The sequence below is a fragment of the Lathyrus oleraceus genome, chromosome 5 (genome assembly GCF_024323335.1).
Source record: "Lathyrus oleraceus cultivar Zhongwan6 chromosome 5, CAAS_Psat_ZW6_1.0, whole genome shotgun sequence".
Taxonomy (NCBI): Eukaryota; Viridiplantae; Streptophyta; class Magnoliopsida; order Fabales; family Fabaceae; genus Lathyrus; species Lathyrus oleraceus.
The window spans coordinates 570,018,692-570,090,780 of NC_066583.1; the positions used below are offsets into that span (position 1 = coordinate 570,018,692).

At 34.9% G+C, this 72,089-nt stretch overlaps 5 protein-coding genes across 5 annotated transcripts; all 5 read right to left on the reverse strand.

The window, feature by feature from the left end:
* Positions 1-9,386: 9,386 nt before the first annotated feature.
* LOC127086541 (peroxidase P7) lies at positions 9,387-10,893 on the reverse strand. The gene is made up of 3 exons (XM_051027315.1): positions 10,618-10,893; positions 10,327-10,518; positions 9,387-10,245 (listed from the first exon to the last, which is right to left on the reverse strand). Exons 1-3 carry the CDS (start codon positions 10,825-10,827, stop codon positions 9,694-9,696), a joined length of 954 nt encoding a protein of 317 aa, XP_050883272.1. The 5' UTR covers positions 10,828-10,893; the 3' UTR covers positions 9,387-9,693.
* A 15,252-nt stretch (positions 10,894-26,145) lies between these two features.
* On the reverse strand, positions 26,146-27,490 carry LOC127082127 (uncharacterized). Its single transcript, XM_051022351.1, has 4 exons — positions 27,212-27,490; positions 26,718-27,119; positions 26,392-26,642; positions 26,146-26,317 (listed from the first exon to the last, which is right to left on the reverse strand). Exons 1-4 carry the CDS (start codon positions 27,371-27,373, stop codon positions 26,146-26,148), a joined length of 987 nt encoding a protein of 328 aa, XP_050878308.1. The 5' UTR covers positions 27,374-27,490.
* Positions 27,491-27,543: 53 nt separating this feature from the next.
* On the reverse strand, positions 27,544-28,106 carry LOC127082128 (uncharacterized). The gene is made up of 2 exons (XM_051022352.1): positions 27,846-28,106; positions 27,544-27,768 (listed from the first exon to the last, which is right to left on the reverse strand). Exons 1-2 carry the CDS (start codon positions 28,104-28,106, stop codon positions 27,544-27,546), a joined length of 486 nt encoding a protein of 161 aa, XP_050878309.1.
* A 120-nt stretch (positions 28,107-28,226) lies between these two features.
* On the reverse strand, positions 28,227-30,146 carry LOC127082129 (uncharacterized). The gene has a single exon (XM_051022353.1). It carries the CDS (start codon positions 30,144-30,146, stop codon positions 28,227-28,229), a length of 1,920 nt encoding a protein of 639 aa, XP_050878310.1.
* Positions 30,147-38,856: 8,710 nt separating this feature from the next.
* LOC127083229 (uncharacterized) lies at positions 38,857-39,776 on the reverse strand. The gene is made up of 2 exons (XM_051023515.1): positions 39,526-39,776; positions 38,857-39,438 (listed from the first exon to the last, which is right to left on the reverse strand). The coding sequence occupies exons 1-2, from the start codon at positions 39,727-39,729 to the stop codon at positions 39,076-39,078; spliced, it is 567 nt and encodes a 188-aa protein (XP_050879472.1). The 5' UTR covers positions 39,730-39,776; the 3' UTR covers positions 38,857-39,075.
* Between the last annotated feature and the right edge of the window lie 32,313 nt (positions 39,777-72,089).

Sequence of the window (72,089 nt, forward strand, 5' to 3'; positions counted from 1 at the left end):
CTTTAGACATATCGAGTGGTTAAACCTTTGCTTGTTGCTCGCTCTTAGAGGCAGAAGCCTTTGTTTGTTTCACGTCGATATGGATAAAGCATACTCGTTTCTGAAAATGTTTTCGAAGTCGCGCAGAGGCGAAAAATAATTTTGATGTATTTGAATTTTTTTTAGTGATTGACGAATATTCAAACGGTAGGCTAAATGCGGCCATCACATGAATATCGGGGAAATCACTACGCCAAATAAGGGAAAAGAGGGCGCTTATTTTGGCCTATAACAGCGCTTTTAAGCGCCCTCAAAAGTGGCGCTGGCATAGGTAAAGACAACGCTTTGTTTTCCTGGAGAAAGCGCTCTCTAAAGTGGGCCTTTAAGGGCCACATTATAGTGCGCTTTCAGAAAAAAGCGCCCTCTGGAGTGGTCCATAAAGGGCCACCTTAGAGGGCGCTTTCTGGACAAAGCGCCCTCTAAAGTTGTCAATGTAAAGTGTTTAGAGGGCGCTTCCTACAGAAAGCGCCCTCTAAAGTGTTAGTTATTTTAAAAAAATTTGTTTGAAAAACAGTGGGTATTTAATTGGGAACCTGTTCGCATGCTGCAAAAGTGTAAAATTCATATTGATTTCATCCTTTAATCCAATGTTATACACCATTAATTCATTGATATATACAACATGAATCCATTTATATACAACATTAATCCTCCATATATACAACATTAATATATTGATATTCATGCATGTACAACAACATTCCATACATATATGTACAACAACTACAACCTATATGATTCTATGATCAATAATGAATTGACACAATTCATCCTTCATTTCATCCAAATGAGCTCTTGAGTAAGATTTGTATTCGTCAAAGTACTACAATTAAGAGAATAAAACATATTCATGATTTAGTAACAAATTAGATGAAATATCCGATAATATTAAAATAAACCCTAAGTTATTATTCCATACCATTTTTGGGATGTCTATACGATTCAACGCAATGATATCTCTCATAAATCTCAATACAAAAAATCCGCAATCGATCGAATTATTTTGCTGAGGACACTACACAGAAAAACAAACAAACAAACAATATATATATATATATATATATATATATATATATATATATATATATATATATATATATATATATATATATATATATATAGTTAATTTCTTACAAACACTATTATAAGCAAAAAACAAACACTATTATAAGCAAAAATAAGAAACTTAATATATACCTGAACTCTGACCCAGGTAATGTCCTTCCTATTACGATAATTCTTTTTCGATCTAAATTTTAGTATTGCCCTAACAAAATAAAAACGTATATTGAGATCAATCTGACAGACATAATTAAATATACAAATACACACGAATATTTAGGGGAATTTCACTTACGCGTCAACCGTCTTCTTCATACTCGGATATTTACTCCAATTACCCAGTAACGAATCGAGATAATACACCATTAGTCTCGAAAGATCCATAGCAACCAACACCCAGTGACCACTGTAAAATAAAACAAAAATTTAGATGCATGAAAATTTTCTACGTAAAAGATATACATAGATTAGAATGAAATTGTTAGAAAGAAAATCTAACCCGTTGCCAGAATTAAACGGTAAAAAATACAAACTGGGTGTAGTATTATCGCCGGCCACCATAAATCTATCGACTAGTTCATTCATTACGGATGTTGGATTTTTCGTTATAAACGTTGTGTTGATACGGGAAGCAGCAATAAAATTGAATCGGTTACACAATTCAGTTCCCCGCATCAATGTGTCATACATATACCTTAAATAGAAACATAATAAACATTAGACTACTCATTGAAATGTGTAAATAAATTGTTCAACTAAGTAAATAATAGATTGATCGGAGTACCTTATGTATGTATGAATGACAGCGATGCCCAATTCTCCGTGTTCAAAAAGTTGTTGCATGTCCTCCTTTGCAATTAATTCGGAATGAGCAATTCCGAAAACACCTTCATCCATATCTACACTACGGATGGCGCCGTGCATAATATCTGACTCTTCCACCATTTTCTCAAGACGCATCATAATTTGAGATTTTGTCCCGGACGTCGTTGGAATTTCCTTACTAGCTTTGTCCAACATTTGACCGGGAACCTAAAAATATAAATTAAATCATGACTTTTTGTGATGCAACAGAATCGTTGTGTATATAATTCAATGAGTATATATATTTGTACCTCTTTTTGAGATTTAGGATTTGTTTTTGTCCCGGACTTCGTTGGAATATTCTTACCAGCTTTTTTCAACATTCGACCGGGAACCTAAAAATTCATATAAATTAAATCATGACTTTTTGTGATGCAACAGAATCGTTGTGTATATAATTCAATGGGTATATATACTTGTACCTCTTTTTGAGATTTAGGATTTGTTTTTGTCCCAGACTTCGTTGGAATATCCTTACCAGTTTTTTTCAACATTCGACCGGGAACCTAAAAATTCATATAAATTAAATCATGACTTTTTGTGATGCAACAGAATCGTTGTGTATATAATTCAATGGGTATATATATTTGTACCTCTTTTTGAGATTTAGGATTTGTTTTTGTCCCGGACTTCGTTGGAATATCCTTACCAGCTTTTTTCAACATTCGACCGGGAACCTAAAAATTCATATAAATTAAATCATGACTTTTTGTGATGCAACAGAATCATTGCGTATATAATTCAATGGGTATATATATTTGTACCTCTTTTTGAGATGCAACCGACTCGATGCATCTTGAAATCCCTTTACCAACTTTATGTGTGTGTCTTGTAGGAGTCTAACATTACCATGTAATAAGGATTGATTAAATATCATAATTGTAGCTGAATTGAAATGTGAATACTAAATATTCATAATCATTTAGAACATATATACCTCGGCATCTGGGAAAATTAGATCTGACGGCCATCCAATAAAGGATCTGACTACATCTCGTATCAACGTTGTCTCTGAAACAACGTCAGGTAATGGTAGAAGTGCGTCCGTATCTAATACAAGGTCAACCGAAACTTTCATATATCCCACCGGGAGGGGATTATGGTGAAGTAATTCACCCGAAGTGTTGTGCACCTTTCCCTTGCCAACTATGCGATAAGTTGGTGACGACAGATACAACTGACAAGGTGTAATGCCCTAAGCCAATAATAAATATGTTATTGTTAACGTGTATATGTGTCAAGTAAAAAAGTGCTATTTTAATTTCATAATAACATATATAATTACCTCGGGAAATTTCGGTTGACAATTGATACTAGCTCGGTCACTAGTATCTTTTGCCTCGGAACCGCGCCTTTCCTCTCTATACCTTGCATTCTCCTTTTGTAGTTCGAGTACTTGTGCCCTTAACTCCGCCAAGGTCTCCATCACCTCTTTGTTGGTAGGATTTTTTGTTTTTGGTTTTTTATAAAATGACGACGGAGTCACACCAAAACCCTTACCCCTCACACGACCGGAATACTCAGGAACATTTAGTACTCGACTAAGTAGGCTCCTGCAATCCTGGACCTCGGTTGAAGGTAAGGTTTGGGATAAAGTCTCCTGAAATATTATTAGAGGAGATTAAAAATGAATTATATGTCTAACAAAATTTTCGATATAATTAAAGAAATAATGTTATATATACTTACACATTCGTCATAAACATTTTGACCCGCTTCAACGACAGCCCCATCCTTCCCAACCCGAGCAGCCTTCCACAATACGTGCTCCGGAAGAGATGTTGCGTCACTTTTCTCCTCGGCTAGCTACACATTGAATTAGATTATAAGATCATCAATTATAACATATTGTGACAATGTATAAGTTCATAGCATTTGAATATACTCACAATTCTTTGTTGTAACCGTGCATATCCCGTACGCCCTTTTTTGTACGGATACGCGGGTTTTGATGCCCTTTTCCGATTTTTGTCGCTTACTTCCTGGATAAAAAAGTTTAAGGCATATCAGAACCAAGTAACTTAACAATTGTATAATACCATAATTAATAGACATTACATGGAATTTTTCGTTTCTTCGTTTGGCGACAAAGTTATCCCATTCTTCGGCTGAAATAATCTCCGCATACTTCATTGGTCGTTCTGCTTCAACAAATTTTCCTTCCTCATCCTTGAGAAATTTGTTGGACAAAAAGGATCGAAATCCTCGGAGTCTTTTTCCGGCCAATTGAATACAATATTTTTGCCGGCTTTCATCGATGTGAAAGGATCTCTAAAAAACATACACATGGAGTGTGTTATTATAAGTAATATTATAACAATATATGGTCAACAAATAGTCAAAAAAAAAACATATAACAATATATGGTAAGTACCTGTATCTCGGACCATATTTTTTCTTTGCCAACCTTCAATTCCGGACTTCTCCAAATTATCACATGTAATCGGAATATGTTGTCGAACAAGGAAACCAATGTAACTTGCCAACATTGAACCGTTAGGCTCAATTAGTTGGTCTTCAGCACTCCAATGTACTTTGAATTTTTCACCCTTGTCTCTTGCACGAATGATTGACTTCATAACAGTCAATCCTCGTTTGATTTCATTTTCAACATTGTTACGTGATCCACTCGCGTCATGGGTATCGTCTTGGTTACTAGCCATTTTATCTGTAATATAGAAATGATTCAATAAGACCCAAGTAAGACAATGACCATATTCGTGAAGCTACACAAAAAAACACATTCATATACCTTCCATTTCTCTCATGTTACAACAATCTAAACTCTCTCTTTTTTTCATCATTATTGAATACAAACTCACACACACCTACTGCATACAAAAGACCAATGCAAACTTATGGTGTTTGGAACATGAACAAACCTGCATCCATAATCATCAAACTTCCAAGCACAAGCTCAAACACACTCCAAATGACATCAGTTTTCAATCAGAAATAAAAAACCTTACATAACCATACAACATACAACATTCAGTGATCAAAACCATACACAAAAAAATAACAAAAAATGATTTTCAACAAGGTGCTCATGAACACCATATAGTGCTCGTTTGCCCTAAACAACATTAATCAACATAATGCATAAAATGTAAAACTCAGTTTAGAAAATGCCCTAATCAAACACCTGAAAATACAAACTATTGAGAGAAATACCTTCAAGGTGACGGTAACAATGGAGAAGAAAGTGAACAGCGACGGTGGACGCAGATAACTCAGTGAACGTGAACGCAACAGCAGAAAAAGGCGACGGCGACGACGACGGTGAGGGAGGGAGAACGAGCGGAGGACGAGAGTAATCGCAGTAGAGAGTAATCGCAGTAGAGAGAAAACCCAGTTACGTAAACGAAATAGCATATAACGAGGGAAAATAAAGAGACATGCAGTATATGTTATAATTTTAATGTTTACTAAAGGGGACCTTAGAGGGCGCTTGTGTAAAAAAAGCGCCCTCTAAAGGGGGCCTAAGAGGGCGCTTCTAAAAGCGCTCTCTAAGGCTTTCCAAAAGCGCCTTATAAACTGGAAATGTACATGGACTTAGACAGCGCTTTTTTAAAAGCGCCCTCTAAGGGTACCCTTAGAGGGCGCTTTCATAAACGCGCCCTCTATTGGTGTCCCTCCATTTCCTCATTATTTTTTCGCTTCACTTTAGAGGGCGCTTTGTTATAAAAGCGCCCTCTAAAGTGCGCTGTCTATTCCAGTTGTTCGCTCCTTATTTTTTCTCTTCACTTTAGAGTGCGCTTTTGTAATAAAGCGCCCTCTAAGGTGCGCTGTCTATTCTAGTTTTTGGCGTAGTGAATGAGGAGAAATTTACTTCTGTCTCACTCATTTTTCAATCATATTATTTATGAAATTGGTGTGACGAATCAAGTTATGTTTCTTTAATGGGAAACGAGTATTCAAACGGTAGGTCAAGTGGGTTCATCACACGAATACTCGGGGAAAAGAGGATAAAATTACTTTTACCCTAATCCTTTTTCGTCCACTAAAGAATTAACTTGATTCTGTTATTTAGATGTGTTTTGATGCGATCAACGAATGTTTAAATGGGACTCTAAGTGCGGCCATCACATGAACATTTGGGGAACGAAGGAGAAAATTACTTTTGCCCCAATCCTTTTTCATTCGGTTGTTTATTATGAAATAAGCATTTGAAAACGGAAAACATGAAGTTGAATTAAGTGTTTGAAGTTGATTATGAAAAGGGGTTTGAATGAAGCGAAAGAGGTACTTGATGATGGATTAAGCACTCCTGTTATTGAAAATGGTTTGATTTGTGAAAACTACTTGACGTTGGATCGAACACACTTTTTGTTCTTTTTGAAAGTGGTTGATTTTAATCTTGAGTTAGTATATAACTAAGATAACAAATCAATTGAAAGGAAAATGGTAAAATTACGCAAGCAATACAAACTAGCGGAGAGGGATACATTTTATCGGTTGGGGAATGAAATAAGGATAAGAAAAAGAAATAAAATCAATACGAAGCAAGACAAGATATAAGAGATAGGAACACATACGGCATATTTATAGTACACTTTCAATATAATCGAATCGAAAGAAGTAAATCCAAAAGTGGAACGTGCATGGATCAAGATCATGACGCAAAGACACGAATCAAAGTCGCATACGCGAAGATGTGCAAAAGCTACCACAAGAAATCAAATTCGATCTAAATATAACGTTGTTGGGTCCTTGTAAACTATCACAAATTGAAATAGCAAATTGCTAACATGTAAGTGGTCATCGCAAGTCGAAATGCAACAAAATAAAATCGTGCAAGCACAAATTATGAATTGAAACGTGAATTGTTAAGAAGCACAAATACGGATTGTCGCTATGCTAAACCACCCGACACATGTACAAAATCAAACACAATATTAATCATCTAAAGTGCACACAAAGCTAAACATAATATGATCAAAGTCGGTTTATATGTGTCGTCAACAAAAGCGGAATGTCCTACCCAAGGTCTCTAACGCGGGAAATCATATCAATGTATCAAAACAAAAATCCAGTGGCATAACGACATACATTTAATTTCCAATCTGTGAATTAAATCCGATTTTACACAACGTAAATGAAAAAAAGAAACAACAGCGACAAAATATTATAAACCGAACAGTGTCGAACACTCATCATAACAAATATAATTTCGACATGTTAAAACGCAAGCAACAACAACACAACTCAAACATTATATTTACAATTAGTGGGATACCCATGCGTTCGCACGGGGACTGGTATGTCAAAACAATAATTGTAATTACCGATAATAATTTTTTTTCATAAATAGAACTTGAAAAATCGATTCACACGTTTCTATAAATATTTGTATCAATTATACATAAATTTGTAACCATAATTGTAATTACCGTATTTGAATTAATTTAATTTCAACAAAACAATTAAGTGTCTTATATTATAAATTTCTTTCATAACACAATCTCTAATCTTACCGATGATCAATCTATGGATCTCTTTAAATGATATCAATGTAGGTAAAACAGAATGAAAATATCAAACTTTAAAGTTAAAAATAGAGAAAGAAACAGGAGCAACCGAAGAAATTAAAATAAACTAATGAATATTATGACAGTGACCAGTAAGAAAAAGAGAGAACTTTATAATCAGTGCATTTTGATGCACATTTTTTTACTATTCTATTTAGAAAATTCTATAGTTTATTCTATTATTTTTATTATTTTAGTGTGTGTTTATATTTAAGTTTATTTTTTACTTTATTTTATTTTTGTATTTTATTTTTAGCATAAACAATTATTTAATACTTTGTTATTATGCCGATCATAATTTGAGATATAGAAGTTGGATTGACGTGTTCTAAAGCTGATTCAAAGTGAAGAACTATAAATGTTATGTTGAAGTCAAAAGTCGATTCAAAGTGAAGAAGGGTCGAAAATTAAAAAAAAAATAATAATAAAATAAACTATTAAAACAAATTATATGAGAAAAAAAGTTTGAAATTAAGTTGCAACAACGACGTCGATACTAGCGGGATCGTGCGACTGCCGGAGTGGGGTTGAACAGAGAGAGTTTGGAATAGCCTTGAGGTGATAAAGTGAGGGTGAAAGAAAACGGAGAGAGAGGAAGAAGGGAACGGAAACTGTGTGTACAAGGTGCTGTTGGTGTTTGAAAAAAAATGAAGATAAGAAGTAATGAGAAAAGAAAGAAAAGAGATCACGTTCTCTTTCTTTTTGCAGAAACCTCTTTTTAGTTTCTTTTTTTCCTACCTTTTTTATTTTAAACTTTGTTGATTTTCATTGGTGGCTTTAGGCGAGATGAAGAGTGAAAAACGGTAACCCCTTTTCTTTTGCAGAAAGAAACATCTTTTCTATTCACTAATCAATGATAGAGTATCATGGGGATTGGGTGATGCGTCGTTGGTATGCCTAATTGGCTACCCTCTTTTTGCAATGCAATTCATGACTTATGTATTAGGGTTTCTCAATCAAAGACCACAATCCTCCTCTTGGATAAATTATGAGTTCAAAAAATGAATTTTAATTATTCAAATTCAATCACATTTATTTTCGCCTGCTTATTTCACGCACATTTGATAAACAATTCAACCGATAAGTCTGTAATATCGAAAATTTATTTTGAGCCACTTTCTAAGCATTATGCGGAAAGAAATGAATGTTATGATGTGCAAATGATACAATTATCTAGTGAATGCATTGATTTATTGGTCGAGGGATAAAATTGGAATATGATAAATTAGTGTTGAATCGCCTTTCAACTAGATTGAATTTGGCGAGGCGTGGAATCTTGGTCGGTCATCATAAGATGTATCCTTTGTATTTCGGAGAAAGTGAGGATGTTGACACCTTTTCGGAGAGTTTTCGATTTCGGTGGGTTGGTGGCAAAATTCTTGTGATTGGCTTCAAGTCATTATGCCTTTGTCACCGGCTTCTATTATCGAGCATTTGCAAACGTTGGAGAGTTCTATCAAATGTAAGTTTAAGTTTGATACGGGTTGGATTTTTGGACTATTTGGACATGTAGAAATGCTATTCTTTTTTATGGAGGATTGTTGTTTAAGTTTTATGGATTAAGCATGATCAAACTTTTGATGTGGGAATGGTTTCTTTTGTTGTGGGAATGCTTTCTTGCGGTTCAAAACCGGATAGAAATTTATTACGGTCGGATTGATGTTTCTCCGGCAACAGGTTTGGGGTAGCCTTTTGTCTCCTTTCCTTTTTCTTCTTTATTCTGTTTCTATAATTTCGGGTTGAACACCCCTTATACCTTTTAATTTATTCTTTTGCTTATAAAAAAAACATTATTCAAGTTATAAGTTTAATCATAAAACAATACGCATACACACACTTTATCATAAAACTACTTTGATCCATTTATGTATTTTAGGAAAACAAGCAGTATGAATATCAACTTTTACGTATTTATGTAACTACAAACATAATTGTATTTATGAAAGCACCAACAATTCTGTAAATACAGTTTAGTTGATAACTGTTTCCAAGGATATCTGCTATGTTGAACCCCTGATAGACCTTGCGATTCTTCTCCAAATTTATGATGTGATTATTATCACTATACTATTTGACCCCAAAAAACAACAACAATACTATAACTGGAAATGTGTCCAAGATCCTGCCACCTTTTATGACTTTACCCATTAAGTAACATATTATTTATTCATTTGCTAATATGCCCTTCAATCGAAAATCAATTAACAAGTCTGCAATTCTTTCTAATCTCCCCATTAGTCCCGGTGAGAGGACTGATTCTACTCAACTTTATCATAGCGGCAGCAAAGTCATTAAGAAAGGTAGCACTATTAGTACTATAACTCGTAACCAAACTGTCTTGAGATCCATTATTGAAAAGAACTTGATCAGAATGGAATAGTCCTTTTTTAGCAACAAGATCTTTATAGTAATTGTTGTCAAAAGTAGTTGGAGTGAGAGTATCAAGAGGTGCCAAATTGGTGTCACCACCAGATAAAGGACAAGTTGTTTTTCTTAAGGTGGCAAAGTTTGGGTCAATATTGGTTTCATTGTATATGCGAGTTCTGAAAAGTCGACACTCTCCTTGGCCTATGGTGTGTGCACCAGAAAGAACAGTGAGGTCATTTGCAGTTAGACCCTTGGCTGAAAACATTGAAGTGAGGGTAGATAGGTCAGAGAATGGTGAAGGAATTTGGTTGTTTGCTGCAGTTTGACTTGCTGTTCTTGCATCTCTTCTTCCAAGTGGCACTATCCATGAGGGTCCTCCAAGCTATAAATTAATTAATTTAAATGAGTTATTGAGATTCAGAAACTGATGATCATTCAAAATGAACCATAGTTATGTATTTACCAGAAAAACTCCATCTCTTGCTGCAAGTGCTAGAATATCGGCACAAGAAACAGTGGCATTGCAAGAAGCTTCAACGCTGGTTTTAATGGCATCAATAACTTCGAAACCTCTAGCTGAATTTCTGTTAGGTGCTGCGTTTTTCTCACCAGTAAACGTCGCAGTATCATCTAATAAGATTGATCCATCGCATCCCTACAAAAAAAATATTCTAAAATGTTAATATAGTGGACTTGCATTAACAAAATGTCGCAGTTATTAACTTTGAACAATATATTAATAAAGTGGACTTACATTAACAAAGCAATCATGGAAAAACAAGCGAAGTATAGAAGCACCAATTCTGGATTCGTTTTTAATAGCACTGGTCATTGTATTGCGTACAGTGGTTTCGAGGCTAGGGCACGTTGTTGCATAGAAGTTATTAACAAGTTGTGCATTGGTGCAACAAGCAAAGAGAGAAATAATGGAGAGTATCACACATAATTTAGTAAAGGGAGCCATAGAGTTAAATCGTTATAGCTTTATAGATTTTAGCTAACAAAAGAGAGAAGCTAAGGAAGTGTTGTGAAGAAGCATATGAAAGATTAAGCAATATATATAGATGAGCTGTGAGGGGTGCATGCTGCATGCATACAAAAGAAGCTGATACGATAATAATAATTTGTCACAATTTTCAAATTTGTCTGCTCATTACGCTCTTAAATTATTGGCAGCAACTGGTGGAGAAAATTTGATAGATAAGCACAAGATAGTTACCCAAGAGTAGTTGACTTATAGACTTATACAATAATAAAACAAAGGAAAAAGCTGCAAAAATGGAAGCTTGTGAAACATTAACAAAAGTTTAAAAAAAAAAAATCAAACTATATGAAGTAGTCGTTGCTGGGTCGACATGCATGTTTAAAAGAGGGAAAAATGTATTTCATGGTATATATTACAATATGTTATAAATTTATTTATTTAAGGTATCATTTTTATAAGGTGCTTCGATGTAATGATAGTAATTAGGGGTGGACATAAACCGTTCACTCGGCCCAACTCGATGAAACCCGAAAAAAAAAGGAATTTGGGCGAGTTGGATCGGGTCAACGGGTCAAACGGGTTATCAAACCTGGTTACAGGGGGTTTAAAGGAGAGGGTCAGGTACCAAAAATGGACCCATGGGTACCCAGACCCGCCCATCTACGAAACACATCGTTTTGTCAAGTGGGGGGAAGGGATAATACCTCAAGCTCAGAGATTCCTCTTGTTCTCACTTCTCTCACTCTCTGGTTTTTCCTTCCCATATTCTTTAACTCTCTCGTTCCCTCACTCCTCTCGTTCCCAGATCTCTCACTCTTTCATTCTAGTTACAATGTGATTAAGTGTTTCCTTCCCATATTCTCTAATATTTTCACACACTCTCAGTTTTATCACTCTTAGTTAGTATTTTTTAATTAGGGTTTCTGAATCTAAGGTTTTTAATTTAGGGTTTATGATGATTGTTGTTGTTTACAGGTGATTAAAGGCTTTGGACCAGTTCTCTCACTCTACGGGTGATTAGAGTTTGTGTTTTTTTGCTTATATTGTTGTTGTTTCGATGAATATCTTTGTTCTCTCTAACTCTCTAACTTAGAAACTTGATTTGTGCATAATATTCGATTGCTTTTGATTGATCTTTGGAAACTGGAATGTGACTTTTGCTACCCCTGCATGAACCCTGATTTTTGGAACTTAGGTAAAGACACAACTCACGATTTTGTTATGTTTTCACTCTGTTTCTTCATCTCTTTCCCGCAACATAAGCTACTATACATCATGCTTTATTAGTTGTTTGAAATATTGAGTGTTATGTCAGTTTCTTTTTTGGTTTATGTTAGAAATATTGAGTTTTATGTTAGCTTCTTTTCCTGCTAAGTTATCCGATATTTCTTGTATCCGGTTTTCTGCGATCCGCTATTAATAACAATTAAACTGGTTGCAGGTGCAGGTGATATTTCAGTTGTCATATCAGTGGCTAGTCTTGCCTTGGCAAATTAAACAAATAAGGTATCATAGTCTTACATGTTTCTACCAAAAGTCTTACATGTTTCTTTTGAATTCTTAATAAACTCATATGATTGAAAACAATTTAAGTTTTACACATTACTTCATATGGTATATTGGTTACCCACTTCCATCAAGTTGCCCATGAGAAAGGAGGTGTGCCATGTATTATTGTAACAAGTCCAACAGTCAAAACAAAATTTGGTATAATAGAGAATCATAAGTCTTTTAGCATGATACGATGTTGTTGCTTATGTGCTAGTTTAGTGCATACCAAATGTATGGTTTATTGTTGTTGCTTATGTGCTAGTTTAGTGCTACCAAATGATGACATTTTTAATGTTACCTTTTGTATCTCTATTACATTGTCCTCTAATATCATCTTGAAACTGAATTTTTCTGAATACCATTTGAAACTGAATTGTACACAAAATAGGTTTTAAAATAGTGCAGTAATATAACCCTTCCATTAATTGTTTGTACATTTTAAATTATATATTGATAATTTAGTGCAGTAATAGTGCAGTATAAACTAATAGTACTATTACTGTTTATAAATAGTCCATATTAAGAATTTTAATAGTCTATATTTATAAAATAGTCCATATTTATAAAATTCATTATTGGAAGGGTTATATTACTGCACTATTTTAGATATTTGAATAATGCAGTCTATATTTTACATTATATATAAAATTCATTAATTCCTATTTTATTAACTTTTTAAATATTGATATATTGATAAAATTCATGCAACTAATTCCATAGGATAAGGCTTGATTTGTTATTATTATGGTCTTCAGTACTCATTTTACAATATGACTTTGATTATTCTCACTGCATATTAGTTTTAATGGATCATGCTAATTCCGCTATTTAATGTATACTGTGAGGATACTGTCAGCATTGGCCAAGTAGTAAAATGTGTCATTATCACCTATTTAATTATCTTTCTATGATGGTTTGTTGATTATGGCTCCTTCATTTTTCAGTGATGGATCAACCTAATCAAACTATACCTACTCAACATGTCATGAATGAAGTTGGTTCAGCAGCAACAACTGAAGTTGTTGGACCAGAATTAGTTAATACTCAACCTACAAAGAAGAGGAAAGCTAGTGCAAGTGGTTCTAGGAAATCATCTGCTTATTGGGAGCACTTTATTAGATTACCAGATGACTTAGTTGATACACCAACTGCAGCTTGTAAACACTGCCACAAAAAATACCTATGTGACCCTAGGACTCATGGCACCACCAACATGAACCATCACATTTTAAAATGTGCAAAGAAGCCTAGAACCATTGATCCCACCCAAACTATTCTTACATACCCCTTTGTAGAAGGATCTAGTTTGGGTCATGTTAGCTCCAAATTTGACAAGCAAGCTTGTAGAAAAGCTTTGTCAATTTTTGTGGTTCTAGATGAACAACCATTTAGTGCAGTTGAGGGGGAAGGTTTTAAGTACTATTCTAAAGTAATGAAGCCCCAATTTACTCTCCCATCTAGGCGTACAGTAACTAGAGACTATTTTCAGCTACACTTGGATGAGAAACAAAAACTAAAAGCCTTTTTTAAGTCCGACTGCAATAGAGTAGCACTTACTACTGATTGCTGGACTTCTATCCAAAATAAAAACTACTTAACCCTTACGGCACACTCTGTGGATAATGAATGGAACTATCAAAAGAGAATTATAAGCTTCATAATTATTCCAAACCACAAGGGTGACACGGTAGGTAGGAAGATTGAAGAGGTGTTAAGGGATTGGGGAATTAGGAATGTGTCTACCATAACTGTTGATAATGTAACTTCAAATGATGCAGTTGTAGCATATTTGCATAGAAAAATATCAACTATGAATGGGATGATGGGGGATGGAAAATGTTTTCATATGAGGTGTGCTGCTCACGTATTGAATTTGGTGGTAAATGAGGGTTTAAAAGATAAGCATTTGTCTATTACTAGTGTTAGGGATGTTGTTATATTTGTCAAGTCCTCACCTCATAGGGCAGCCAACTTTAAAGAATGCATTGAATTTGCTGGAATAACTTGTAAAAAACTAGTATGTCTCGATGTTTCAACTCGTTAGAACGCGGCATATTTGATGCTTAAGGCTACAGAGAAGTTTCAAGTTGCTTTTCATAAGCTTGAGTATGAAGAGTCGAGCTATAGGGAGTTCTTTGGAAAAGGCAGTCCTCCTAGTAGTGATGATTGGGACATTGTTAGAGCTTTTATCTCTTTTTTAAAGTTATTCTATGAAGCAACTAATGTTTTTTCCACCTCTCAAAGTGTGAGTTTGCATTGTGCTTTTCACCAAGTGTCTACGATCTTTTGTGAGCTGAAGCAAGCTACTATGAACTTGAATGGTGTTTTTACAAGTGTGGGTGGGGGACATGATGGAAAAGTATAATAGATATTGGGGGTGTGCTACTAAGATGAACAAGTTGATTTATTTTGGATCCAAGATACAAGTTGAGTTATATTTAGTGGACTTTTAAGGATATGTATGAAGTTGGATCTGTGTTTGCTACCGAGTTGATTAAATCTATAAAAGAGAGCTTACAAAAATTGTATGATTGGTATAAGCAAGCTTATGACCAAAATCATAATAGACAACCTCTTAGTAATGGTGAAAACAATGATTCCAATGATGAAACAACAGTTGGTCGTCCTTCACTAATGGCTAGAGCCGATGCTTTTGAGCAACATTTAGAGGAACAAGACTCAATTGATCAACAAAATAAGCTTGAGAGTTTTTACTCTAGTAAGTGCGTCAAAACAGATCCTAAATTTGACCTTCTTGTGTGGTGGAAACACAATTCAACACAATATCCTATTTTATCTACAATAGCTAAAGATATTTTTTCCACAATAGTGTCTATGGTTGCATCAGGAAGTGCCTTCAGTACGGGAGGGAAAGTCTTAGAAACTTATAGGAGCTCCCTAAAACCTGAAATGTCAGAGGCATTAATTTGCACCCAGAATTGGTTAAAGCCGTCTTTTACCTATTTCAAAGACATGAACCTCATGGAAGATTTTGAGCTTTCTGAAGATATTATAGCAGGTAAAATTATTTCTAAAAATGATATATCTTTATTTCATAATTGTTATATCTTTCTAAAAAAAAAATTATTTCATTATTTCAGAATTTGAAGAAATTTCTTTTGCAGCAAGAAGAGGATTTTTACCGTCTCAGCCACAACCTTCTGGTTGTGCTTGAAAAATATGGAGGTATATATACTTTATTAATTTGATTTACTTATTACTTTATTCCTTTTTAAAGCTTAATATTTTTCTTGTTTAATTTTTCAGTTCAACTATGTTTTTTGAAGTTATATGCGACTTATATTTTGTGACTACTCAATGGCCAAACAATATATATTTTGTCCTGTGGATTTTGAAGATATTCAATCTAGCCAAATTTTGGTATACATCAAACAATATATTATTGTGTTAATTATCATTAGTGGTTTATTAGTCGGATTTAATACTAATTAATTATGAACTGAAGTTGGTAATGTCATGGTCGGTTGTCCATTAGTTAGATGAAGTATTGCTAATTGTGTCAATAGAACATTTTGAGGCCATGCAGGAACAACTTGGTAAAACTGTGATGATACGCTATATAGCCAGGATCAATTGATACATTTTGTAACATCTTGGTAAATGAGCATCAACATACCCTATGTTAATTAACATTGTTATGTTATTGGTTAACAAATAGTGTCATGTTATTTTTTTTTTCATTATTTCTTGATTTTCTCTTACAGACTAAAAATGATGCAGTTGACCAAGACCTTCAAAATTGATGTGTGTTTACTTTATATCGGTATGCCTTTACATGTGTAGAATTAACGGTTTTTATTTGATTAAGCATTGTCTATCTCTTCATGATAGCCATATGGTAGTGGTAGTTTATTGTTTCCCATTTCTTGAAGAGCTTGACATCATCTTTTCATTGGATTCTCAAGCATCTGGTTTTGGTTTAACAAAGCTATGTTCCATGGGATTATTAAAGATAATGGTGGGAGGGATATATATTCTATTAAAATGAAATATTCACTCTTGACACATATGGGTTAAATTGAAATCCATTTGATGTTGTAGAATTTCATTTGTATCGGAACTGTTAGGATCTGCCACTTGAACTTGCTGGAATCGACGTTAACTCAATGAGATTTGTTGCTATTGTGACATGATTGGTTATAAAACAAGTTAAACTCAATTAGTGATGCTTAGAATAATTACAATGCTAGTTCACTAAAGCTAAATGGTAGATTGGCTCTAATGATTTAACTTCTACGAGTGTTAATCAATATTTATATTTATTAATTAAGGTTGATCTTATAGTTTTGATTTGGGTATGTTTTATGAGTTTTTACCTTATGCTGAGAAATGTTGAAATTGGTTTTGAATTGCAGGTTAGGTGAGAGAGGAATGCATGTTGAAGAACTAGCAAGAGAGCTCAAGTTGTTATTGGACAGGATCAAGTCAGTTCTCTTATTTTTATATTGTCTTGTTATGGGTATGATAAGCATTTGCTTATGATTTAAACTAAAATTTGTTCATAATTTCAGGTTGTCTGTAAAAGCTCTTGAAGATGAAGGTATGGTATTCTCCATACTCCCACAAAAAAACTAGCTTGATATTTTATGTCATTGAAAGAGTTTAGATGAGGACCATGCTGGTATAGGACAAGAACCACCAATGATATTGGTGTTGATTTGTTTTGATTCAAGGGTTAATGTAGATATTTTTTGGATCAATTAATCTATTATATGCTTAAAAACAGTATGAATCTTGTTTGTTGACTAAGTTACTTAACATCGATGATGTTGAGTCTAAAATTAAATTTGTATCGATAATGTTATGGTCTGGCTTAGGTGGAAGTGGAAGCCCTTGTAATTCAAGAACCAAAACTTGACACAGATATTTTGAGTCCTATCATCCAAAGACCAACAATTTGCAACTGTTTGATATACTTTAAAATTTTCTCTTGTTTCTCATGTATTTTGAGTTTTTGTATATGATAAAATGGTTGTAATTTATTCATTTCTTTTTAAGGTTTGTGTGGAAGTAGCATAGCAGTTGTTATTTTGGATTGAAGTTTGTGATACTTTGAATTTATTTTGAATCTAAGTTGTAGTAATTTGTAGCTCAAAATATTATCAAAATGTATTACTGGGCTGAAAATAATATCAACCCAATAAAACCGATTGCATAACCCGCAACCCGTCCTAACCCAACCCGTCCAAACCGATTACAAAAATGGACGAAAATGAGCTTATACGGCTCAACCACGGGTTGGGATGGGTGAGGCTTTTGGGCCCGAAACCGCCCAACCCGGCCTGTTGTCCATCCCTAATAGTAATTAAGCAATAAGGAATAATTAGCACTAATTTGATTGATTTGACTTTGTTTCCACAAATGGATGTACGAAGGAATGGAGTATAAAGAATAGAAAAAAAAAACAACAGAGAGGAGAGAGATTATCAGATAGGGATGTCATCATAATCCACCCCAAACGCATGCTTCCATTCACCTATTTAATGGATCACAAACCAGCGAGATTGTAGTATCTTCCAGTTGGTCTTTATCTCTCTCTTTTCATGTCTCATTTCCTGAATTTGAGAAAGTTTGTTATTCATGCTTGTTTCGCCCTCTTTCTCATCACGTGGCTTTTCTTTCGTTACATTACCATCTCCTTTTAAGATAACCTTGTCCTCAAGGTTGAAGGTTAGGTAACTAGCTGCCATGACTTCCACATCCTCCCACATAGCTTCTTCCTGCAAGTTATTCTCCCACTGGACCACAATTTGTGGAACTTGCCTTGATCCTTTGATGATAGTTCTTGTTGCTAACACCTGTATTCGTTGCATAATATGTTCCATTTCTGATACAGTTAAAGGTAACGGCATATACGGCTCACTAGTAGGTCCTTTGAACAACTTCAACTGCGCCACATGGAAAATGGGGTAGATTCTCGTAGTTGACGACAACTCTAGCTTGAATGCCACAGTGCCAATCTTAGCCAAAACTTTGAAGGGCCCAAAATATTTCATAGATAGTTTCTGATTTTTGCGCAAGGCAATTGAATGTTGTCCATATGTTTGTAGCTTGACCATAACGGTATCACCCACTTGTAAGGATACCCATGCCCTCTTCTTTTCTGCATTGCTTTTCATCACTTGTTGTGCTCTCAACAAGTTAGCTTTTGTTGGTGATTTTAGTATCACCCATGATTTTAGTAGTAATGAGATTTACTATAGGCCGATGCAATTATGCGTTAAAGCTTGGAAACGAGTTAGGAGTAGTGCGGAGTGCATGCTCGTAGAGCCAACGTGTAATTGACTGCAAGTAATTGAAAACGGGGTTCCAAGGGGCGTAGCCCCTGGCGGGGTGCGGGGCAGCGCCCCGCTGGGGTTCCAAGGGGCGAAGCCCCTGGCGGGGTGCGGGGCAGCGCCCTGCCGGGGTCCAAGGGGCAGAGCCTGTAGATCAACTCGAATATTCAAGAGCTATAGGCTCTTTGATGTATGCTATGATTAGCACTCGACCGGATATTGCTTATGCGGTTGAAAAGTTGAGCAGATTTACGAGTAATCCTAGCCGGCATCATTGGCATGCGATAACTAGGGTATTCAAGTACTTGAAGGGTACAATGAATTATGGATTGTCATATATGGGATTTCCTTCGGTGTTAGAGGGTTATTCGGATGCTAGTTGGATAAATAATGCTGAAGATTCATCCTCTACAAGTGGATGGGTGTTCTTGCTTGGGGGAGGTGCTATCTCATGGGCTTCCAAGAAGCAAACATGTATAACTAGTTCCACAATGGAATCTGAGTTTGTAGCATTAGCTGCTGCTGGTAAAGAAGCAGAATGGCTAAGGAACTTGGTATACGAGATTCCGATATGGCCTAAATCGATATCACCAATTTCTATCCGTTGTGATAGTACTGCCACATTGGCTAAAGCTTATAGTCAAATATACAATGGAAAGTCTAGACATTTGGGTGTCAGACATAGTATGATTAGAGAATTAATCATGAATGGGGTGATATCTATAGAGTTTGTTCGGTCGCAACAAAACTTAGCTGACCACTTGACGAAGGGGTTAGCTAGAGACTTAGTAAAGAAGTCGGTAATTGGGATGGGATTAAAGTCCATTTAAATCTATTAGCTTTGATATACCCAATTCCCTTCTAATATGACGTTAGAAGCAGAATTCAATGTGGAAAGATCATAGTTAAAGATTGGAGCAATTATATTTATCTTCCCAAGGTATGTGCTCAGACCTGCAAGTGATGGTTAGGTTGAAGTATATCTTCTTAATGGTTCTTTTGAAAAATTGTAAATGCAGGTACAAGATTAAAAGAATCACCTATGTAAGCATGAAGTTTTGCCGCTTCAAGAAGTTTGGACTTGGCTTCCTATATGCTTATTAATGGATAAGGACACATGGCTTGTAAAGTGTCAAGTATGAATAGTAGAGTATTGTAAGAAACATATGTGTACTATATCTTCTGACATTCAAATGGATTGACGGGTTCAATCGCTATGACACCCAGATTTTCAAGTGTTTGAAATGTGTATTTGTACTAAAATGAAAATTCAATCGCAAGACATTTTCGTTTATGCATCTGTTTGATTGTAATATACCCTTATATATTTTATTGTATATATTAAGTAAATCAAGGATTACACTAAAATGGGGGGGATTTGTTGGTGATTTTAGTATCACCCATGATTTTAGTAGTAATGAGATTTACTATAGGCCGATGCAATTATGCGTTAAAGCTTGGAAACGAGTTAGGAGTAGTGCGGAGTGCATGCTCGTAGAGCCAACGTGTAATTGACTGCAAGTAATTGAAAACGGGGTTCCAAGGGGCATAGCCCCTGGCGGGGTGCGGGGCAGCGCCCCGCTGGGGTTCCAAGGGGCGAAGCCCCTGGCGGGGTGCGGGGCAGCGCCCTGCCGGGGTCCAAGGGGCAGAGCCCCTGGCTGGGGTCCCGCTGTTATTACCGTTTTTCTTGAAAAGGTATGACTTTTCGTTTTCAGTTTTCGTTCTCCTATAAAAGGGGGAAATCTGGCCTCGGTTTAGGGTTACACACAAAAACCATTCTACGTTCCAGAATCTTTCTTTTGCCAGAAACATTCTTTCTTCAAGAATTATCCCCACAAAGATTTCGTGAACCCAGGCATAAATAGGGTCGAAATACTTTGTTCGGAAAGTGAACGAACACGATTCTTCGAAGATTATCCAGGATTATCAATTAATTATCTAACAGCTTTCAATGTAGCTAACAATTTCTCCCTGTTGTTTAGCTTTTCTATAACCTTCGGGGGATCCGCTATTTAATAAACTAGTTTGGCCCAAGTTAGTGGTTCTCTCCCATACAATGCTTTAAAAGGGGTCATGTCCGCACTCATATGATATGCAGAGTTGTACCAAGATTCTGCGAGTGGTAGTTCCTTGACCCAACCTTTAGGATTTCCGTATGTTAAACATCAAAGGTACGTTTCTAAACATTTATTCAAAATCTTAGATTTCCCCTTTGATTGGGGATGATACGCTGATGACATTGCCAACATGGTGCCCTGCAGCTTGAACAGATGTTGTCAAAAGGAGCTAGTGAAAATTTTATCCTTGTCAGACACGATCAATTTTGGGATCCATTGCAGTTTCACTATGTGATTCATAAATGTCTCTGCTACACTTTTACTACTATAGTCAGCCTTTAATGGTAAGAAGTGGGCATATTTGGTTAATCTATCAATTACTACCATGGTGGCAGATAAATCGGAGGAAAGTGGAAGGCTAGTAATAAAGTCCATAGCAATATCTTCCTAAGCTTGTTGTGGAACAGGTATCGGTTGCAACAAACCTGATGGTAAGGCATCGTTGTTCTTTGCTTGTCGGCAAATGAGACATTTTTGAACAAACTTTTTAACGTCCTCTTGCATCTTGGTCCAGTAGAACCGGGCTTTCAGTCTAGCCAATGTTCTTGATGGATAAAAACAAGATAGTTACCCAAGATTAGTTGACTTATAAACTTATACAATAATAAAATAAAGGAAAAAGCTGCAAAAATGGAAGCTTGTGAAACATTAAAAAAAGTTAGAAAAGTATATTAAGAAGTCGTAGTTGGGTCGACATGCATGTTTAAAAGAGGCAAAATGTATTTCATGGTATATATTACAATATGTTATATTTATTTATTTAAGGTATCATTTTATAATACAATGTTTTTATTACCATTTATGGTGTTTAGTAAGAAAACATGGCATACACATAAGGTGAGTCTGTTTTTCCTAATAATTTTTTAATATAAGAGTCCGAGCTTAGTTAGAGAAAAAATGTTTAATACACTCGCTGCGATGTTAGCTACAACCTCCTCAAACTGGTTTACAGTAATCTCCTGGGATACATGTGTGATACTGAGAAACTTGATCAACGCGTCTCTATGAATCTCGGAGCATAACAGTAGTGACAGAATAGAGATCTTAAAAGGTGTCTGATTAAGCCAGTCTACCACCTTGTAGTTACTTCTTTTAATTATACGGAGGAACCCCTCGACATCATCGGAAATGGACTTTCCTTGAAGAAGGGCTTGCCCCTTCTCAGGGTTGACAACTTGTTTCCCTTTATTCTTGATTGCAGTTACAAGATCATCTTTCTCGAGAGGTGGTGCTGATGCAAAGATACACACTTCTGATCATCCCACCGGTTCCAGTGATGTTAACAGCAGACTCTTGAACTTCAGCAGGTTTTTCTTCCTGTTTTTGCCCATAAAGGTATATCGTAGAACCGTAGTTCTACGGAATAGCATTTGCACTCTCGTATGGGAACGAGGTTGGTACTGTGATCACCAGAGGAGTCACTGAAGCATTTGCAACAAGTATCTGTACAGGATAGTAAGGGATATCCAAAGTAGACACATCCTCGACAGCTGATATTTATTCTACCAAGAAGGTACCCTGGTCTACCAGCAACTGGATACCTTTCTTCAGCTCTCCACAAACTTGTGGATTATTCAGACATTGTGCATAATCATAAGTGCAACCGGGAAACAAATTCTTCAGCATCAATTGTTCCTTCACCACAAGCAAATGAGTCCTCAACATATCAACCTTCGAGATTAGGTTGTGTTCAACAAACTCTTCAATCATATTGACAGGATGGCCAGCATGATTTGGCATAGGATTGTTATATTTATTTATTTAAGCTATCATTTTATAGTATAAATTTTTTATTACCATTTATGGTGTCTACTGAAAAACATGTCATACATATAAGGTGATTTTTTTTCCTAACAATTTTTTGATACGCAAGAGTCTGAGCTTAGTCAGAGAAGAAATGTTTAATTTTTTAGTGGACTTTGAGAAGGTGTAAGATAATTGAGTTTTTTAGATTATTTGTTGAGAATTTTTTAATTTAGGGTTAGGTGGCGTGCTTAGATCCATACTTGTATGTTTGTTAATAGTCGATAAGTTCATGCTAATGAGTGTCTTTTTGAACAAATCAAACTTAAAGAATGAGCAATACATGCTTAGGCACAATCACAAATAATTATTATTTGGACACACACATAAATAATATATGATTTAATTATTTTGAAAAAATACATTATTTTATTTTATTTATTTTGTATTCTACTTTATGTATGAGTGCGTGTCTAAGTTTTTTGTCTAAATTTTGTGCCCAAGCTAGTCTTGCTCCCCAAAGAAGTCTTAAATAAGTCAACCATTTGGCTTTCTTATAATTTCTTTTGATGATGGAGGGGTTTGAGTGTGTCATTAAGGAAATCAGAGGTTTTAAACATGTACTTTGGTTATATGGAGAGGAATTCTGAGCTCTGAATGTCACATATTTAGCATGCTTACGATACTATTTTTTCTTGAAGAAACGACTAGAGAGAATCTATGGACACTCAAGATGATTATACATGTTTTTGAACTTTCTTCCAACCCCTTTTAGGGTTAATTGAGCATATTTGGAGTCGTAAATTGGATTCTCTCATTTTAAATACCTTAATGTTCCTGTGGAGAACAATCATTATAGGTTGTCTACTTATGAAATTGTTACCTTTGAGTGGAAAATGATAGTTTGTATGTAGAGGTACTTTCTGTGGGTGGTGTCCAAAGAGCGAGTAATATCTCATAAGTTAGATAATTTGAGGTTTGTTAGTCTAATCGTAAAAGTGGCATCTCCCTCCCTAATCTCATCCCCGTGATCAATTTGTAATGGTACTTTCTATGGGTGGTGCCCAAAGAGCGAGTAAGATCATTCTCTTACTTCCCCCAAACAAGGACGCAAGTACCATGAACACTTGATCACTCTCACTCAAGGACATCTTTACATGTCTTGCAATCATGAAACTCGGCTCAGTATTCTCTTCAAATTCAAGAAACTGCATTAACTTATCAAAATAGTTGATAAAAACATGGTTGAACTCCACTCAATTCATTTCCAGAATAACGTCAAGCTGACCTAGAGGAAAACACACTAAGTCAATCCCAAAATCTCTCCCAAAAATTATCAAAAGAGAATTCAAACACACCAATAAAGTAGTCACTGAACCATTAGTTGGGGTATCAATGACCATGCTACTATTCGTAGCTGACACTTCTAGATTCAACCTCGACACACATTCAACAGATATAAATGAATGTGTCGCATCCATATCAATATTAGTAATCAAAATAATATTATTGATAAAGCATGTACCCCAAATCAAGTTATCTAATGTAGTATCCTCAGCTCTAGACAACGCAAAAACCTTCCCTTCAGATTGATCCTTCTTAGGTTTCTCACACCTTGTACTAACATGACCCCACTCTTCACAGTTAAAGCAAGTAAGATTATTAATCATACAGTTCGCAGCTTGTGACTTGACTTCCCACACTTGAAGTAATTCACAGATTATTCTTTTTTCTTTTTTTCTCACTAGTGCAGAAAGAAGATTTTACACCCGTTTTTTATACATATTACACCCGTTATGATAGGGTGTAAATTCAAAGGGTGAGATATGTATGAAGAATTTACACCCGTTTTAAAACGGGTGTAAAAAGAGAATATATTACACCCTATTTTAGATTTAAAAAAAGGGTGTAATTGGTAGATATATACATTAAATTTTAAGACATTTACACCCTATTTAATATAAAACGGGTGTAAATTGTCACCTATTACACCCTGTTTTAGATAAAAAAAGGTGTAATTGGTAGATATATACATTGAATTTTAGGACATTTACACCCTATTTAATATAAAACGGGTGTAAATTGTCACCTACATACATTGAAGTTAAACGAATTTACACCCTATTATAATTCAAACGGGTGTAAAATGACAAATATTTACACCCTATTTTTGATATATCAAATGTAAAATATCTTATAATTACATTTAATTTTAACACATTTACACCCTATTTTGTGTATGAAGGGTGTAAAATATCTCAATTTTTTTAAAAATATTTTATTTGAAATTTCATTAAACCAAATATTTTTATATATTCCTGGATATTCAATAAAAAACAAAAATAACCAAAACAAACATTTCTCTAATCTTTAGAATCTTGCACCAAGTCATACATCAACAAAAATTGTATTCATGTAAGAAAAAAATTCAACCACTTTGTTCATGTAACTTGTACCAATAAATCATTCATGGAACAAAAATATATCTATATATAAGTTTTTTTTAATCGCTTCTGTTTTGTCATTAAATCTTTCTTTTCCTGGTTCTCTTGCTCTTCAACCTTTTGCAAAAAGAATTGAGCCCAAAGTTGTCGGATGTGATCAATTGACTCTTTTTCATATGATGAGGTGTCTGTGAATATCTGCAAGTTCAAACATATAATAAATTAAACAACTACATGTTAAAACAATAATTTACATGTTTTTCATTAAATATATGTAATATAAAATACCTCATTGAATCTTTCAACAATACAAGCATCAATAATGTCAAACATATTTTTCATGACATAATATCCACATGCCCATCCGTTATCTTGTTGATGCCCCTGCATATAAACTCCTAGTTACATTAAAGCCACCAAAAACAACAACATCACAAACTTTTTTCCTTTTTCACAAAATTTGTACCAACACTAACTTTCTTCACTCGACATAGAAACACATACAATTTTAGTTGGTTCAGAGCATGTACAACTATAATTTTATCACCATAAGTGCAATTCAGTAATAAATATACTACATGTTTATAATGATAACTTACAAATATATCACTTGCAATTATAAAATCGGAATTTTCTTTTTCTTTATCTCATTTATAATAATATAAATAATCAAGATATATGGGCATTTAATACCTCTTTATAAATGGTATCTTTCAAGAACTAAAAAATCAAGCCAACACACCAGTATTCCAAGAAACGACAATATAGTAAAACAAATCTTACCATAATATTCTTCCAATTAGGCTTCTTCTTCTTAATACCTCTTAATAAATGATAACCTTCTAGAGCTCTGATAAAAGAGTTGTCAACGAAGTAAGTTATAAATATAAAGACTATGTGTACAAAAATTTAGTATAAATGATATCTCTCTATTTAGGCTTCTTACCCCTCCAATATGACCTTAATATTTTTCTTAGGAGATCTGTTTAATGAACAAAACCAAAAATAATATTATCTTCAGGACAAATGACAAACAATTGCCAGTGATTGCTGTAAATTTACAAAAAAAAAGTGTTAGAATCAATAAAATTTAAATATTACAAAATAACATATGAAAAACGATAAAACCTTGAAGGAAACATGTACTTACCTATTTAGCAATGGTCCTAAATAACATTTTTTTGGCTCTCCATCCAACTTATTTTGTATGTATGTTTGAATAACTTCGGCCGGTTTTGTGTGAACTAGTATCCTATTTGGATCGAGAAACCCAAATAGTTTGTTGAAATTCTTGGAGATACACATGCGATGTAGATATCTAAATTTTTGAAACAAATATTAATTATATTTGATACATAAAAAAAATAACTAACAATAGAATATGATACTTACGTGCACCATAAAGACAAGATAGATGTGGATAGCCATTTAATACCGGAAGTTAATTCATTAAGATCCACCCTATCAATAAAAACTGAGAGTTCACTTGTTTCATGATCCAAATCTAGAGAGAATGAATTTTCCTTGAGATTGTTAATCTTTTTGAGGTAATCTTCAGAAGCATCCATTTTTTTAGTTAAATCTTCAGTAGTCATAACCTTTGAGCAACTTCCGTTAGTGCTCGTACCCACAGATTCTACATGCTGTATCAAGTGAACATTAATTAAATTAATTTTTTTCTAATTTTTAGTAGATTAATTGTATCCAGTTACGCATACCTCTTTTATAAACATCTCTTTAGGCCTCTCGGAGCGGAGCTCCAATTGCATCTGTTGTAGGAGTTTCATTCCTTGTTGGATTTGAGCTCTCTCCTCTTGCATCTCTTTTTGCATTTGTTGTTGGAGCTCTGTTCTTTGTTGTTGGAGATGTTTTTGTAATTTATGTTGGAAATCTATATTCATTTTTTGCTCCAAGGCTTGAAGGTGGGCTAGAAGGTCATCTTGAGAGACACCTCCTAAGGTGGAGCGTGAACTTTTTCCATAGAATTTCTTAAAGCCCACACCCCTAGGAGCAGTGCGGATCCGACCAGGGTGTTCATTTATTCCAAGGGCAACAGTCAAGATATCGTCACGCCCTTCAAAGACAATAGTACCTTGTGTATTTTTTTCCACTAACTCTCCCTAAAACATTTAGATACATATAAAAATGATGTAAAATGATTACTAAGTTATGAATGAAATTTAAATTTATCAATAAATCTTTTATTACTTACAATCTTAGATGCTACTAAGTTTGTTGCCTCAGATGTAAAATTTCCCGATGGCTTCTGTCGAGCCATCAACCATGCCTCATATCGCTTTAGTTCGGGAGGGTCAACCATCAAACTTTCATCACCTTTGGCCTCTTCAATCACTTTTTTCCTCCTCTCTTCCATTACGGTGGCCCTAAGTTTTTCATAACCACCACGAGACAAAATATGAGGGTGGATATTCTTTGATGCATGTGTCTTTCCTTTTAGCCTTTTCTCCTATTACAAATAAATCACATTAAACTAAACGTCAAAAACCAAATCAATTTAGATAACATAAAAATAAATCTACAAATTTAACTAACTTGGAAATCTTCTTTTTGTCGAGTCTGGACAAACAAATCCCAATCTTCTTCTTTGATAAATTTATACTTTTCAAATGGAGTTGTATTTCCATGCTTATCTCCTTTCCCAAATATATAGACATTTGAGAGCAATGTCTTAAATTGCTTCAATCGTTCCCCCATATAAACAAACCAATGCTTCCTAAATTCTTTATCAGTGGGGCAAGTGAACTTACACTTCAAAACATAAGGAGTGTTAGTAATTGAAGCAATTATAGATAATAACTTTAAAATAATTAATTAAAAATGCATACCGTGATATCGTCCCATATCACGTCCTTCAACTTATCGCTTATCTTTTTCCATTGCTTTTCATTTATACTAACCTTGCTACGTGCAATGAATGACAAATAACTTTTAAACTTTGCAGCATACTGACCAATGGGTTGGAAGGTATCAGGATCAAAATCAATTTGGTATTTTTCACCATCAGGAAGTTTGGCAATGAAACGTAGCAATGCTGTGACACCTCTAGTCTTTTTTTTTTTTGGTGAAGAGCTAGATGGTTTATCCATAATTCCTGTTTAGAGAGAAAACAATATTAGTCAAAACTAAAATTAAAATGAATAATAAACATAATAACAATTTATTAACTAAAATATAGTTATTAGTAAAATATAGATGGTTTTTCTTGGTTATTTGTTATTATCCTCCAAAATCCCTTCTTGATGATCATAACGAATGGCATAAACATCATCAACTTCATTTTCATCATTAAAATAAGGCCTTTGTGTTGAAAAAGAAGTATTGTGATCAATGTCTAGAGTTGAATCTTCATTTTCATCACTATAATTCATGTTTCTTCTTTGGAGGACAACAGACCACCTAGTGTTCGAGGGATCCTTTACATAAAATACTTGTACTGCTTGAGCTGCCATGATAAAAGGTTCATCCTTATATCCTACCTTATCAAGGTCCACCAATGTAAATCCTAATTCATCAGTTTGCACACCATTGTTACTATTAACCCATTTACATTTAAAAATAGGAACTTTAAACTTAACATAATTGAGCTCCCATATCTCTTCTATAACGCCAAAGTAAGTTGTGGATGCCAAGACAGGGTTTTTATCCTTTGAACTAGAAAAGTGCATTGAAGAAGCTGTTATCATTACCCCACTATTTTGCATGGTACTCTTGTCATCCTGTGATTTTGTACAAAAAGAAAACTTATTTATATCGTACCCACTCCAACATAAAACATTAAAGCTAGGCTCGTATGCTAGAAACTTTAATGTATCAGAAGCATTATCATCATTCATAATCTTGGTTTTAAACCATTTTGAGAATGTTCTGTTATGCTCTTTCAACACCCATTTTTCAGTCATACGAGGGTTTTTAGCTTTGACAATGGTTTGATGTGTACTCAAGTATGGATGAACCTCGTCAGTGTTATTCAATATATACAAATGTGCTTGAAAAACTTCCCCTTCGCCCATATGCTTAACCTTTAGACGTGTACCCTTACCGTCACATCTTCCATCATGACGAGACTTGGGTAGTCCTACAAGTTTTGCATCTGACAAATAGTCTGTACAAAATTCAATGGCTTCTTCTGTGATGTACCTTTCAACAATAGATGCTTCAGGACGATAATAATTCTTCACATAGCCTTTCAATATCTTCATGTATCGTTCAAAAGGATACATCCACCTTAAATAAACATGACCACACAATCTAATCTCTCTAACTAGATGAACAATCAAGTGAACCATGATGTCAAAAAATGAAGGAGGAAAAAACATCTCCAACTGACACAAGATAATAATTGACTCGTTTTCCATCTCGTCCAATTTATCAGGGTCAATCACTTTGTTACAAATATCATTAAAGAATAAGCACAATCTAGTTATGGCATGTCGGACATTTTTTGGCAAGATGCCACGAATAGCCACAGGTAGTAGTTGTTGCATCAAAATGTGGCAATCGTGAGATTTTAAACCAATTAGTTTGAGATCTTGTATTGACACGAGACTTTTGACATTTGAGGAGTATCCATTTGGCACTTTCACACCTTGTAGACACTGGCAAAATTTTCTTTTCTCTTCTTTTGACAATGTATGACACGCCGGTGGCAAATAGGTTTTGTTACCTCTTGGTTGAGGAGCTAACTCCTCTCTTATTTTCATCTTAACCATATCTAAACGAGAATTTAAACCATCTTTGGTCTTACCTTGAATATTAAGAAGTGTTCCGATTACACTATCACACACATTTTTTTCCACATGCATTACATCAATACAATGTCTTACATCAAGACTGGACCAATATGGAAGGTCAAAGAACACTGAACTCTTCTTCCATATATTATTACTTGTAATCTTTTTTTGTTTTTTTCCAAAACTAACACTTATGTTCCTCACCCGATGATAGACTTCTTCTCCAGTTAAGGCCTTTGGGGCAACTTTATACTCCTGATATCCATTAAAAGCCTTTTTCAATCTTCGATATGGGTGATTATGATTAAGAAATCTTCGGTGTCCAAGGTAAACAGTCTTTTTTCCTTTCTCTAATTGATGGTAGCATGTATCTTTTTCACATATAGGGCATGCCATATCCACTTTGTATAATTTTGACAAATCCCGTTAACTCCTAAGTGTTCCCATACGATGTGAGCCTCTAAAGGTGCAATATTTACACACTTAGCACAAGGACAGTGAAATCTTCCATTACTTTCAGGAAGATTAGTTTCAGCAAATTTCAAAAACTCTAACACTCCTTTCTTATACTCCTCGGATAGGCGATTTTTTTGCATCCAACTACGATCCATAACTATGTAAAGAACAAAAAGAATTGTAGTTAAAAGATGCACTTACAAGTATAATACAACTAGTGTTTCTTATAAATAATACAACTAGTCTTGTGAGGAAACCATAATTTTGATCATAAATGTGTTAAGTTAGTGACAACTAAATTGACAACTAAAAACACAGTTAGCAAACTAATTTTACAAACTCAGAAGCAAAACTAGCGAACAACGCTGAATTATAACAAACACTTGGTTCTAATTTCCAAACTGAAAACTAAATACTATTGTTTAAGGTTGAAAAGATAATAAAAACCTTTCCCTTTTAAATGAAGTGGAGGTCATTTATAAGTTTCAACATGGTGACCTTGTTAGACTTCTAGGCTGCTGCAATGAAGCAGAAGAAAATATCTGGGTAGTTTTAATGCTTCATAGTGAGACTATGAATATTCTTCCTCCATGGAAACCAGCATACATTCAAAGTCAGACACTAACAGCTTCTCAGTTGCTCTCCATCAATGATGTTACATTGTCAAATTTTGAAGGCAGAAAGGTATAGAGTTCATATTTTAATTAGAACAATATTTTTCATTTAACGTACACTTGAAATTCTGCAATTTTTCTGGATAACTACATCTGAAGTGACCTTAAGTGCAGCAGGAATATTTAATTCATGTGGCATGGCAAAGGCCCAAATTCATATAAGCAGGTAAAGTATTTCACTGTATTCATTCATGAGAGATTCATTATGCAGACCAGAACAATATCATTGGAGTGAAGGCATTTTAATTAGTTTATTCATGAGAGGTTCATTATGCATCCCATCTTCTAACTTTCCCTGTATTCATTCTTGAAAGTCTTTTAAAATTTCTTTTGTAGTATGAGTTTATTAACGATGAAGCAGTTACGTATGATAGCAATGGAAGTGAGGTATCTAACTGTAGTTGCATGCCCGAATATAATAGCAGAAGATATGAAAGAAAAGATAGAACGACAAAAAGAAAAAGAAATTAAAGTGCCAATAGTGTTTTGCTTTGTTAAATTCTTGTGTAACTAGTTAGTGTGTTACTAACACTCAACAACTTATGTAGAATGGTTACTATATCCTCCCTGTTTTTAGAACATATACCATCACCCTTATGCTTTCCTATATCGAGTATGTGTTGTAATTATAATTTTTCTATGTCTTTTAATCCGCTGTCCCGTACCTGAGTTTAGATTGGAAATGTGGCTTACCACAATGAGGTGTTGTATGAAGAGCTGAGGAGGTCGATTCCTCATCTGGAAAATTTATTGCAAATAGCAGAAAATTTATTGCAAATTTAGAGAGTAACACTACAGCATGGTTATGAAATAGAAAGTTCATGAAAGAGCAATTTGCCAAACAACTACTTACAAGCTATAAGCAGTACTTCATGATTAAAATTTCAAGTTTCATCAACTCATTACTGGAAATCAAAATGGTTACAAACTTATAACAATAAAACTCTAGCTTCATATCAGGCATGTACATTTTAGCTGATGTCAACTACAACTGAGCAATACTATGGCTGCGAGTGTAAAACCTACCAAGAAACAGTTCTATATGGAAAGACACAAGGCAACCCCTAGCTTGGTTGTTTGGGTGATTGAAAAGTAAATTTAATTTAATTCTGAAGCATCAGTATTTCATAATGGATGAAGAGGAAAGTTCAACCGCAGTATGAATCAAAGCATATTGCAGTCAATTAAACAATTACTATAACTTCTAGGTAGTTTTCATCTTTCAACAGAGAAGCAAATGCCACACAAAGAAAGTATTGAGCTTAAATAGATTGGCACGGAAAATAGAATCCTACAAAGAAAGTATTGGGCACTGGTGCTCGGATGTCCTAGACGTTCACGGGGTTGGTTACTGCTCCACTAGGTAAGGTTGTATCCATATTGACGCTTCATAACTGTTTATCAGAATTGTTCAGTTGGCTAATCCTTTAAGCTATTTAAATCCATCTCCACAAAATATAGTTACCTATAATAGTGTCTGCATAATTGAGAAAGTTTTGCAATGGAGACTGATGCCATTCCATTGCAGCCCGTGTTGGCATTGCCAAAATTCTTATAACCATATATTGGAGACTGATGCATCGGGCATTTGAGTGGGGGAAGTGTTGGTTCAGAATGGACACCCTATAACCTATTTTTCAAAAATATTAGCACCTAGAATGTAGAAACATTCAGCCTACATCAGAGAGCTATTGGCAATTACAGAAGCACTAGCCAAGTTCAAACACAACTTGTTGGGAAACAAGTTTATTACTAGAACAGATCAAAGAAGTATGAAAATCCTGATGGATCAATCACTGCAAACTTCTGAACAACAGACGTGGTTACAGAAATTTCTGGGGTACGATTTCAAGATTGAATATAGACCAAATAGCTTACCAAATAGCTTACCATATGCAGACTCATGAACATAAAGAACAGGCATGCTCTGTTAAGCAGGCTTGCGATAAATCCAACAATCCTAATATAAAAGAACAGGCAGGCTCTGTTAAGCATGCCAGCAAATTCCAATGAAAATCCCATCTTGGAATTGTCGTTGGGCTTGGGAACTCGCGGAAAATGCCCTAAACGTTCAATCATAACATTGATACTACAATTTTAAATGAAAATCAAACAAGAAGCTGAAACATACTCAAACTGTTTCAGCATTACACAATCTGTGAAAGAGATCAGAATAATAGAACCATACGAAAATATACAAAAACTGTTTCAATGTTAATTCCAAACAGAACCAATGCACAAAACAATCAACACAACCAATGCACAAAACAATTAACACAACATTCAAAATCAACCATGTGTTCAAATATTATAGAGGCAGTGGGAAAAAGATTTACCTGATTGTCTCAAACTTGCAAATCAATAACCCTATTTTTATGAGTAGATGAATGAAAACAAACGAATAAATGAATAAAGTACCTTCCAAGCGAGTTCGAAACTGATGGAATTAACGATGAAACTAGAAGAAACCCAGCAAAGAAAAGTAAGAACAACAACGAATGAATCAACTTTAATATCCAAAGCAGCGTAAAAGAGAGTATAGAAAACGGTAAAGAAGAATGATGAAGCCGTTGTGGGTTGTGAAGATTTCCGAGCAATCACGTTCTTTGTTCCTTTTTCACTATTTCTTGCACTTCATCGATGATGAAAAGTTTCTAAAATGTGAAATGAAAAGAAAATTTGGAACATGAGAAGTCATGGTTATATTTTAGGCGGTAATGATAAATTGTACTTAGGGATTCCTAAATTTACACCCTATTTTAATATAACGGGTTTAATATAAATTTAGTCATTTATATTGTTATAATTATACACCCTATTTTTAAATATAGGGTTCTATTGTTATATTAATATTCCAAAATTTACACTCTATTTTAATATAACGGGTTTAATATAAATTTAGTCATTTATATTGTTATAATTATACACCCTATTTTTAAATATAGGGTGTCTATTGTTATATATTAATATTAAAATTTATTATTTTTTTAAGAAAATTTAAGATTAAACAAATAAGAATAATAAAAGTTATTGTTTAAGGCACGAATATTTTATTTTTATTTTTAAATTTACACCCTTTTTTTGAATATCAGGTGTAATATAGAGTTGATAATAAATAATATTTGAATTTACACCCGTTATTTAAAAATAGGGTGTCTATTGTTACATACTAAAATTCAAAATAAGACTTTATTTACAAAACTGCCACCGCATTTGCTTGTTACACCCGTTTTTTGTAAAACGGGTGTAAATTTACAAATTATATTATTCTTTTTGTACTAGTGTCTGCACATAATCCAATAAATTTTCCATCAATGAACTGATATAGTTCTTACAACATGAGATCCAACGGATCCATTGAAAATGAAAACAAAAGCACTATTAAAGATAAATATAATGGGGTAAGTTAAACATATTGAATCTTTGAATCTTAATTAACACCCACCATGTATTTGATGAAATTAATGTGTTACATTTTGAAATATATGTTTTATATCGTAAGTCAGAGGCCTCTACTATGTCAATTTAGCAATGCTTGGTAAGTAGCATTACAGTTTGATCGCATGGATGAGATTAGGGAGGAAGTGTTGTCCATTCTTCATCCTATTGGTGGAATGGGTTTTTGTTCCTCATGATGGGTAGGGGCTCAAATACTTGTCAATTCTTGGCACATTACCAAGGTAGGGTAGACTTCTCTAAATTTCCAATTTTAGGAAGGAGTCCATCATTCATAGGAGATATCCAATTATTAGAAGTATGAACCTACAAAAACTCATAAACTTGAGCTTGAAGAAAGTGAATGAAAATAGTGATTCTCTCTTAAATTGATCAAAGAAGAAGAAATTAGCATATATACAAGAGTGTGAAGAAATATTTGAGGGTGTCAAGATCTTTAAATTTGAATTCTTGATACATAATATCTTTCATTTGTTGTAATTCAAATAAAGAATTTCCTACCAAAATCACATCATCAACATGTACAAGTAAAATTGTGAATCATGAATCCTTAATTTTAACAAACAAAGAGTGATCTAAAGCTCCTTGTTTGTAACCACGATGAATGATAAAAGAGGCTAGTTTTGAATACCATTGTGTGCTTGCATGTTTAAGACCATAGAGAGATTTAATCAATTTTCATGTTTAATTTGGTTTTTGAAGGTTGGACACTAGGTTGAACAATCATTTATACATCTTTATTTAATTTGCCATTTAAGAATTCATTATTTACATAGAGTTAATGTAGATTCTAATTGTGAATTGATGCTAAAGCTAGAACAAATATGTATGGTGAGTTTGGCAATTGGTGAATAAGTATCTAAGTCAAGGTTGTCAAACTCACGAGTCTACTCAGACTCGTAAATGATCTGTTGACTCTACTCGCAGACTCGACTCGCAAACTCCTCCGAGTCTATGGAAAATTAAAAATGACTTTCAAAAATATTTAAATGTCACATACATGACACACACATATCTTTTTTAAAATTGTAAATGCCTCATATATGACACAAATATATATAATAGAACACTAATTAAAATCAAAATATAAATTTCATACTCCATAACAAATTTCTTAACATAAAAACTCGATAATAAAACAAAAAAAATAGCAAAGTATGTATTTAAAGCCTTAAAGTACTAATTTCTTCTTGGTTGGTTACTGCATAAAGCAAACAAAAAATCATAAAATTGATATGCTAATGGCTTTAAACATCCAAAGCACCAGTAAAATCATCAATGCCACAAATATTATCACCATCATCTTCATCGGTATGTTGAGTATCTTCATCAAACTTTGTCGCAGATGAAACACCAACTTCATTATTAACCAAAGTTGAATTGCTTGAAATTTCACTTCCACCTAATTCAAAACTGCCACCACCACCAATTTGCACAACATTAGTAACAACAACATCATCTTTCACAACATTGTTATCAATAACATCATCTAGGTCAACATTAACTTCAATTTGCATATTTTCTTCATTAGAATCTTCAACCATACGTTCATCATCTGAATGAATATCTTCGAATGAAAGAAAAATACTTTTTGCTTTTCCTTTCACTACGCCAAACAAGACCTTAGACAGCGCTTTTTTTAGCCTTAGACAGCGCTTTAAAGCGCTGTCTAAACCTCCGCTGCTAAAGGTTTAGACAGCGCTTTTTGAAATCTTAAAAGCGCTGTCTAAGCCCCCCCCTTAGACAGCGCTTTGGCCTAAAGCGCTTTCTAAGACCCTCCTATTTTAATTTTTTTAGGTATAAGCGCTGTCTAAGCCCCCCCTATTTTAATTTTTTTAGGTATACCTTAGACAGCGCTTTAGGCAAAAGCGCTGTCTAAGGGGGGGGGGGGGCTTAGACAGCGCTTTTCATAAAGCGCTGTCTAAGCCCCCCCCCCTTAGACAGCGCTTTTGCCTAAAACGCTTTCTAAGACCCCCCTTAGACAGCGCTTTTTCCAAAAGCGCTGTCTAATGTATACGAAAATTTTTGTAGCTTTTGTTTTAAACCACATTTTTTCCAGGTTTATAAACCAGAATTTCTACCTGTTTTCAACCAGATTTTGACAGACAGAATCACATTTTATACATGCCATTTTGGCCTTTTTTCTACCAATTTTTGGCTAACAAATATATATATACCAATTCAAACCAATTTTGCCTTAAATGTATCAAAATATATACAAATTTATGTACACATTTACAAGTCATTACATATACTACAAATTTATGTACACATTTACAAGTCATTACATATATTACAAATATACTACAAAATTACACAAATTTATGAAAAAACTTTGAGCTCTATCATGAATTGACACCACTCCTCTTTGATTTCGTCCACTTGATCCTTTGTATAAAATGCACACTTGAATTCCTCAAAGTACTACATAATAATATAACATATTTTGAATTAATTCCAACTATTTAATTATATGAGATATGTGTAAATATAAAAATAACTCATAAGTTAGAAATACATACATCGGTGGGAATCACTAATCGGCCCAAAGCAAGAGTATCCCGCATAAACCTCAACACGAAATACCCGCAATCTATTTGATTACGTTGTTGAGGACACTACATGAAAAAAAATATGGATTATAAATCCTAAGTTTTATCAAGTGTCATCACTAATATAATAAAAAATGTGGTAATTAAAAATATACCGCCACTTTAATCCATGTAATGCGGTTGGCGCCCCTCCTTGAGGTTTGGATATCTCGTTGGGCCCGAAAAGCTTGTAGGATGCTAATAAAATAAAAATGAAGCAATTAGAACAATTCACATAAACTAAGAAAATTTTTGAACATTCTCACTTACGTGTCAATTAGGAACTTCATATCCGGGTATGTTGTCCAATCATTTCCTAACGAGTCAAGAAAATACACAATTTCTCGGATAGGATTGATTGCGAGCAACAACCAATGTCCACTGTAATGATTAGGCAAATGTTAGATGGTAACTTGGAAAATAATTATAATAGATGAATTTAGAATGAAATGCTAACCTGGTATTAAACGGTATAAAAAACAACTTCTCCGCATCTTTATTGTCATTGAGGGTCCGAAGAACGTACTCCGTCACGGTATCCGGTCTATTTAAGATTAAACCTAAGTTGATGCTCGCGGGTGCTAAGAATCCGAATGACTCGTCCAAATCATTGGGGCGCATCATTTTGTCATACAAAAACCTAATATAAAAACATCATTAACACCTCTTTTGAAACATAAAGTAAACCGGATTAACATAAAGTAAACATCATTAACATAAGTTGTTTAATTAATAAAACAAAGTAGACCGGATTTACCTAATATATGTATTGACAACGTTGACGCCGATTTCTTCATGACCAAAAACTTGCATGAAGTCTTCATTACCAATCATTTGGTCGTGAGCAAAGCCGAAAATCCCTTCCTCCATATGTATAGTCCGAACACCTCCGGTCGGTATATCGGTCATCTCTATAAATGTCCTGAGGCACGACCTATACTTGGTGGTAGGTTTTTTCCTAGCTACGGTCTTCTTAGCACCAGAACTTTTTACCCGTGCGGAGGCGTTCCTAACCTCCTTTATTTGTTGTGCGGAGGCATTGCTAACCTCATTTTCTTGACCCTACATGTCATATAAATAGTTAGATCAAATTAAGAATGTAACAACTTCCATGAATATATGTCATATAATTGTATATTACCTCTTTTCTTGATTTGGATTTTGTGGGAGTCTATTTAACATAATCAAGGAAAATATGTAAGTAAAATTTTAAGCATAAATTTTAAACTTTGAATATACACATTAAAGTTAACATAAGTTTTAAGCATACCTCATATCCTACGCATATGAGGTTTGTCGGCCATGCAACAAACGAACCTACTGCTTCGTGCACCGTTGTTGCATCCGAATCATCGTTAGGATATGGTAATAATGCATTCGGGTCAACTGCAATATCAACTGATACCTTCAAACATCCAGCAGGGAGCTCTCTAGTGTGGAGTAATACTCCGCTAACGTTATGCACTTTTCCCTTGCCAACCATCCGATAGTGTGGTGACGACAAATACAGCTGACAATGGGAAATGCCCTAAAACCAATAATAACAAGAAATCGTTAATGTGTATATATGTCAAATACATAATTTAAGCAAATAGTTCAATTTAAGACAATTATATGTAATTACCTCTGGAATGTTCGGTTGAAAGGTACAGTTGATACTGTTTTTGTCCGAAGCATCTCTGTATACCGTTGAGGCGCTAGCCTCTTTTTCTCTCCTCAATGCATCAAGCTCAGCTTGCATGGCTTCCAATCTTGCATGAAGCTCCCGATTACTAGGAGCCTTTCCTTTTTTAACACTGAGGGAGGTCGGAGTGACTCCAAATCCCTTACCCCTCACCCGACCAGAATACTCAGGGACATCTAATGCCCGACTAAGTATGTTCTTAGTATCATCGGGAGATAGAGTCTGAGATAGCTCCTCCTGAAAAATCAGATGAATACCGTATACTTGTCAAATATTTGTGTATAAAAATGTTATTCAATTAATGAAAAAATGTTATACTTACACATTTCTGGTATACGTTTAAAACGTCTTCTTGAGGAACTCCAGATTTGCCCACACGGGCTTCCTTCCACAAAACATGTGCAGGAAGAGATGTTTCTGAACTTTCCTCCTTCTGCAGCTACACATTAAGTCATACAATTTGATCAGATAAAACTAATATATGATGAACAAATTTGTTTTCGCAATTTATAAATACTTACCATGGATTGTTCTAAGCGTCCATATCCGACACGTCCTTTTCGGTACGGATATGCGGGACTTGATGCTCTTTCCCGATTTGTAGCACTTATTCTTTGAAAAGTCGGGTCTTGTCTTTTGGATTTGAAAGCTTCCCATTCTTCAGCCGATATCAAACTTTCATATTTTCTAGGAAGCTCCGCATCCACAAAATTACCATCCGCATCCTTAAGGAACTTGGATGATAAAAATGTCCGAAATCCTCTAAGAAGCTTTCCGGCCAATTTCATACAAAACCCTCTTCTTTCGTCTTCGATGTTAAAACATCGCTAAGAAAAACATACAGATTGATAGTTAGTATCGGTAATTGAAAAAACATAATTGATACCGTATAATTAAGGGCCAAATGATTGTACCTTTATCTCACTCCAAATTTTTTCTTTGGACTCTTTCAACTCTTTATTTCTCCAATCATCACATGTAATGGGAATTTCATTCCTTACTAGTGCACCGATGAAACTAGTTAAGGTATGCCCATTAGGTTCTATAAGTTGTCCCTGGTTGTTCCAAGAGACATCTAGTATGATGCCTCGAGATCTTCCTTGGACCACCCTTCGCATTACTGTGATGCCTCTTCGGATTTCTTCTTCCGCGGATACTTTACTAACTTCCTCATGTTGGTCATCAGCCATGTCTAACCTGTAATAAACCAAGGAAACCATCAAATATCAAATATAACTTATAATCAAAACAATTGAAAACAAAAAAATAAAGAAATCATGCATTATCAGATATAACTTATAATCAAAGCAATTGAATACAAAAATATAATGAAATCATGCATTACCACATATAACTTATAATCAAAACAAATGAAAACAAAAAATAAAGAAACCATGGATAATTTACCTACTAAGTCACTAACATCTCTTTCTTTTCTTTGTTGGAATATTAATCACTTGTTTCTTAGCAATGCGTACGGATGAATTGATCCAAATTCCCTCATTATGATCGTTTCTTATATATGACTCATCCGGTATAAGATCCTCAACTTCATCATTTCTATTCAACTCATTCCGTCTAATGCGTGACTCATTCTCAACATCAATATCACATTGATCGACACCGCTATCATCAGTCACTTTGTTAGAGAAAAGCACTATAGACCATTTTGTACTCTTCGGGTCATTCACATAGAACACTTGTTTAGCTTGAGATGCTAGAATAAAAGGTTCATCTTTGTACCCCACCCTAGTAAGATCAACTTGCAAAAATCCAGACTTATCCATTCGTATGCCACTACTATTCACCCACTTGCAACCAAAGATGGGAATCTGAAACTTCTCGTAATCAAACACCCAAATGTGCTCAATAACTCCAAAATATGACAAATTTGCATATTTGGGGTTTAAGTCCTTCATACTTGATATATGCATTGCTTCAGCTAGCACGGTGACACCACTATTTTGCATAGTACTCTTATCATCTTGTTCTTTGGTATAAAATGTGTATCCATTAATTGAATATGCGCTATGAGAAAACACATGCAAACTTGGACCATATGCCAAACATCTCAACCTTTCTGTTACCGAAGAAGGATCTGAAGAGCGCTTCAAATAAATATGATCCTTCAACCATTGTATGAAACTTTGATTGTGCTCTATAACTATCCAATTTTCATTTCTGTTCGGATTTAACCTTCGGAGTACATCCTTGTGCATTTCAACATATGGCTCAACCTCATTATTATTGTGCAGAACATACAAATGAACTTGATCCCGTTCATCCCTTGATATTGTCACAATTTTATTCCCAATTAATTTTTTACCTTCCATTTTGTCGAAAATCTGAGCTCTGGGGAGTCCAATCGATTGAACGTTAGACAAATATTCAGTACAAAACTCAACAGCTTCTTCAACAATGTATCGTTCAACAATACAACCCTCTGGTCGACTTCGGGATTTCACGTACCCTTTTAATATTTTCATATACCGTTCAGCAGGGTACATCCATCTCATATAAGCTGGTCCACACAACTGTGTCTCTTTCACAAGATGAACAACTAAATGAACCATTATGTCAAAAAAAGACGGAGGAAAATACATTTCAAGCTCACACAAGGTAATTACAATCTCTTTTTGTAGTGTTGGTAAGATCTCGGGATCGATCACCTTACTACAAATTGACCTAAAGAAAAAACACAATTTAGTTATGACACTTCTTACTTTTTCTGGCAAAATAGAACGTATACCTATCGGTAGAAAATGTTCCATTATAACATGGCAATCATGTGTCTTCAAATTCTTCAACTTGAGGTCTTTCATAGAAACAAGTCTTCTGATATCAGATGAGTATCCTTCTGGAACCTTAACTTCACTCAGAGACTTACACAAATTTTTTTTCTCCTTTCTAGATAAAGTAAAAGCAGCAGGTGGTAGATATGTTCGTCTTCCTTTCTTCACGGGTGCTAATTCAGTTCTCATTCCCATTTTTAACATGTCCTCCCTTGCTTTAAGGCCATCCTTAGACTTGCCTTTTATATTGAGTAATGTACCGATAACACTTTCAAATACGTTTTTTTCAATATGCATAACATCGAGAAAATGTCTCACGTACAAAGACTTCCAATATGGCAATTCAAAAAATATCGACCTTTTCTTCCACCCACCTTTCACAATCTTATGTGCAAAAGGCTTGCCAAACTCAGTACGCACATCTTTCACCTTTTCAAAAACTTGTTCACCTGACAATGCGGGTGGAGCTCTACGATGTTCGGTGTCTCCATTGAATGCTTTTCTCCACCCACGGTAGTGATGTTTAGAATGTAAGAATCTACGATGACCGAGAAACACATTCTTCTGGCAAAGTTCCAATCGAATCGTATCGGTTCCGTCTTCACAAACAGGACACGCACGTTGACCTTTAATGCTATACCCAGATAGATTCCCGTATGCTGGAAAATCATTAATTGTGCCAAACAACATCGCCCTCAAATTGAAACTTTCTTTCCTATATCCATCATAAACCTCCACACCGTTCTCCCACAAAATCTTTAAATCTTCGATCAGAGGTGTCAAGTATACGTCTATGTCATTCCCTGGTTGTTTAGGCCCAGAGATTAACATAGATAACATCATGTACTTACGCTTCATACATAGCGACGGAGGTAGGTTATAAATCATAAGAATCACAGGCCATGTGGTATGTGAGATACTTTGAAGACCATGTGGGTTCATTCCATCAGTAGATAATGCCAATCGAAGGTTTCTTGCTTCTGATCCAAACTCAGGATAATCATTATCAATCTTCGACCACTGTGGTGAATCAGCCGGATGCCGATACATTCCATCAATAATTCTTTCATCTGCATGCCAAGTAAGATGTCTTGCATCGGTTTCACTACGAAACATGCGCCTAAATCTCGGAATTATCGGAAAATACCATAAGACTTTTGCGGGAGATAATCTTTTCTTATATCGAGACAAACCGCATTTAGGGCACTCAGTTAACATTGCATATTCGTTACGAAACAAAATGCAATCGTTAGGACAAGCATGTATCTTATCATAGCTCATGCCAATAGAGCACAACATTTTTTTTGCCTCATAGGTTCGATTAGGAAGAACATTATCATCCGGTAGCATTTCTCTCATAAGGGCCAACAACTCTGTGAAACTTTTATCCGACCATCCATTACCCGCCTTTAAGTTGTACAACTTTAATACCGCAGAAAGTCTTGAGAATTTAGTGCAACCTTTGTACAACGGTTTCTCAGCATCGCTTACCATCCTCTCAAACATTTCAGGACAATCATGAAGATCTTCTTCCAGTGCTTCTACAATCTCTTCAACTCGATCACAATCGTATGTTTCCGTGTCTTTGTCGTATGAAGCATAGGTCGTACTACTTTTTCCACTCGATTCAACATTCTCGTTAATTTTCTCACCATGAAATATCCAACACTGATAACTTTGATCAATTCCATGCCTCAGCAAATGCGATTTCAATCCATGTGCGTCAACCTTACCAATATAACAACAACGCAAGCAAGGACAATGCATTCGTCTGGGGTTTTCAGCGTGTTGAACAACATACTTAACGAATTCCAAAACCCCACTCTCGTACTCTTTGGTCATTCGATCGGCACAGATCCATGTTTTATCCATGGTTTTCCTACTTTAGAATGAAAGTGAGATGAACAACACTTTCACAGTTAAAAAGAAAAAAAACTACCTATTCAAATGCAAGAAAACATCACCTCTTCAACAAAAAATCAAAATTGGACATGGGGTTGCATATTCTTGCTTGGACATTGTTTATCATGGGCCGGTTGGATAGTTTTTCAGGTATAATTATCAATAATCATACACCGGGAAATACCTAAAGTTTAAACCCTAAACATTTTCAATTATCAATTTTATAACAAGAATTGTAAATTTTTGTGCAGGATCCTGTTGTGAAAAAGTATCCAGCTAAACTCACAATGACTTCATTCACATGTTTCTTTGGATTGATCCAATTCTTGATCATAGCAGCCTTTACAGAAAATGATTTTGAAAAGTGGAAGATACAATCAATAGAAGAGCTTTCTACCATCCTATATGCTGTAATAATCCTCACTTTAATTCTCAAATATTTGATTTAGACTCTATATCCAATAAATAAGTACTTAAGGCATAAGCACTTATTATACTCTATGCAAATAAATAAGCTGAAAACAACTTATGGACATGTTATAACTTATAAGTTGTTTCCATAAGTTCTTTAAAAAGTCTCACAAGTGCGCATGCAAATAAATAAACTGCCTGCAAAAACTTTAAACCTAAGGAGGCTCCAAACAATTTAGAAATTGAACATGGTACTCATAGAATCACCCTAGCTCAGAAAAAACACACAAACACAAGAAAAACAATAAAAACGAAAAAGAAGTATCTTGAAACAGGGCAGCCATATGCTAACACCAACCCATACACATACGTTCAGCCATGGATCTAATTGCACACATACAAGGCTATAATAAACAACAACGGGTCCATTCAAGCAGAGCAATTAACATAGGCAAAACATACAACTGCAACAAGTATAAAAGAAAGAAACTATTGCAGTAACAAATCCAAGAACACTCCAACATTCTAACTTCATTCTATGACAGAAATCCCACTGAGTTCATTAATTTTTCTTATTGTAATTGACAATGGAAGAAGAGGAAGTGCATTAGAGCAGAACGTACCGTATTCAAGTGTCTCCTTGCGCTGCAACCTTTGATTGTTTGGGTGACGGCGGAGGTTCGGAGGTGAGAGGCGAGTGCGGCGGGTGACGGCGGAGGGACCCTTGAAGGCAGAAACTAGGGTTTTCGGAAGTTGAAGGAAAATAGGGTGATATGCGTGATGTCGTGTTTTGGAGAAGAAGGTTATGGCTGTTGGAGACTGAGGAGAAGAAGGTTACGACTGCGTGAGTGAAGAAGAGGGAAAACAAATGAACAGAAAACGAAAGCGCTAAGGTCTGAAATTTTATTTTTATTAGACCTTAGACAGCGCTTTTGTGGAAAGCGCTTTCTAAGGTATGCCTTAGACAGCGCTTTCCAAAAGCGCTTTCTAAACCCCACCTTAGACAGCGCTTTTGTTTTTTAATTTTTTTTTAATTTAAAGACTTTAGACAGCGCTTTATCAAAAGCGCTGTCTAAGGTCTATATTAAAAAGCGCTTTCATTATTTTCTTGGAACATTTTCAGCGCTTTATTTTAATTTTAACTTTAGACAGCGCTTTCTTTTAAAAGCGCTGTCTAAGATGCGCTGTTAAAAGTCATTTTTGGCGTAGTGTTTTCTACTTTCCAACTTCAAATTATACATGACATAAACCAAATTATTCATCTTTTTTTGATGCAGTCTATTTCTTCTCTTTGTATGAACCTACAAATTAAATAATCATTCAACTCAATGTAAAAAAAATTAAGAATACAAGAATGTAAAGTAGTAAAATGAAAGCCAAAAAAGTAAACACTTTAACTTCGTCCAAATTTTTTCAAATATTTTTCGTCAAAATTCAAAACTTAGACTCCAAAACTCAATTTATTTTTGAAAAATCTTAATAGTACATATTTTTTAATGGTATGTTTCAAATTCTTCACAATCAAAATTCATGTCGCAACAGCTATAATGCGCATCGCAATAACCAAAATAATTGCAATTACAATATTCGCAACAGCATCCGCACTCACAATTTAAAATTATGCCTCTGCTCAAACTCTTGTAACCTTATGTCAAAACTAACTCAGAATTGAGGTGCTTTTATTTATGTATCATCAATTTCATTCACTCACCCTAGCTTTTTATAAAACTTGGTCATGTTCCTTATAATTATTATCATGAATAATTAATTAATTATTAAAACCTGTAGCATGTTTCATTATTTCAAAAATGTGAAAATTCACTTTGTATTTTCAATAATGTAGCAATGTATTTTAAAACATACAAAATTGTATTTTCAGAACTATGATAATTATTATCATGGTGTTAATCACAATTATTTCAATAGTGTAGCAATGTATTTTCAAAACATACAAAATTATTTTCGACCGTGTATAAATTGAGATCACGTGAAATTGAGAGGAGGAGATTGGGATCGGTGGACCTAAACCACCTAATTAATCAATGGGGCATCACATTTACATAACATACAAGAGAATCATTCAAATAAAACATATAAGAAAATATTTACAATAAAGTATTGATTTACGACAACAAACACGAACAAAGCAAGAGATAAAATGAATGTACATCGTCGATGAAGGGAGGAAATGTTTTTTGCTGAAACAAGACACTAGGAGAGAGACTTCTAATTTCCGTACAAGCAAAAAAAATAAGGGTTTTTTATTATAATTTTTTTGGGAGAATTTGGGCCTTTTTTGGGTTTTTTCCATAAATAAATAATATTCAAAAAAATGTATAGACTCGTAAACTCACCATAGACTCGTGAGTCTATACTAGTTTGTGCGAGTCTGCTCGACTTTATCAAAAAGTTATTCTATGTGCGAGTCTACTCATTTTTACTTCCTAGACTCATAAACTCGTAGGAGTTTACGAGTCTACCCGCGAGTTTGACAACCATGATCTAAGTAGTTTAATCCTTCTATCAAGTTGTTCCCTTTGGCAATTAAACTTGCCTTGAATCTCTCTATGTTGCCATCTGACTTGTGTTTGATCTTATAGACCCGCCTACAACCTATTGGTTTAACACTATGTTGAAGATCAACCAACTCCCAAGTGTCAGCTTTAACAAAAGCATCAAGCTCAGCTTTCAAAGCTTGATTACATCATTCAAACTTACTTGCCTCATTATACAACTTAGGTTGAGTGTGACTAATTGTTGAAAGACTAGATCGACATTCAGAACGAGACGAATTGAATTAAGAATTAAAATCAGAAAGGGGATAGAGAGTATTTGAAGACAATTGATTTGGTGTGTCATTGAATGAAGCACATACTTAATCTATGAGAAGTGATGGTTGGTGCCTTACTTTTCATGATAAACGAGGAATATGAGGTGAAGCAAAAGCTTGAACATTATGAATTCTAGGATTATGGAGTGAAGCAAAAGATATATCATCATGAGTCATATGATTAGTTGAGTTCATGTTGGGATTAATTTGGGAAGGAATTGGTGAATAAGAATATAATAATTGGGTGTGTTTGTGTATGACTCGTTATGCTAGACATATAAATATTCTCAATTATGTGTAGCATGCCAATTTTGAAATTTGGTATGGTACAATGTTTTCATCAAATGTGGCATTTCTAGATATGGTAATTAAGATCTAATATAATTGAACCTTTGAAACCATTTGCATACCCTAAAAACAAGGACTTTCTTGCTCTACAAGCAAGCTTTTTTATATGGTTATATAAAGTTGAAGCATAACAAAGGGAACCAACAAATTTTATTTGCTTCTTATCAGGTAGGGTATCATGAAGAATTTTATATGGTGACTTGTTATTGAGTAAAGGAGTGTCAACTCTATTGATGATGAAAGTAACATAAGGCATTGCATATGAGCAAACAGATTTAGGGAGTTTAGACTGATAATAGGATTCTTCCAATATTGAGGATGTGTTGATGTTTTCTTTCAACCCTCCCACTTTGTTAGAGCAATCCAACATATTATATTTGGTAGATAATACCTTTAGAAGCATAAACCATTGGGATAAGAAATTCAGAGCCATTATCAGATCTAACAAACTTATGAAGAAATTGAATTTGGTTTTCAATTAAAGTGATGGACCTTTAAACATGGTTAGAAACTTATCCTTTTGATTTAAGTAAAACGATACTGTCGCACCTCGAAAAAAATGGGGATACGACTTCAAAGCGAAGCGCGATCGCACGCTCGCAATGATGGACTGAACAGAGTCGCCACCGAACTTTATTTATTCCCAAAAATGGGAAAAGGAAAATATCGATAAAACCTCTAAAAGAAAGGATAAGATATGGTCATCGCAACCAATATCAGGGTTCGGGAGTCGATTACGCAAGGGGAAGGTATTAGCACCCCTCACGTCCGTTGTACTCAACGGGAACCATTAGGTCAGTTGTGTGCATTAATGTTAGTTTGAAATGTTAGGCTTTTCAATTTATTAGGTGGGAAAGAAAGAATAAAAGAAAGGAAAATGTTTTTGGATTTTTGACGAAGGACTAAACCTAAGTTTTTTATTAGTGGGCCTGACAAGATTTACAAATCCTGCTCCTACGTATCTCAAAAGAGAAATCAAGGCTTACGTAGTTCTGGGTAGAAAAAATGTTTGTTTGTTGGTCGATTTTAGCGAAAGCTATATTGTATTAATCGACGAAAACATTGTTTTACCCAAAACAGATGAGGAGTGAACGCATACGACACATCGAACGGATTTATAAATCTACATTCGGAAAAGCGTCATTTATCTCTACTCAACAATCGTGGCCGAAACATTGTTTTGTATCACTTAAGACACTATATCTTTCGCTTATGAAAAAGGTTTTTGATTAATCGCACGGCGGCGAGAAAGAGTTTGATTGGTTGGATGTATTTTGAGTGATGGCGAGAGCTTGGATGAGCGAGATATACATCTCGAATCCTGGCCTCAGGAGTGCACGGTATACACCATGTTCCATTTCCATCTTTATTGAAAGAGGTTAAGATAGGAATTAAGTATTTTGGAATTTGATTGAGAAAGGGTTTGAAGAAACCGCATTGACAATTTTAGGCGACGGCGAGAGTTAAGATTGGCGAGGCATACGTCTCGAACCTTAACCTCAGGAGTGCATGGTATACACCATATTCCATTTCCATCTTTATTGAAAAAAATGTTAAATAAGAATTAGGTATTTTGAGTTTTATTGTGAAAATGACTTAACCTAGATCAAGTATTGATGGACGTTTAAGAGAAATTTGAATGAGTGTTTGAGAGAAAACAAAGTGGATAAATTTGGATGATGGCGAGAGCTAGGATTGGTGAGATATACATCTCGAATCCTAGTCTCAGGAGTGCGCGGTATACACCACGTTCCACTTCCATCTTTATTGGCAAAAGTGTTTAATAGAGATTAAGTATTTTTAGGTTTGATTGAGAGAGGGTTTGAAGAAACCGCATTGACAATTTTAGACGATGGCGAGAGCTAAGATAGGCAATGCATACGTCTCGGATCTTAATCTCAGGAGTGCACGGTATACACCATGTTCCATTTCCATCTTTATTGAAAGAGGTTAAGATAAGAATTAAGTATTTTGAGTTTTATTGTGAAAATGACTTAACCTAGATCAAGTATTGATGGACGTTTAAGAGAAATTTGAATGAGTGTTTGAGAGAAAACAAAGTGGATAAATTTGGATGATGGCGAGAGCTAGGATTGGCGAGATATACATCTCGAATCCTAGTCTCAGGAGTGCGCGGTATACACCACGTTCCACTTCCATCTTTATTGAAAAGGTCTTAACTATAAATTAATATTTTTTTGAGTTTTTATTAGAAAAAATGGCTTGACGTTGAATCAAACGTTTGATGAAAGTTTGAAAGAAATAGAATAGAATAGGAGGGAGAAATGAATTGATTTGTTTATTGAGAAAATACTCGACGTTGGATCGAGTCATATTTTTGTATTTTTTGAAATTGTTGATTTTACTCTTGTGTTAGTATCTAACTAAACAGTCAAGTAATAAAGAAATAAAACCGTACCAAATTATTACACATCGGGGGAGTGGGGTACATCTTGTTAAATGGGGATTAAAAAATCATGAAATAATTAAATCGGGCCCAAACAACAAATAATGCAATGCATGAGTGTAAGTGCAAGAGAACCGGCTCATTGTAAGAAAGCCCAAGAGTAAGCTATGTGAGGTTGATGGCGATGCTTAAAAGCAATCGACTTACAAGGGTATGGAAATGGGCTCGATATTGAATCGAGAAAAGTGTGATTTTAATAGTTTAAAGCGGCTTAAGGGTAACTGAAATGCAGACGAGTAAATGCGAGTACGCAAAAAGAAAATAGCTCATTGTAAGAAAGCCCAAGAGTAAGCCACGGGACTAAAAACCAATTGAAATCGAAAACAAATTGAATTTAGCTCTAAGCTACTTAGAGTGGATTCATGTACGAATCACTGTATAAAAAGCTGAGCAACAAAATTTATGCGTCTAAACGATTTTCAAAAGTTAAATTGGATTTAACTCTGAAATTGTAACGCAATAATAAATCAAGCAACAATCCAACACATTATTATGATTATTACAATATTATACTTTTTTACATTAACACAAAGTAATTGAAAAAATAGAAAACTAAACACAACACAAACGCGTTATCCAAAATGAATCTGAATTGCTATAGAATTAATTAGAGCTTAAAATAAAATAAAATATGAAAACAATATTAACACACACACAATATATATATATATATATATATATATATATATATATATATATATATATATATATATATATATATATATATATATATATATAACTTTAAAACAGAAAAGTTTATTGGTATATACACTAAAAAAAATCCAACAAAAAATATATTTAAGTTTAAAATAGAAAAGTTCTAAAAAAAACTAATGAAAAAAGTATATATGGCCTTTAAAACAGAAAAGTTCATATGTATATAAACAAAAAAAAAATTAACGAAAAAACTATATATAACTTTTAGAAAAAAATAAATAAATTTATACATATATAAAACTAAATAAAATAAAAAAATATATATCTCTATATAAAACTCATGACAGGATGTATGTATAAATACTCAAAATAAAATAATCATAAATACAAAATAACTGTATATAAACTAAAACTAAAATGTATAGATTGTGAGATTTTGGAATGAAAAAATGTGTATGTAGGTGGTTTAGTGTGTGAAAAGTGGAGGAGAAATAATGTTGTCTGTGTTTTGTTTTTATGAGTGCTAGAAATGGAGCATTAAATATATACTTGAGAGAGAAAGGTGTTATGGAAATTTTGGTTTGTGTGGGAGAAAATGTATGAATTTGAAGAGGTTCATGCAAGATAATACCTACTGAACGTTGCTTTTTTTCTTTTTCCTTTCCACCTTGATTCTAATAGAAGCTGAGATTTTTTTGAGAGAGAGCACATGCGCCGTTTGACTACCGGATCCTCTTCTCCTCCTCTCATAACAACATATATACTAGGGTTTCAAATTATACAATGACAATAATGCCCTTAATATATTTTTTAGAAACAAAAACAATTAAGCCTTAATAAAAAATAAATATCTTAAAATAATTAAAATCAAATTTAAACAAAATCACAATTAATTCTATTTTATTTTTATGAACATGTTGATAAAAAGATAAAAATAAACGGACTCAAAATGCATAAAAGTCGAGCGCAAAAGTGCTCGAAAAATTAAAATGAATGCATCAAAATGATCAGTGCGAAATAAACTTATTGGAAAAATACAGCGTTTCTTTTAAATTTGAAATAAATTTTGATCGGATAAACAGGCTTGAGCTGATCAAAAAGTGGCCAAAAAATTAGCTGAAAAATAAATTGAGCATACCAGATTAAACTACGCAAAACGTAGATTAATAAAGCTGATGTCTGGAAGCTTGATTTTTTTTAAAAATTCGCCCACTGATTTGACACACATTCGAAAATTAATTCAACCGGTCTGCCTGTAGATCCGAAAAAATTATTTCGACTGATATTTTAGGCACTATGCGGTATGGAATGCATGGTATGCTATGTAGACATGCAATAACTATGATGAATGTATTGAATCAGCGATTCAGGGTCAAAATTGGGGTATGACAGTTGTCCCTATTTAAGCGTCTTCAACTAGAGAATATGAAGAAGGACACTCTTCATATGATCATAGTGGGAGATGGTTAAATACTAAGAAGACCCGGATTTTGATCCTGAATCCCTATGACATGACGTGATATGATAAGATATGATATGATATGATATGCATGGATGCAGGATTCTCTTTTTTTTATTTTCTTCCCTGCTAGGGATATGGTGGACCCTTGACAGGAGATGCTACTAGATAGACCAAGTTGTGGGGAATGCTGATGGTCCATAGGGAGAAAGACAAATGGTAAAAAAACAAGTTTACTGGGGAAGACAGTCCTGCTGGAGAATCAGACACACACTGGGGAGTACTCAAAGTGAAATTTGATAAACGACGCTTAAAGTACAAGGGATTTCGGTAGTAAGTTCACAAATGACTTACTAAACCCGAATAAAGGAAAAGGTGCTACAACAGGTTCATATATGACCTGACAACGCTGGGGAATATCAAGAAGTTCTGACGGCAGGTTCAGGTATGACCTAACAAACTCAGAAAAATTCAAGAAGAGTGTATCAACATGTTCATATATGACCTGATAATACTGGAACAATCATAGAGAAAGACTCTTCAGAACAGGTTCATATATGACCTGACACTGGAAAAAGGTTCAACAACAGGTTCATATATGACCTGAATAGTATTGAACAAACAGAGAAAAAATCTTCAGTACAGGTTCATGTATGACCTGACACCGGAATAAAGCTCAACAACAGGTTCATACATGACCTGAATAGTATTGAACAAAAGGAAAAAACTTCAGAGCAGGTTCAAGTATGACCTGACCCCGGAATAAAAGCTCAACAACAGGTTCATATATGACCTGAATAGTATTGAACAAAAATTGGAAAAACTCTTCAGAGCAGGTTCAAGTATGACCTGACCCCGGAATAAAAGCTCAACAACAGGTTCATATATGACCTGAATAGTATTGAACAAAATTTGGATTTGAAAATGACTGCGAAAACCGGATGTGGGTTTAAGGGCACCAAATACAAACTGGAATCAAAGGTCAAAGGATCTAGGATCGACAACGAGACCTGGGTCAATGCAAAATGAGCACGAAGTACATTTCGGATATGCATGATTTGAATTTCCTTTTACGCATGATATATGAATGATCATGATTATGAGAATGCTGACACTGGGCAGACTGGGAGTTTGTAAAGGCTTTTTGTGGAAGCTCATGATTCCTCAACACCGAGAACTCAACCAAATATTTTATGATAGATGTTGTCAAAGGAGGATTCTATCCAGTTTGACAGCCACAGCTTAGCCAATGGATCCTTTTGGAGGATTAATGAATCGTGCTAGCATAATTTTTGGGCACTCGTCTTAAACTCAATAGTTGTTGACGTATGGCAGAATTTGTTTGAGCAGTTTGAAAGCACGAAGAAAGAGGTTCTGCCCCTCTGTGGCTCATCTTGCCCCAGTTTGTTGGGTCTTTGGAAATGTTCACCTTGAAAGTGGGTTTGGAAACAACTTTCCATGAGACTACCTCGAGATGGCTTGCCCCAAGTGTTTGAAACTTGCAATGGTCCAACTTGACTAACCAAATGTTGGAATGGCAGACTCTTGGTTGACTTTCCTTTGGATAGTTGGATTCATTGAGCTCTGAGGTGGCTTGCCCCGGTCTAAGTCTTGAAGCAAATTACTCTTGGCTAACTGAACCTTGGAGTGATTGGACTTACTGAGCTCTGAGGTGGCTTGCCCCTGTCTGATTCTTGAAGCAGATTACTCTTGGCTAGATGACCCTTAGGGTGACTAGCTCGAATTAACTGATGCTCAAAGTGATTTGCCCCTGAATAGACTTCTTTCACTCCATCAATTTCCTCAACTGTGTATTGAATTTCTTTGATGCTAAGTGTTGACTGGCAAATAAGATTGTTCATTCAAAAATGGTAATTTTAATTCAATGCTTATGCAAAAATTTGAAATCAAAATTTATTGATATGAACGGGTGAAATACAGTGAACGAGTCATTGATAAGAACACAATGGTGATCGAGTCATTCATAGTATGCAAATTGGTGCTATCAAATGATTAACAAAAATCGTTTGGAGTCAAGTTAACACAACCTTGTTATAGTATGCTTTCAAAATAAACCCTGCCTCAATTAGGTCTTTTAAGGGTTGTAACGTGGTCTGGTTCGCGGTTTCTTGAAACAAAAGGATATAAGGCTCAAAATTTGTTTTTACCCACCCCTTTTTCTTGATGATCTCCAGTTCCTACGTTCAGTTAATTCGATACACGTATTCGACTTCCAAGAGGGTTCGAAGGTGTGATGGGGGTTCAAGGTGAGATTTTCTTGAAATGGCAGTCACCTTATTTTGTCTTTGTCGAGGATTTAATGACCTCTTTTGATTGATTTATTTTATCCCTAATTTTGCCTGGACCGCTTCTTTGAAGCTTTCGGTCCATCGGGATGCCCTAACTTTTGCCTAAGTCATTTTGTGGTTTTTGACTTAGCGGGCTTTTTTTTTATTTTTTAAAGGTATTGACTGCCACATTATTGGTGGATGAGGATCAACCAACACTAATTTTATCTTTTCTCAACTTCTTCGACACTTCAACATGTGCGCGAAGGATAACATGTGGTTGAACCTAATTGGAGGGTGTTCATATGGACGATTTTTTTTGAAAGATCGAATGCATGATCAAACTATCTGAACACAACTACCCTGCCCCAGGTTAAGATTAAGGGTTTTAGATCCGAAACAAACACCAACTTCTAGGCTCAAAGTGGTTGACTAGGGATTAACTCCTTATCTCTTCAGTGTTTGGGGATTTGAAACAATGCCTTACATCATCGACAAGGTTTTACTCAAAAGCATACCACAACAATTTCAGGTGTTTCGTTTTCATCATCCTCCTTCCAATCTTTGTTAACACAACGGTTTGATAAACAAAAGTGAATGGGAGGAGTATTTTTGTTTTTGTTTTTTAACATAAATGAAAAACGAGTGAATACGAATGGATTAATTCAAAAGATGCATAAACATTTCATTAATCTTACCAACTCAAATAAAACAACAATGTTTAAAAGCAAATAACAACCAACATGCAAAGAAACTACAAAAGAAGTGTTGAAACAGCCAAATGATTGCCAACTTTAGGGAATTGACTTCTTCAAACTTGAAGGTTAGGATCAACAAGCTTTTTGACATCGGCATGATGATCCTCAAATTCTTTTCCTTCAATCTCATCGTTGAACGCGACCCTCCTGGATCCACTACTCACTTCTCCTTTTCTTTCATTGGTATGGGTCGTGACATTGGAAATCCAAGGCGGTATCTCAATGCTCTTACCAGGAAACAATGATAGCTCATTAGCCACATCCCTGACATCTTCCTTGTGGTACAAAACCTTGAGGGGTCTCAAGGGTCCTTTCCCTTTCTCATTACCTGGCTCAGAAATCAAGGTATATGTACCTGAGCCTTCCTCCTTGAGTGTTAGTGACCTTATGTCAATCAATCCTTGCAGCTTGAGCTTAAAACTCTTGCATTCCTCGATGGAGTGCCCCATTGTCCCAGTATGGTATTCGCACCTGACCTTCGGATGATCTTCTTCAAAGATTAAGCGCTTTTTGTTAATCAACCCTCGCACCAAGGCTTTCAACGCTAAGCAAGAATCCAGGTCATGTCCCAATGCTCCTTTATGGAATTCACATGTTGCATTTGGATTGTACCATGACAGGTATGGGGACACAGGTGTGAGAGTCGAGGGGTCACCAAAGCATTCTGGATCAGTTGTGGGTATAGGTTGCTATATGGCACCGGAATTGGGTCACTGTGATTTTCGTTCCTCTTGTTCTGATTCTGATTTTTGTTCTGAACCTGACTTCGGTGATTTTGAGGAGGAATAGCCAGAGGATATTGATGATGACGTCTTGAGGGAGGTCCATATACTGGTAAATGAGGAGTTGCCACATAGAATTTCCCTTGACTTGGGGTAACACCAGATGGATGTGGGGTAGTAGCTCTTTTTGTTGCAACAGTGTATATTGGATGACCCTATTTTCCCAACAAGACTTGCAAGGTTTCCAAGACCCATCTCATTTGGCTCTTCAAAAGATTAAGTTCCTCCTTCAGTGCTTCTTGGCTTTTCCTTAGCTCGTCCATCATCTCCTGAGACATGGTCCTTTGCTCTAAACGCGTGTTGAGAATCACTTTGCTTGATCACGGACAAGGGATGGATGAGTTTTTTGTATTTTGTCTGGAAAATGACATGCGTTATGATGAGATGCAGATGCAATGAAATGTGAATGAATGCAATGCAAGCCATGCATATTTGTGTTTTTTTTTCAGTACACGGGTTCAAAAGTCCGAGATATTGATAAATTTGATTGCTTTTCCAAAACGGGGTTCTCACCGGGTATGATCTAGGGCTTTGTTACAAAGGATCCCCAGAGTCATTGATTCACAAGAATGTTTGACGCTTACGGGAAATACTTTCCGGTCGTCAACTCCATCAAGGGAATCTATTCTAGGTGAGGTTCTCGTACCGACTCTTACGAAGTATTCACCTCGGGAGTCCGTACTACGCAACCATCGACTGCGTTCTAGACAGGATACTCAGAGTCATGGATTCAAAAGACTGTTTGACGCTTACGGAAAATACTTTCCGGTCGTCAACTCCATCTAGAGAATCTATTCTGAGCGAGGTTCTCGTATCGATCCTTACGAAGTATCCACCTCGGGAATCCATACTACGCAACCATCATTTCTAGTTGGCCAAAGGTTCAATGTTCTAAAAGGTTCTTAGAGTCGTGGACCCCTTTGAAACATCGAAGCTTACGAGGTATACACCTCGGGCGACAATATTTGCAAAAGGATCTACTCTAAGTGAGGTTCTCGTACCGACTCTTACGAAGTATCCACCTCGGGAGTCCGTACTACTCAACCATCATCCTATCTTATGTTTTTTTTTTACTCTAGACTCGGGTGTAGAGTCTTTCCCACATGGTTTGCAATCAAGATCCAAGTACCCAACATGGTGGAACCAATATACAACAAATATCAATATAACAATAAAGTAATTAAAAAGCAATAAATAATGGAAAATCCACATAATTAAACAAACAAAGACACACAAACGTCCTAACTAGGCTTGACTCACTTAGGATTTGTTTTCCCCAGCAGAGTCGCCATCTGTCGCACCTCGAAAAAAATGGGGATACGACTTCAAAGCGAAGCGCGATCGCACGCTCGCAATGATGTACTGAACAGAGTCGCCACCGAACTTTATTTATTCCCAAAAATGGGAAAAGGAAAATATCGATAAAACCTCTAAAAGAAAGGATAAGATATGGTCATCGCAACCAATATCAGGGTTCGGGAGTCGATTACGCAAGGGGAAGGTATTAGCACCCCTCACGTCCGTTGTACTCAACGGGAACCATTAGGTCAGTTGTGTGCATTAATGTTAGTTTGAAATGTTAGGCTTTTCAATTTATTAGGTGGGAAAGAAAGAATAAAAGAAAGGAAAATGTTTTTGGATTTTTGACGAAGGACTAAACCTAAGTTTTTTATTAGTGGGCCTGACAAGATTTACAAATCCTGCTCCTACGTATCTCAAAAGAGAAATCAAGGCTTACGTAGTTCTGGGTAGAAAAAATGTTTGTTTGTTGGTCGATTTTAGCGAAAGCTATATTGTATTAATCGACGAAAACATTGTTTTACCCAAAACAGATGAGGAGTGAACGCATACGACACATCGAACGGATTTATAAATCTACATTCGGAAAAGCGTCATTTATCTCTACTCAACAATCGTGGCCGAAACATTGTTTTGTATCACTTAAGACACTATATCTTTCGCTTATGAAAAAGGTTTTTGATTAATCGCACGGCGGCGAGAAAGAGTTTGATTGGTTGGATGTATTTTGAGTGATGGCGAGAGCTTGGATGAGCGAGATATACATCTCGAATCCTGGCCTCAGGAGTGCACGGTATACACCATGTTCCATTTCCATCTTTATTGAAAGAGGTTAAGATAGGAATTAAGTATTTTGGAATTTGATTGAGAAAGGGTTTGAAGAAACTGCATTGACAATTTTAGGCGACGGCGAGAGTTAAGATTGGCGAGGCATACGTCTCGAACCTTAACCTCAGGAGTGCATGGTATACACCATATTCCATTTCCATCTTTATTGAAAAAAATGTTAAATAAGAATTAGGTATTTTGAGTTTTATTGTGAAAATGACTTAACCTAGATCAAGTATTGATGGACGTTTAAGAGAAATTTGAATGAGTGTTTGAGAGAAAACAAAGTGGATAAATTTGGATGATGGCGAGAGCTAGGATTGGTGAGATATACATCTCGAATCCTAGTCTCAGGAGTGCGCGGTATACACCACGTTCCACTTCCATCTTTATTGGCAAAAGTGTTTAATAGAGATTAAGTATTTTTAGGTTTGATTGAGAGAGGGTTTGAAGAAACCGCATTGACAATTTTAGACGATGGCGAGAGCTAAGATAGACAATGCATACGTCTCGGATCTTAATCTCAGGAGTGCACGGTATACACCATGTTCCATTTCCATCTTTATTGAAAGAGGTTAAGATAAGAATTAAGTATTTTGAGTTTTATTGTGAAAATGACTTAACCTAGATCAAGTATTGATGGACGTTTAAGAGAAATTTGAATGAGTGTTTGAGAGAAAACAAAGTGGATAAATTTGGATGATGGCGAGAGCTAGGATTGGCGAGATATACATCTCGAATCCTAGTCTCAGGAGTGCGCGGTATACACCACGTTCCACTTCCATCTTTATTGGCAAAAGTGTTTAATAGAGATTAAGTATTTTTAGGTTTGATTGAGAGAGGGTTTGAAGAAACCGCATTGACAATTTTAGACGATGGCGAGAGCTAAGATAGGCAATGCATACGTCTCGGATCTTAATCTCAGGAGTGCACGGTATACACCATGTTCCATTTCCATCTTTATTGAAAGAGGTTAAGATAAGAATTAAGTATTTTGAGTTTTATTGTGAAAATGACTTAACCTAGATCAAGTATTGATGGACGTTTAAGAGAAATTTGAATGAGTGTTTGAGAGAAAACAAAGTGGATAAATTTGGATGATGGCGAGAGCTAGGATTGGCGAGATATACATCTCGAATCCTAGTCTCAGGAGTGCGCGGTATACACCACGTTCCACTTCCATCTTTATTGAAAAGGTCTTAACTATAAATTAATATTTTTTTGAGTTTTTATTAGAAAAAATGGCTTGACGTTGAATCAAACGTTTGATGAAAGTTTGAAAGAAATAGAATAGAATAGGAGGGAGAAATGAATTGATTTGTTTATTGAGAAAATACTCGACGTTGGATCGAGTCATATTTTTGTATTTTTTGAAATTGTTGATTTTACTCTTGTGTTAGTATCTAACTAAACAGTCAAGTAATAAAGAAATAAAACCGTACCAAATTATTACACATCGGGGGAGTGGGGTACATCTTGTTAAATGGGGATTAAAAAATCATGAAATAATTAAATCGGGCCCAAACAACAAATAATGCAATGCATGAGTGTAAGTGCAAGAGAACCGACTCATTGTAAGAAAGCCCAAGAGTAAGCTATGTGAGGTTGATAGCGATGCTTAAAAGCAATCGACTTACAAGGGTATGGAAATGGGCTCGATATTGAATCGAGAAAAGTGTGATTTTAATAGTTTAAAGCGGCTTAAGGGTAACTGAAATGCAGACGAGTAAATGCGAGTACGCAAAAAGAAAATAGCTCATTGTAAGAAAGCCCAAGAGTAAGCCACGGGACTAAAAACCAATTGAAATCGAAAACAAATTGAATTTAGCTCTAAGCTACTTAGAGTGGATTCATGTACGAATCACTGTATAAAAAGCTGAGCAACAAAATTTATGCGTCTAAACGATTTTCAAAAGTTAAATTGGATTTAACTCTGAAATTGTAACGCAATAATAAATCAAGCAACAATCCAACACATTATTATGATTATTACAATATTATACTTTTTTACATTAACACAAAGTAATTGAAAAAATAGAAAACTAAACACAACACAAACGCGTTATCCAAAATGAATCTGAATTGCTATAGAATTAATTAGAGCTTAAAATAAAATAAAATATGAAAACAATATTAACACATACAATATATATATATATATATATATATATATATATATATATATATATATATATATATATATATATATATATATATATATATATATATATATATATAACTTTAAAACAGAAAAGTTTATTGGTATATACACTAAAAAAAAATCCAACAAAAAAATATATTTAACTTTAAAATAGAAAAGTTCTAAAAAAAACTAATGAAAAAAGTATATATGGCCTTTAAAACAGAAAAGTTCATATGTATATAAACAAAAAAAAAATTAACGAAAAAACTATATATAACTTTTAGAAAAAAATAAATAAATTTATACATATATAAAACTAAATAAAATAAAAAAATATATATCTCTATATAAAACTCATGACAGGATGTATGTATAAATACTCAAAATAAAATAATCATAAATACAAAATAACTGTATATAAACTAAAACTAAAATGTATAGATTGTGAGATTTTGGAATGAAAAAATGTGTATGTAGGTGGTTTAGTGTGTGAAAAGTGGAGGAGAAATAATGTTGTCTGTGTTTTGTTTTTATGAGTGCTAGAAATGGAGCATTAAATATATACTTGAGAGAGAAAGGTGTTATGGAAATTTTGGTTTGTGTGGGAGAAAATGTATGAATTTGAAGAGGTTCATGCAAGATAATACCTACTGAACGTTGCTTTTTTTCTTTTTCCTTTCCACCTTGATTCTAATAGAAGCTGAGATTTTTTTGAGAGAGAGCACATGCGCCGTTTGACTACCGGATCCTCTTCTCCTCCTCTCATAACAACATATATACTAGGGTTTCAAATTATACAATGACAATAATGCCCTTAATATATTTTTTAGAAACAAAAACAATTAAGCCTTAATAAAAAATAAATATCTTAAAATAATTAAAATCAAATTTAAACAAAATCACAATTAATTCTATTTTATTTTTATGAACATGTTGATAAAAAGATAAAAATAAACGGACTCAAAATGCATAAAAGTCGAGCGCAAAAGTGCTCGAAAAATTAAAATGAATGCATCAAAATGATCAGTGCGAAATAAACTTATTGGAAAAATACAGCGTTTCTTTTAAATTTGAAATAAATTTTGATCGGATAAACAGGCTTGAGCTGATCAAAAAGTGGCCAAAAAATTAGCTGAAAAATAAATTGAGCATACCAGATTAAACTACGCAAAACGTAGATTAATAAAGCTGATGTCTGGAAGCTTGATTTTTTTTAAAAATTCGCCCACTGATTTGACACACATTCGAAAATTAATTCAACCGGTCTGCCTGTAGATCCGAAAAAATTATTTCGACTGATATTTTAGGCACTATGCGGTATGGAATGCATGGTATGCTATGTAGACATGCAATAACTATGATGAATGTATTGAATCAGCGATTCAGGGTCAAAATTGGGGTATGACAGTTGTCCCTATTTAAGCGTCTTCAACTAGAGAATATGAAGAAGGACACTCTTCATATGATCATAGTGGGAGATGGTTAAATACTAAGAAGACCCGGATTTTGATCCTGAATCCCTATGACATGACGTGATATGATAAGATATGATATGATATGATATGCATGGATGCAGGATTCTCTTTTTTTTATTTTCTTCCCTGCTAGGGATATGGTGGACCCTTGACAGGAGATGCTACTAGATAGACCAAGTTGTGGGGAATGCTGATGGTCCATAGGGAGAAAGACAAATGGTAAAAAAACAAGTTTACTGGGGAAGACAGTCCTGCTGGAGAATCAGACACACACTGGGGAGTACTCAAAGTGAAATTTAATAAACGACGCTTAAAGTACAAGGGATTTCGGTAGTAAGTTCACAAATGACTTACTAAACCCGAATAAAGGAAAAGGTGCTACAACAGGTTCATATATGACCTGACAACGCTGGGGAATATCAAGAAGTTCTGACGGCAGGTTCAGGTATGACCTAACAAACTCAGAAAAATTCAAGAAGAGTGTATCAACATGTTCATATATGACCTGATAATACTGGAACAATCATAGAGAAAGACTCTTCAGAACAGGTTCATATATGACCTGACACTGGAAAAAGGTTCAACAACAGGTTCATATATGACCTGAATAGTATTGAACAAACAGAGAAAAAATCTTCAGTACAGGTTCATGTATGACCTGACACCGGAATAAAGCTCAACAACAGGTTCATACATGACCTGAATAGTATTGAACAAAAGGAAAAAACTTCAGAGCAGGTTCAAGTATGACCTGACCCCGGAATAAAAGCTCAACAACAGGTTCATATATGACCTGAATAGTATTGAACAAAAATTGGAAAAACTCTTCAGAGCAGGTTCAAGTATGACCTGACCCCGGAATAAAAGCTCAACAACAGGTTCATATATGACCTGAATAGTATTGAACAAAATTTGGATTTGAAAATGACTGCGAAAACCGGATGTGGGTTTAAGGGCACCAAATACAAACTGGAATCAAAGGTCAAAGGATCTAGGATCGACAACGAGACCTGGGTCAATGCAAAATGAGCACGAAGTACATTTCGGCTATGCATGATTTGAATTTCCTTTTACGCATGATATATGAATGATCATGATTATGAGAATGCTGACACTGGGCAGACTGGGAGTTTGTAAAGGCTTTTTGTGGAAGCTCATGATTCCTCAACACCGAGAACTCAACCAAATATTTTATGATAGATGTTGTCAAAGGAGGATTCTATCCAGTTTGACAGCCACAGCTTAGCCAATGGATCCTTTTGGAGGATTAATGAATCGTGCTAGCATAATTTTTGGGCACTCGTCTTAAACTCAATAGTTGTTGACGTATGGCAGAATTTGTTTGAGCAGTTTGAAAGCACGAAGAAAGAGGTTCTGCCCCTCTGTGGCTCATCTTGCCCCAGTTTGTTGGGTCTTTGGAAATGTTCACCTTGAAAGTGGGTTTGGAAACAACTTTCCATGAGACTACCTCGAGATGGCTTGCCCCAAGTGTTTGAAACTTGCAATGGTCCAACTTGACTAACCAAATGTTGGAATGGCAGACTCTTGGTTGACTTTCCTTTGGATAGTTGGATTCATTGAGCTCTGAGGTGGCTTGCCCCGGTCTAAGTCTTGAAGCAAATTACTCTTGGCTAACTGAACCTTGGAGTGATTGGACTTACTGAGCTCTGAGGTGGCTTGCCCCTGTCTGATTCTTGAAGCAGATTACTCTTGGCTAGATGACCCTTAGGGTGACTAGCTCGAATTAACTGATGCTCAAAGTGATTTGCCCCTGAATAGACTTCTTTCACTCCATCAATTTCCTCAACTGTGTATTGAATTTCTTTGATGCTAAGTGTTGACTGGCAAATAAGATTGTTCATTCAAAAATGGTAATTTTAATTCAATGCTTATGCAAAAATTTGAAATCAAAATTTATTGATATGAACGGGTGAAATACAGTGAACGAGTCATTGATAAGAACACAATGGTGATCGAGTCATTCATAGTATGCAAATTGGTGCTATCAAATGATTAACAAAAATCGTTTGGAGTCAAGTTAACACAACCTTGTTATAGTATGCTTTCAAAATAAACCCTGCCTCAATTAGGTCTTTTAAGGGTTGTAACGTGGTCTGGTTCGCGGTTTCTTGAAACAAAAGGATATAAGGCTCAAAATTTGTTTTTACCCACCCCTTTTTCTTGATGATCTCCAGTTCCTACGTTCAGTTAATTCGATACACGTATTCGACTTCCAAGAGGGTTCGAAGGTGTGATGGGGGTTCAAGGTGAGATTTTCTTGAAATGGCAGTCACCTTATTTTGTCTTTGTCGAGGATTTAATGACCTCTTTTGATTGATTTATTTTATCCCTAATTTTGCCTGGACCGCTTCTTTGAAGCTTTCGGTCCATCGGGATGCCCTAACTTTTGCCTAAGTCATTTTGTGGTTTTTGACTTAGCGGGCTTTTTTTTTATTTTTTAAAGGTATTGACTGCCACATTATTGGTGGATGAGGATCAACCAACACTAATTTTATCTTTTCTCAACTTCTTCGACACTTCAACATGTGCGCGAAGGATAACATGTGGTTGAACCTAATTGGAGGGTGTTCATATGGACGATTTTTTTTGAAAGATCGAATGCATGATCAAACTATCTGAACACAACTACCCTGCCCCAGGTTAAGATTAAGGGTTTTAGATCCGAAACAAACACCAACTTCTAGGCTCAAAGTGGTTGACTAGGGATTAACTCCTTATCTCTTCAGTGTTTGGGGATTTGAAACAATGCCTTACATCATCGACAAGGTTTTACTCAAAAGCATACCACAACAATTTCAGGTGTTTCGTTTTCATCATCCTCCTTCCAATCTTTGTTAACACAACGGTTTGATAAACAAAAGTGAATGGGAGGAGTATTTTTGTTTTTGTTTTTTAACATAAATGAAAAACGAGTGAATACGAATGGATTAATTCAAAAGATGCATAAACATTTCATTAATCTTACCAACTCAAATAAAACAACAATGTTTAAAAGCAAATAACAACCAACATGCAAAGAAACTACAAAAGAAGTGTTGAAACAGCCAAATGATTGCCAACTTTAGGGAATTGACTTCTTCAAACTTGAAGGTTAGGATCAACAAGCTTTTTGACATCGGCATGATGATCCTCAAATTCTTTTCCTTCAATCTCATCGTTGAACGCGACCCTCCTGGATCCACTACTCACTTCTCCTTTTCTTTCATTGGTATGGGTCGTGACATTGGAAATCCAAGGCGGTATCTCAATGCTCTTACCAGGAAACAATGATAGCTCATTAGCCACATCCCTGACATCTTCCTTGTGGTACAAAACCTTGAGGGGTCTCAAGGGTCCTTTCCCTTTCTCATTACCTGGCTCAGAAATCAAGGTATATGTACCTGAGCCTTCCTCCTTGAGTGTTAGTGACCTTATGTCAATCAATCCTTGCAGCTTGAGCTTAAAACTCTTGCATTCCTCGATGGAGTGCCCCATTGTCCCAGTATGGTATTCGCACCTGACCTTCGGATGATCTTCTTCAAAGATTAAGCGCTTTTTGTTAATCAACCCTCGCACCAAGGCTTTCAACGCTAAGCAAGAATCCAGGTCATGTCCCAATGCTCCTTTATGGAATTCACATGTTGCATTTGGATTGTACCATGACAGGTATGGGGACACAGGTGTGAGAGTCGAGGGGTCACCAAAGCATTCTGGATCAGTTGTGGGTATAGGTTGCTATATGGCACCGGAATTGGGTCACTGTGATTTTCGTTCCTCTTGTTCTGATTCTGATTTTTGTTCTGAACCTGACTTCGGTGATTTTGAGGAGGAATAGCCAGAGGATATTGATGATGACGTCTTGAGGGAGGTCCATATACTGGTAAATGAGGAGTTGCCACATAGAATTTCCCTTGACTTGGGGTAACACCAGATGGATGTGGGGTAGTAGCTCTTTTTGTTGCAACAGTGTATATTGGATGACCCTATTTTCCCAACAAGACTTGCAAGGTTTCCAAGACCCATCTCATTTGGCTCTTCAAAAGATTAAGTTCCTCCTTCAGTGCTTCTTGGCTTTTCCTTAGCTCGTCCATCATCTCCTGAGACATGGTCCTTTGCTCTAAACGCGTGTTGAGAATCACTTTGCTTGATCACGGACAAGGGATGGATGAGTTTTTTGTATTTTGTCTGGAAAATGACATGCGTTATGATGAGATGCAGATGCAATGAAATGTGAATGAATGCAATGCAAGCCATGCATATTTGTGTTTTTTTTTCAGTACACGGGTTCAAAAGTCCGAGATATTGATAAATTTGATTGCTTTTCCAAAACGGGGTTCTCACCGGGTATGATCTAGGGCTTTGTTACAAAGGATCCCCAGAGTCATTGATTCACAAGAATGTTTGACGCTTACGGGAAATACTTTCCGGTCGTCAACTCCATCAAGGGAATCTATTCTAGGTGAGGTTCTCGTACCGACTCTTACGAAGTATTCACCTCGGGAGTCCGTACTACGCAACCATCGACTGCGTTCTAGACAGGATACTCAGAGTCATGGATTCAAAAGACTGTTTGACGCTTACGGAAAATACTTTCCGGTCGTCAACTCCATCTAGAGAATCTATTCTGAGCGAGGTTCTCGTATCGATCCTTACGAAGTATCCACCTCGGGAATCCATACTACGCAACCATCATTTCTAGTTGGCCAAAGGTTCAATGTTCTAAAAGGTTCTTAGAGTCGTGGACCCCTTTGAAACATCGAAGCTTACGAGGTATACACCTCGGGCGACAATATTTGCAAAAGGATCTACTCTAAGTGAGGTTCTCGTACCGACTCTTACGAAGTATCCACCTCGGGAGTCCGTACTACTCAACCATCATCCTATCTTATGTTTTTTTTTTACTCTAGACTCGGGTGTAGAGTCTTTCCCACATGGTTTGCAATCAAGATCCAAGTACCCAACATGGTGGAACCAATATACAACAAATATCAATATAACAATAAAGTAATTAAAAAGCAATAAATAATGGAAAATCCACATAATTAAACAAACAAAGACACACAAACGTCCTAACTAGGCTTGACTCACTTAGGATTTGTTTTCCCCAGCAGAGTCGCCATCTGTCGCACCTCGAAAAAAATGGGGATACGACTTCAAAGCGAAGCGCGATCGCACGCTCGCAATGATGTACTGAACAGAGTCGCCACCGAACTTTATTTATTCCCAAAAATGGGAAAAGGAAAATATCGATAAAACCTCTAAAAGAAAGGATAAGATATGGTCATCGCAACCAATATCAGGGTTCGGGAGTCGATTACGCAAGGGGAAGGTATTAGCACCCCTCACGTCCGTTGTACTCAACGGGAACCATTAGGTCAGTTGTGTGCATTAATGTTAGTTTGAAATGTTAGGCTTTTCAATTTATTAGGTGGGAAAGAAAGAATAAAAGAAAGGAAAATGTTTTTGGATTTTTGACGAAGGACTAAACCTAAGTTTTTTATTAGTGGGCCTGACAAGATTTACAAATCCTGCTCCTACGTATCTCAAAAGAGAAATCAAGGCTTACGTAGTTCTGGGTAGAAAAAATGTTTGTTTGTTGGTCGATTTTAGCGAAAGCTATATTGTATTAATCGACGAAAACATTGTTTTACCCAAAACAGATGAGGAGTGAACGCATACGACACATCGAACGGATTTATAAATCTACATTCGGAAAAGCGTCATTTATCTCTACTCAACAATCGTGGCCGAAACATTGTTTTGTATCACTTAAGACACTATATCTTTCGCTTATGAAAAAGGTTTTTGATTAATCGCACGGCGGCGAGAAAGAGTTTGATTGGTTGGATGTATTTTGAGTGATGGCGAGAGCTTGGATGAGCGAGATATACATCTCGAATCCTGGCCTCAGGAGTGCACGGTATACACCATGTTCCATTTCCATCTTTATTGAAAGAGGTTAAGATAGGAATTAAGTATTTTGGAATTTGATTGAGAAAGGGTTTGAAGAAACTGCATTGACAATTTTAGGCGACGGCGAGAGTTAAGATTGGCGAGGCATACGTCTCGAACCTTAACCTCAGGAGTGCATGGTATACACCATATTCCATTTCCATCTTTATTGAAAAAAATGTTAAATAAGAATTAGGTATTTTGAGTTTTATTGTGAAAATGACTTAACCTAGATCAAGTATTGATGGACGTTTAAGAGAAATTTGAATGAGTGTTTGAGAGAAAACAAAGTGGATAAATTTGGATGATGGCGAGAGCTAGGATTGGTGAGATATACATCTCGAATCCTAGTCTCAGGAGTGCGCGGTATACACCACGTTCCACTTCCATCTTTATTGGCAAAAGTGTTTAATAGAGATTAAGTATTTTTAGGTTTGATTGAGAGAGGGTTTGAAGAAACCGCATTGACAATTTTAGACGATGGCGAGAGCTAAGATAGACAATGCATACGTCTCGGATCTTAATCTCAGGAGTGCACGGTATACACCATGTTCCATTTCCATCTTTATTGAAAGAGGTTAAGATAAGAATTAAGTATTTTGAGTTTTATTGTGAAAATGACTTAACCTAGATCAAGTATTGATGGACGTTTAAGAGAAATTTGAATGAGTGTTTGAGAGAAAACAAAGTGGATAAATTTGGATGATGGCGAGAGCTAGGATTGGCGAGATATACATCTCGAATCCTAGTCTCAGGAGTGCGCGGTATACACCACGTTCCACTTCCATCTTTATTGGCAAAAGTGTTTAATAGAGATTAAGTATTTTTAGGTTTGATTGAGAGAGGGTTTGAAGAAACCGCATTGACAATTTTAGACGATGGCGAGAGCTAAGATAGGCAATGCATACGTCTCGGATCTTAATCTCAGGAGTGCACGGTATACACCATGTTCCATTTCCATCTTTATTGAAAGAGGTTAAGATAAGAATTAAGTATTTTGAGTTTTATTGTGAAAATGACTTAACCTAGATCAAGTATTGATGGACGTTTAAGAGAAATTTGAATGAGTGTTTGAGAGAAAACAAAGTGGATAAATTTGGATGATGGCGAGAGCTAGGATTGGCGAGATATACATCTCGAATCCTAGTCTCAGGAGTGCGCGGTATACACCACGTTCCACTTCCATCTTTATTGAAAAGGTCTTAACTATAAATTAATATTTTTTTGAGTTTTTATTAGAAAAAATGGCTTGACGTTGAATCAAACGTTTGATGAAAGTTTGAAAGAAATAGAATAGAATAGGAGGGAGAAATGAATTGATTTGTTTATTGAGAAAATACTCGACGTTGGATCGAGTCATATTTTTGTATTTTTTGAAATTGTTGATTTTACTCTTGTGTTAGTATCTAACTAAACAGTCAAGTAATAAAGAAATAAAACCGTACCAAATTATTACACATCGGGGGAGTGGGGTACATCTTGTTAAATGGGGATTAAAAAATCATGAAATAATTAAATCGGGCCCAAACAACAAATAATGCAATGCATGAGTGTAAGTGCAAGAGAACCGACTCATTGTAAGAAAGCCCAAGAGTAAGCTATGTGAGGTTGATAGCGATGCTTAAAAGCAATCGACTTACAAGGGTATGGAAATGGGCTCGATATTGAATCGAGAAAAGTGTGATTTTAATAGTTTAAAGCGGCTTAAGGGTAACTGAAATGCAGACGAGTAAATGCGAGTACGCAAAAAGAAAATAGCTCATTGTAAGAAAGCCCAAGAGTAAGTCACGGGACTAAAAACCAATTGAAATCGAAAACAAATTGAATTTAGCTCTAAGCTACTTAGAGTGGATTCATGTACGAATCACTGTATAAAAAGCTGAGCAACAAAATTTATGCGTCTAAACGATTTTCAAAAGTTAAATTGGATTTAACTCTGAAATTGTAACGCAATAATAAATCAAGCAACAATCCAACACATTATTATGATTATTACAATATTATACTTTTTTACATTAACACAAAGTAATTGAAAAAATAGAAAACTAAACACAACACAAACGCGTTATCCAAAATGAATCTGAATTGCTATAGAATTAATTAGAGCTTAAAATAAAATAAAATATGAAAACAATATTAACACACACACAATATATATATATATATATATATATATATATATATATATATATATATATATATATATATATATATATATATATATATATATATATATATATATAACTTTAAAACAGAAAAGTTTATTGGTATATACACTAAAAAAAATCCAACAAAAAAATATATTTAAGTTTAAAATAGAAAAGTTCTAAAAAAAACTAATGAAAAAAGTATATATGGCCTTTAAAACAGAAAAGTTCATATGTATATAAACAAAAAAAAATTAACGAAAAAACTATATATAACTTTTAGAAAAAAATAAATAAATTTATACATATATAAAACTAAATAAAATAAAAAAATATATATCTCTATATAAAACTCATGACAGGATGTATGTATAAATACTCAAAATAAAATAATCATAAATACAAAATAACTGTATATAAACTAAAACTAAAATGTATAGATTGTGAGATTTTGGAATGAAAAAATGTGTATGTAGGTGGTTTAGTGTGTGAAAAGTGGAGGAGAAATAATGTTGTCTGTGTTTTGTTTTTATGAGTGCTAGAAATGGAGCATTAAATATATACTTGAGAGAGAAAGGTGTTATGGAAATTTTGGTTTGTGTGGGAGAAAATGTATGAATTTGAAGAGGTTCATGCAAGATAATACCTACTGAACGTTGCTTTTTTTCTTTTTCCTTTCCACCTTGATTCTAATAGAAGCTGAGATTTTTTTGAGAGAGAGCACATGCGCCGTTTGACTACCGGATCCTCTTCTCCTCCTCTCATAACAACATATATACTAGGGTTTCAAATTATACAATGACAATAATGCCCTTAATATATTTTTTAGAAACAAAAACAATTAAGCCTTAATAAAAAATAAATATCTTAAAATAATTAAAATCAAATTTAAACAAAATCACAATTAATTCTATTTTATTTTTATGAACATGTTGATAAAAAGATAAAAATAAACGGACTCAAAATGCATAAAAGTCGAGCGCAAAAGTGCTCGAAAAATTAAAATGAATGCATCAAAATGATCAGTGCGAAATAAACTTATTGGAAAAATACAGCGTTTCTTTTAAATTTGAAATAAATTTTGATCGGATAAACAGGCTTGAGCTGATCAAAAAGTGGCCAAAAAATTAGCTGAAAAATAAATTGAGCATACCAGATTAAACTACGCAAAACGTAGATTAATAAAGCTGATGTCTGGAAGCTTGATTTTTTTTAAAAATTCGCCCACTAATTTGACACACATTCGAAAATTAATTCAACCGGTCTGCCTGTAGATCCGAAAAAATTATTTCGACTGATATTTTAGGCACTATGCGGTATGGAATGCATGGTATGCTATGTAGACATGCAATAACTATGATGAATATATTGAATCAGCGATTCAGGGTCAAAATTGGGGTATGACAGATACATACATATCTATTGAAATCATAATGAATAGTGATAAAATATTTATATCCAAGAATTGAGTTGGTAGATAGAGAGCCCAAAATATCAAAATGTAGTTATTCATAACTTATGAACGACTTTAAAAGAACTATAAATGTAAGGAAGCTTTTTTGTATCTGGAAAAATGACAAATGTCACTTATGGCTTTATTATCATTTATGAGTTTGGGATACAATTGAGACATTTTGGAAAGTCTATCAAATGACAAGTGACCTAACCTAAAATTTCAAATGGCTTGAATGGGTATTATTTTACAATTATTGACAAAAGTATCAAATAGATTATGCTTAGAAATGAAAAAATTGTTAGAAGTAGACTTAGAGTTGGGTGTACCATCAATTTGAGGACCAACACTAATCACAAGTCTAAATAGTCCTTCAATTTGACTAGCCAGACCAATCATCTTCTATGATTTCAAATCCTACAAAATAGACTTGTTATCAAAAAACTGGAAAACACAGTTGAGAGAGCAACATAGTTTAAAAGCTGACATAAGGTTTAAAAAATATCATGAGTATATCATACATGTGTCAATTAAAGTTGAGGTGAAAAATTAGTTGTGCCAATTGTCATGCCCTAATTTTTACCCCTAAGATTCCATCTTATTTTAATCATTTGAATAACATCAAACATATCATGTGTGTGTCTTTTATGCATTACCAACCTTATGAAAATACAAAAATATGTTTTGTCTTGTTTGATTCTTTCACAAGGTAGGTGTGTTGGTTTAAGGAGATCAAGTGATTGACTGGTCAAGATTATGGGCATTCCTTAGTAATTCAAGCTTATCATTAATTCATAATAGTCAAGTTATTTCCATTCATCATAATCATGTTCAAGATTTCATCCATTCAATATCAACAAGTTCCAAATTCATCTGATGTCTAAATTAGGGTTTTGATCAAGATTGTTATGATGTTGACTTTTTGACCAATACATGATCTAATGGTTTGAAATATAATTAAAGGTACTCAAATGCTTCATTATAATCCATTCATGTGCTTCAATTAGCTAAATAAGTTTGATTCATTAATCATTGAAGATTTGGAATTCATTTGATGAAAAATCAACTACTCAAGGTCAAAGTTTGACTTTTGAGATTTTTTTGTCAACCATGAGTTTCTTAAGTCAAGAATCATGAAAATATAGTTAATGAATTCATTTGATCAAGAAAATCAAGAAAATCAAGAAAAAGTTCAAGAATGTCAAATCTAGGATTTTCAAAATTTTCTCTAAGTTATGAAATTACATGTTCATGAAACCCGATTTACAAGTTTGTAACTTCTTCCTCAAGCCATCATTTTTCATGCTCAAAGGATGTACTTGTAGATTATGTCTCATACTTAAAATTTGTAGAAATAATGAACCAAATATCTCATAAGGATAGGAAGATATGAAGTGATAAAGATGAGATCTCAAAGTTGTAAAATTGTTCAACACTAGGAAAATTTTCCAAGTGTTTAGCAGTTAAGATTGTCAAAGTTGATGGAC

Excerpts from the sequence above, each read along its gene's own strand:
- LOC127082127 (XM_051022351.1), bottom strand. The coding sequence starts at position 27,373 with ATGGAAGAGAGGAGGAAAAAAGTGATTGAAGAGGCCAAAGGTGATGAA. Across the intron at positions 26,643-26,717 it reads AAGAGATGTTTATAAAAGAG|CATGTAGAATCTGTGGGTAC; the intron begins GTATGCGTAACT and ends CACTTGATACAG. Across the intron at positions 26,318-26,391 it reads ATCTTGTCTTTATGGTGCAC|ATATCTACATCGCATGTGTA; the intron begins GTAAGTATCATA and ends TCAAAAATTTAG.
- LOC127082128 (XM_051022352.1), bottom strand. The coding sequence starts at position 28,106 with ATGGATAAACCATCTAGCTCTTCACCAAAAAAAAAAAAGACTAGAGGT. Across the intron at positions 27,769-27,845 it reads TGATATGGGACGATATCACG|TGTAAGTTCACTTGCCCCAC; the intron begins GTATGCATTTTT and ends TATGTTTTGAAG.
- LOC127083229 (XM_051023515.1), bottom strand. The coding sequence starts at position 39,729 with ATGCGAAGGGTGGTCCAAGGAAGATCTCGAGGCATCATACTAGATGTC. Across the intron at positions 39,439-39,525 it reads AAATTTGGAGTGAGATAAAG|CGATGTTTTAACATCGAAGA; the intron begins GTACAATCATTT and ends TGTTTTTCTTAG.
- LOC127082129 (XM_051022353.1), bottom strand. The coding sequence starts at position 30,146 with ATGGCATGCCCTATATGTGAAAAAGATACATGCTACCATCAATTAGAG.
- LOC127086541 (XM_051027315.1), bottom strand. The coding sequence starts at position 10,827 with ATGGCTCCCTTTACTAAATTATGTGTGATACTCTCCATTATTTCTCTC. Across the intron at positions 10,519-10,617 it reads TCCATGATTGCTTTGTTAAT|GGATGCGATGGATCAATCTT; the intron begins GTAAGTCCACTT and ends TTTTTTTTGTAG. Across the intron at positions 10,246-10,326 it reads CAAGAGATGGAGTTTTTCTG|CTTGGAGGACCCTCATGGAT; the intron begins GTAAATACATAA and ends ATTAATTTATAG.